General features: G+C 52.8%; 1 protein-coding gene and 1 long non-coding RNA gene across 5 annotated transcripts; one reads left to right on the forward strand and one right to left on the reverse strand.

The window, feature by feature from the left end:
* Positions 1-2,495: 2,495 nt before the first annotated feature.
* LOC100088737 (sodium/hydrogen exchanger 2-like) lies at positions 2,496-35,513 on the forward strand. Of its 4 annotated transcripts, none has more exons than XM_029068031.1 (13): positions 5,474-5,682; positions 8,923-9,386; positions 11,867-12,117; positions 18,935-19,158; positions 21,868-22,085; positions 23,007-23,203; positions 27,060-27,149; positions 27,516-27,586; positions 30,005-30,169; positions 30,808-30,913; positions 32,042-32,176; positions 33,702-33,768; positions 33,915-35,513. In XM_029068031.1, exons 1-13 carry the CDS (start codon positions 5,633-5,635, stop codon positions 34,043-34,045), a joined length of 2,169 nt encoding a protein of 722 aa, XP_028923864.1. In that variant the 5' UTR covers positions 5,474-5,632; the 3' UTR covers positions 34,046-35,513. The 4 variants fall into 4 exon arrangements, with proteins under 4 accessions (XP_028923866.1, XP_028923864.1, XP_028923865.1 ...); XM_029068032.1 differs by having other exon boundaries at positions 33,889-34,034; XM_029068033.1 differs by lacking the exons at positions 5,474-5,682; positions 18,935-19,158 and adding an exon at positions 2,496-2,742.
* Positions 35,514-68,973: 33,460 nt separating this feature from the next.
* Positions 68,974-70,200, reverse strand: LOC114812956. Its single transcript, XR_003760569.2, has 3 exons — positions 69,982-70,200; positions 69,386-69,466; positions 68,974-69,252 (listed from the first exon to the last, which is right to left on the reverse strand). It is a non-coding gene; the product is annotated as an uncharacterized LOC114812956 (long non-coding RNA).
* Positions 70,201-70,709: the final 509 nt, after the last annotated feature.

The raw sequence follows: 70,709 nt of genomic DNA on the forward strand, positions 1-70,709 counted from the left end.
GGCCGGCAGCTCGATGGATAGAGACCATAACAGCACGACAGAAGAACCGTTAGAAAGGTTATGGATTGTGGCAGAGGACAGGATGTTCCGGAGAAGATAGATCCCTAGAGTCGCTATGAATCGGGAACGAATCGACAGTACTTGATAATATTGATAACGTCCCCTGGCCCTGCTTTCCGTGAGCCCCCGGCCGGGCCGACCACTGCCAGCCGTGCCGGTCAATGTTTCTGTTCCCCAGTCCCTCCGGGGGCTGAGGACGCGGCAGTGTCTGGGCTGGGAAGCTGGGGTCAGCCCCCAGGACAGCTGGGGCTCAGGCCGGGTCCTCGGCCGCCCTGGCCACTGGTGGGGTGGAGGGGTGCTGGCTGTGGGTCTGGATAATAATAACAATAATAATGTTGGCATCTGTTAAGCGCTTACTATGTGCGAAGCACCGTTCTAAGCGCTGGGGTAGATACAGGGGAATCAGGTTGTCCCACGTGAGGCTCACAGTTAATCCCCATTTTACGGATGAGGTCACTGAGGCACAGAGGAGTGAAGTGACTTGCCCACAGTCACACAGCTGTCAAGTGGCGGAACCGGGATTCGAATCCATGACCTCTGACTCCCAAGCCCGGGCTCTTTCCACTGAGCCACGCTGCTTCTCTGAGATGATGCTGGGGGAAGGGATAGGTAGAGGGGGGAAGGGATAGGTGGAGGGTTGGTTCCTGTGGGGCTGGAGGAGGGGCAGGGGGCCCTTGTTCCCACAGGACTGGGGGAGCAAGGCTCAGGAGGGGCAGTCAGGGGTCGGGGTGAGGGGAGCCGGGCCTGGGGAACGGGAGCTTTATTTTAGAGAAGCAGCCTGGCGTAGTGGATAGAGCACAGGCCTGATGGTTAGAGGGTTACGGGTTCTAATCCTGGCTCCACTACATGTCTGTGGTGTGATCTGGTCGAGTCACTTAACTTCTCTGGGCCTCAATTACTGCAGTTGTAAAATGGGGGATTAAGAGTGTGAGTCCCCATGTGGGGCAGGGACTGTGTCCGACCCGATTACCTTATATCTACCCCAGCACTCAGAAGAGTGCTTGGCACATAGTAAGTGCTCAACAAGTACCGTTATTATTATTACTATTAAAAGGAGGCCTGGACCTCTCTGCTGGCCAAGGCCACCACTGGGGCCTCCTCGGCGGGTGTGAATGACCCGCCTGTCTGGGCAGGGCCACCTGTCTAGCCCTTGCTCTTCAGTCCTCCCTGTTCAGTGCTCCTGGGATCCTCTTCGACAGGGCGGGTAGGGTTAAAAATTTCCAGGAGGATTCCCGCTCCATCCCTGCTACCAGAGATGGGTGACCGGGCAGGGGAATGATCTGCATAGAGGGAGGGGTCTATGCAGGTCCCGGGCCCTCCGCCCCCCTGGTCAGCCCCAGAAATCCCAGGCAGGGAGCAGGGGCTGGGCAGAGACAGAGAAACAGAGAGACAGAGAGAGGGAGGGAGAGAGGAGAAAGGGAGGGAGAGAGAGACAGAAGAAGAGAGGGAGACACCCACACATATACAGAGAGAGAGACAGAAAAAGAGAGAAAGAAAAACACAGAGACAGAGGGAGAGAGACAGAAGAGAGAGAGACAGAGACACAGAGAGAGGGAGGGAGGCAGAAAAAGAGAGAGGAACAGAGAGAAACAGAGAAAGGGGGGAGGGAGAGACAGAAAAAGAGAAAGAGAGAAATAAAAAAAGAGACAGAGGGAGGGAGGGAGAGACAGAAGAAAAGAGGCAGAGACACACACACATACAGAGAGAGAGGGAAGGAGGCAGAAAAAGAGAGAGGAACAGAGAGAGATACAGAGAAGGGGGGAGGAAGAGACAGAAAAAGAGAGAGAGAGAAACAGAAAAAAGAGAGAGAGAGAGAGACAGAGAGAGGGAGGGAGAGAGAAAAGAGAGACAGAGACAAACATATATACACAGAGAGCGAGAGGGAGGCAGAAACAGAGAGAAATACAGAGACAGGGAGGAGAGAGAGAGGCAGAAGAAGAGAGAGAGACAGAGACACAGATAGACACAGAGAGAGGGAGGGAGGCAGAAAAAGAGAGAGGAAAAGAGAGATACAGAGAGGGGGGGAGGGAGAGACAGAAAAAGAGAAAGAGAGAAACAGAAAAAAGAGACAGAGAGAGAGGGAAGGAGAGAGACAGACAGACACACACACACAGAGGGAGGGAGGCAGAAAAAAAGAAAGATACAGAGAAAGGGGAAGGGAGAGACAGAAAAAGAGAAAGGGAGCAACAAAAAAGAGACAGAGAGAAAGGGAGGAAGAGAGACAGAGACACACACATACACACCGAGAGAGAGGGAGGGAGGCAGAAAAAGAGAAGGATAGAAAGGGGGGAGGGAGAGACAGAAAAAGAAAAAGAGAGAAACAGAAAAAAGAGACAGAGAGAGGGAGGGAGAGAGAAAAAGAGACAGAGAGAGACAGACAGAGGGAGAGAGAGGAAAAACAGAGAGAGAGATAGAGAGAGAGAGGGAGACACAGAGAGAGACCCCCAGGCAGACGGTCGGACACAGAGAGGGAGAGAGAAAGAGGGAGAAGAGGGATGGCGGAGGTGGTCTGGGGCCTGGGGTCCGGGTCGGGACCGGCGGCCGAGGTCGGCCGGCCGTCTTGGGGCGTCGGGCCGAACGTGTCCGGGCCGGGGCGGCCGCTCTCCTGGGTGGACTACCAACACGTGCGCCTGCCCTTCGAGATCGCCCTCTGGATCGTCCTCGCCTCGCTGGCCAAGATCGGCGAGTGCTTCCCCGCCGGGCCGGGCCGGGCCGGGCCGGGCCGGGCCGGGCCGGGAGGGAGGGCCGGAGGGAGGGCCGGACCAGGGGCAGCACCACCGGGCCCGACCACGAACATCGGCTGGGGCAAGGGGCAGGGAGGAGGCAGGGGCTGCGCGGGGGCCAGGCCAGGGTGGAGGCAGAAGCTTGGACTGACCGGTGGCCAGGGAAGGGGGCAAGAGTCCGGGGAGGGGCAGGGACTGGACAGGGGCAGCGGCAGGGGCTGGACAGTGACCGGGCTAGGAAGCGGGGGCTGGGCAGGATCTCCGGGCAGAGGGAGAGGCTGGCGGGGCAGGGTGGAGGCAGAACAGGGACTGACCGCTGGCCAGGGAAGGGGGCGAGTGGCGGGGAGGGGCAGGGGCCGGACAGGGGCAGAGGCTGTAGGCAGAGGGGCAGAGGCTGGACATCGGTCGGGGCAGGGGGCAGGTGTCCGGGGAGGGGCAGAGACCCGACGGGTCAGGGGTAGGGGCTGGGCAGTGGCCAGGGAAGGGGGCAAGAGTCCGGGGAGGGACGGGGACTGGACAGTGGCCGGGGCAGGGAGCGGGGGCGGGGCAGGATCTCGCTTGGGGCAAGTGTTGGGGCGGAGGGAGAGGCTGAGAGTGGCCAGGGCGGGGGTGGGGGCAGAAGCAGGGACTGACCGGTGGCCAGGGAAGGGGGCAAGTGTCGGAGAGGGGCAGGGGCCGGACGGGGGCAGAGGCTGTAGGCAGAGGGGCAGAGGCTGGTCATCGGTCAGGGCAGGGGGCAATTGTCAGGGCAGAGCTGGGGCCTGGACAGTGTCCAGGGCAGTGGGCGGGGGTTGGGGCAGAGGCAGACGCGGGACGGATCAGGGTCTCGGGGTCAGGGATCCCCTCTCTGCCGCGGTTCAGGAGCCCCGGAAGAAGGAGTAGCAGGGACCATCCGAGGGAGGTCAGGACAAAAGGGGCCGCCGACACCACGGGCCCAGAGACACCCTCCCCTTCTCCATTCCCTGCAACCCCGACCTCCAGCTGGACTTTGGTGGGGGAGGGCGGGGTGAATAGGGTCAAACTGGGGTTTTGTAGAGCCCTTTTCTTCCCGAAGTGCTCTCTCACCTTTCTGCTCTTGCTCTCACCCTCACAGCAAACCCGCGGGGTGGGTCGAAAGGCACCTATTACTAATCCCATTTTACAGGTGAGGAAACCGAGGTACGGAGAGGTTGAGTGACTTGCTCGAGGTCACACGGCAGGCAGGTGGCCAAGCTCGGGCTCGAAGCTACCCGGGTCTCTTCTGCTGTGGTGCCCTGCTCTACCCACATGCGCAGAAGGCCCACGTAGAGCCATACTGTAGACCCATTATCGATAATAATAATAATAATGATAAAGGTGGCATTTGTTAAGCATTTACTACGTCCCAAGCACTGTTCTAAGCACTGGGATAGATACGAGATAATCAGGTTGTCCCACGTGGGGCTCACAGTCTTAATCCCCATTTTACAGATGAGGTAACTGAGGCCCACCGAAGTTAAGCGACTTGCCCAGGCCGTGATTAGAACCCATGACCTTCTGACTCCCAGGCACGTGCTCTATCCACTAGGCCACACTGCTTCTCTAACGATCATTCTGTTCACACAGCCACACACACGCAGGCTTCCACCTGTAGCAGGTATCTGTCCATACCTCTGGGGCTCCTTGCTCCACGGTATCTAGTCAGTAGCTCTCGGTGATTTGGGGACTGAGCAGAGGACCAAGGATCAATCGATGGTATTTACTGAGAGCTTACTGTGTGCAGAGCACTGTACTAAGCGCTTGGGAGCTTAGAGTCTAGAGGAGATGGAGCTGGGGCTGCGGCTGGGGCCGGTCCGCGGGAGCGGGGCCTAGTGTTCCGCCCAGCTGGCCCTGAGGCCTGTCCGCTTTCTGGCCCCGAGATCTTATCCGCTGTGCGACCCTGGGCAAGTCACTTCTCTTCTCCATTCCTCAGTTACCTGGCTCAGTGGAAAGAGCCTGGGCTTCGGAGTCAGAGGTCATGGGTTCGACTCCCGGCTCTGCCGCTTGTCAGCTGTGGGACTGTGGGCGAGTCACTTCACTTCTCTGGGCCTCAGTGACCTCATCTGTAAAATGGGGATTAACTGTGAGCCTCACGTGGGACAACCCGATGACCCTGTATCTCCCCCAGCGCTTAGAACGGTGCTCTGCACATAGCAAGCGCTTAACAAATCCCAACACTACCTCATCTGTAAAATGGGGATTAACTGTGAGCCTCACGTGGGACAACCCGATCAACCTGTATCTCCCCCAGCTCTTAGAACGGTGCTCTGCACATAGTAAGCGCTTAACAAATACCAACATTATTATTATTAAAAGCCAGCTGCAGAAATCAGGAGAGAGAGGGGGTCAGACCCACACACGCTCACAGACACACAGTCACACACCCACACGAACACACACAGAGCCAGAGGGGGTGTGAGGACGGATTCTCCGCTCCAGGATCCCCCCTCTGTCCCCCTCGGCCCTGGTACAGTTCCGGCACAGCCCTGGCATGGTTCATAGAAGCAGGGTGGCTCCGTGGAAGAAGCACGGGCTTGAGAGTCAGAGGACATGGGTTCTAATCCCGGCTCTGCCACTGGTCTGCTGTGTGACCTGGGCGAGCCTCTTCTCTGAGCCTCAGTTCCCTCATCTGTCAAATGGGGATTAAGACTGTGAGCCCACGTGGGACAACTTGATAACCTTGTAACTATCCCAGGGCTTAGAATAGTGTTTGGCACATAGTAAGGACTTAACAAATACCATTCTTCTTGTTATTATTATTCTGGCATGGCCCTGATACCATTCTGGCATGGCCTCGGCACGACCCTGGCACAGTTCTGGTACGGTCCTGGCACGACACCGAGTTCCAGCACATGACACGAGAAGCATCAGTGGCTCTGACTGCTCATGGCCGTGGCAAAGGGTAGCAACTATTCCTGTGGGTCACCCCGGCCCCAGGGCACTGACCACCAACCAGGTCCAGGGGTGAAGGGGTGGGGGGTGGCAGGTGGGGATGCAGGGTGACGGAGGGGGTTACTCTGTCCTCACTGCCCCTGCAGGGCTCCATCTGTCCACTCTACTGCCCGCCATGGTGCCCGAGGCCCGGGGGTGTGGGCGGCAGGGGCACAGCGGTGTGGGTTGCAGGGATGAAGCCTAGGAGTCAGAGGAGGTGAGCTCTAATCCCTGCTCAGCCAGGTCTCTGCTGTGTGACCTTGGGCAAGTCACTTCACTACTCTGTTCCTCACCTAAACTGTAAAATACAGATTATTAATAATAATAATAATAATAATGGTGGTATTTGTTAAGTGCTTTCTATATGCAAAGCACTGTTCTAAGAGCTGGGGGGATACAAGGTGATCAGGTCGTCCCACGTGGGGCTCACAGTTTTCATCCCCCTTTTACAGATGAGGCAACTGAGGCACAGAGAAGTGAAGTGATTTGCCCAAAGTCACACAGCTGACAAGCGGCGGAGCCGGGATTAGAACCCATGACCTCTGACTCCCAAGCCTGGGCTCTTTCCACTGAGCCAGGCGGGACAGGGACTGTGCAGCGGGGCTTAGTGGAAAGAGCCCGGGCTTGGGAGTCAGAGGATGTGGGTTCTAATCCCAGCTCCGCCACTGGCAAACCACTTCACTTCTGTGGGCTGAGCTCAGTTCCCTCATCTGTCAAATGGGGATGAAGACTGTGAGCCCCAACTGGGACAACTTAATTACCTACTATCTAACCCAACACTTAGAACAGCGCTTGGCACATAGTAAGCGCTTAACAAATACCATAATTATTATGATTATCTGCCTACCTTGTATTCATTCAATAGTATTTATTGAGCGCTTACTATGTGCAGAGCACTGTACTAAGCGCTTGGGATGAACAAGTCGGCAACAGATAGAGACAGTCCCTGCCATTTGACGGGCTTACAGTCTAATCGGGGGAGACGGACAGACGAGAACAATGGCACTAAACAGCGTCAAGGGGAAGAACATCTCGTAAAAACCGATGGCAACTAAATAGAATCAAGGCGATGTACAATTCATTAACAAAATAAATAGGGTAACGAAAATATATACAGTCGAGCGGACGAGTACGGTGCTGTGGGGATGGGAAGGGAGAGGTGGAGGAGCAGAGGGAAAAGGGGAAAATGAGGCTTTAGCTGCGGAGAGGTAAAGGGGGGATGGCAGAGGGAGTAGAGGGGGAAGAGGAGCTCAGTCTGGGAAGGCCTCTTGGAGGAGGTGAGTTTGAAGTAGGGTTTCGAAGAGGGGAAGAGAATCAGTTTGGCGGAGGTGAGGAGGGAGGGCGTTCCGGGACCGCGGGAGGACGTGACCCGGGGGTCGATGGCGGGATAGGTGAGACCGAGGGACGGTGAGGAGGTGGGCGGTGGAGGAGCGGAGCGTGCGGGGTGGGCGGTAGAAAGAGAGAAGGGAGGAGAGGTAGGAAGGGGCAAGGTGATGGAGAGCCTCGAAGCCTAGAGTGAGGAGTTTTTGTTTGGAGCGGAGGTCGATAGGCAACCACTGGAGTTGTTTAAGAAGGGGAGTGACAGGCCCAGATCGTTTCTGCAGGAAGATGAGCCGGGCAGCGGAGTGAAGAATAGACCGGAGCGGGGCGAGAGAGGAGGAAGGGAGGTCAGAGAGAAGGCCGACACAGTAGTCTAGCCGGGATATAACGAGAGCCCGTAATAGTAAGGTAGCCGTCTGGGTGGAGAGGAAAGGGCGGATCTTGGCGATATCGTAGAGGTGAAACCGGCAGGTCTCGGTAACGGATAGGATTGTGTGGGGTGAACGAGAGAGACGAGTCGAGGATGACACCGAGATCGCGGGCCCGAGAGACGGGAAGGACGGTCGTGCCATCCATCCACGGTGATAGGGAAGTCTGGAAGAGGACCGGGTTCGGGAGGGAAGATGAGGAGCTCAGTCTCGCTCATGTTGAGTTTTAGGTGGCGGGCCGACATCCAGGTGGAGACGTCCCGGAGGCGGGAGGAGATGCGAGCCCGAAGGGAGGGGGAGAGGACGGGGCGGAGATGGAGATCTGCGTGTCATCTGCGTAGAGATGGTAGTCAAAGCCGTGAGAGCGGATGAGTTCACCGAGGGAGTGAGTGTAAATGGAGAACAGAAGAGGGCCAAGAACTGACCCTTGAGGAACTCCATCAGTTAAAGGATGGGAGGGGGAGGAGGCTCCAGCGTAGGAGACCGAGAATGATCGGCCAGAGAGGTAAGAGGAGAACCGGGAGAGGACAGAGTCCGTGAAGCCGAGGTGAGATAAGGTATGGAGGAGGAGGGGATGGTCGACGGTGTCAAAGGCAGCAGAGAGGTCAAGGAGGATCAGAATGGAGTAGGAGCCGTTGGATTTGGCAAGAAGGAGGTCACGGGTGACCTTAGAGAGAGCAGTCTCGGTAGAGTGGAGGGGACGGAAGCCAGATCGGAGGGGATCTAGGAGAGAATGGGAGTTAAGGAATTCTAGGCATCGACTGTAGACGACTCGTTCTAAGATTTTGGAAAGGAAGGGTAGTAGGGAGATAGGACGATAACTGGAGGGGGAAGTGGGGTCAAGAGCGGGTTTTTTTAGGATGGGGGAGACGTGGGCGTGTTTGAAGGCAGAGGGGAAGGAGCCCTTGGAGATCGAGTGGTTAAAAATAGAAGTTAAGGAAGGGAGGAGGGCAGGGGCGACGGTTTTAAGAAGGTGAGAGGGAATGGGGTCCGAGGCGCAGGTGGAGGGGGTGGCACTTGCGAGGAGGGAGGAGATCTCCTCTGAGGATACTGCAGGGAAGGATGGGAAAGTAGGGGAGGGGGTCGTTGGGGGGGAGGGGAGAGGCGGAGGGGTGACTTTGGGGAGCTCAGACCTGATCGTGTTGATTTTCGTGAGGAAATAGGTGGCCAGATCATTAGGGGTGAGAGATGGGGGAGGGGGAGGAACAGGGGGCCTAAGGAGATACCCCAATCTAGGTACCTTGTATCTACCCCAATGCTTAGAACAGTGCTTGGCACATAGTAAGCACTTAACAAATACCACAATATTATTATTATTATGGGGAGCTGGTCTCTCTCCAGCTGGGGCTCTACCTGTCCTGCCGGCTGACGGCTATGGTGCCCAAGGTCTCGGGGTGCGGGAGGTGGGGGTGTAGGGGTGTGGGGCGCAGGGGTGACGGGGGCCGCTCTCCCCTCTCTCTCAGGGTTCCACCTCTCCAGCCGGCTGCCCGCCGTGGTGCCCGAGAGCTGCCTGCTGATCGCGGTGGGGCTGGTGACCGGGGGCATCATCTTCGCGCTGAACGACAAGTCACCCCCGGTCATGGACAGCGACATCTTCTTCCTCTACCTCCTGCCGCCCATCGTGCTGGACGCGGGCTACTTCCTGCCCAGCCGGCCGTTCTTCGAGAACCTGGGGGCCATCCTGCTGTACGCGGTGGCCGGCACCTTGTGGAACGCGCTGGGCGTGGGCCTGTCCCTGCACGCCGTCTGCCGCGTGCCCGCCTTCGGCCTGCGCGACGTCCCGCTGCTCCACAACCTGTGGTTCGGCAGCCTGATCGCCGCCGTGGACCCCGTGGCCGTCCTGTCCGTCTTCGAGGAGATCCACGTCAACGAGAAGCTGCACGTCCTCGTGTTCGGGGAGTCCCTGCTCAACGACGCCGTCACCGTGGTCAGGCCGGGGGTCACGGGGGCCCCGCGGGAGGACCACCCCGAGGGCCACCCCGCCACTCCGGTCCTCGGAGGCTCCCCCGGGCCTACCCTCAGAGAACCCCGCTTCCACCCTTAGGGAGCTTCCAGCCCCACCCTTGGGGATGGGATACCTCGATCTGTCCTTGGGGACCCCCGTCCCACCTAAGGGGAGGACCCCCGCCCCGCCAGATCATTATTATTATTATTACTATCATGCCCACAGGAAGGCCCTGATCCTGCCCTCCGTCCTGTCCCGGCCCAAAGGAGGGTGGGGTGGACACCCACTTCTACATGAAGCAGCGTGGCTTAGTGGATAGAGCACGGGCCTGGGAGTCAGAAGGACCTGGATTCCAATCCCGGTTCTGTCACGTGTTCAGTCTCTTGTCTCCTGTGTGACCTTGGGCAAGTCAGTTCACTTCTCTGGGCTTCAGTTACCTCGTCGGTAAAATGGAGATTAAGAGTGTGAGTCCCATGGGGGTCAAGGTCTGTGTCCAAGCTGATTAACTTGTATGTACTCCAGAGCTTAGAACAGTACCGTGGCTCGGTGGAAAGAGCCCGGGCTTGGAAGGCAGAGGTCATGGGTTCGAACCCCGGCTCTGGCACTTGTCAGCTGTTTGACTGTGGGCAAGTCACTTCTCTGGGCCTCAGTGACCTCATCTGTAAAATGGGGATTAACTGTGAGCCTCATGTGGGACTCCCTGATGACCCTGTATCTACCCCAGCACTTAGAACAGTGCTCGGCACCTAGTAAGCGCTTAACAAATGCCAACATTATTATTATTATTATTACCTGGCACATAATAAGCACTTAATGAGTACCTTAATTATTAGGGAGAGACATTATTATTATTATTATTGTATTTATTAAGCCCATACTATGTGCAAACATTATTCTAATAATAATTAATGATAGGCAATGAGGCTTAGCGGATAGAGCACAGGCTTGGGAGTCAGAAGGATCTGGGTTCGAATTCCGGCTCTGCCGTGTGTCTGCTGTGTGACCTTGGGCAAGTCACTGCTCTTCTCTGTGCCTCAGTTACCTCATCAGAATAATGGGGATAAGAGTGTGAGCCCCAGGGGGGACGGGGACTGTGTCTGACTTGATTAACTTGTATCTACCCCAGTGCTTAGAACAGTACCTGCCGTATATCCCGGCTCCGCCACTAGTCAGCTGTGTGACCTTGGGCAAGTCACTTAACTTCTCTGTGCCTCAGTTGCCTCACCTGTCAAATGGGGATCAAAACTGTGAGCCCCAAGTGGGACAACCTGATCGCCTTGTATCACCCAGCGCTTAGAACAGTGCTTTGCACATAGTAAGCGCTTAACAAATACCACAATTTATTTAGTAAGTGCTTGACAAGTTCCACAGTCGTTATTATTCTAAACTCTGGGACAGATGAAAGTTAAACAGATTGGACACAGCCCCGGTTCCGCATGAGGCTCACAGTTTAAGTAGGTGGAAGAGTGATAAGAATCAAAGCGAGGAGAAGGAGGAGAAGGAGGAGGAGGAGGAAAAGGAGGGGGAGAAGGAAAAGGAGAGGAGGAGAAGGAGGGCAGGCTCCCAGGCTGGGCTGGCAGGTGGGAGATGCATTGGGGCAAATCCAGGAAGGCTTTCTGGAGGAGTGGACACCTGGGCTCTGAGTTAGTGGGGAGAGAGAGGGTGTCTCAGGAACGGACAGGGTAAGAGGTACCTTACTCCAGTTCTGCAGGGAGGCCAGATGAATGCCGGCTCAGTCACTGAGGAACTGAACTCAGTTCCTCACGACCCCAGATACTCACCTGAACCCCCAGGCACCACCCCAGCACCCTCCCCCTTAGCCCGCCGGATCCACGCAGGCCCCAAGGGCTGGCACCCCCCAGATAGAGGTTCAGGGTCCCAGCCTGGCCCCAGTGCAGCCCCCATTCAGCTTGCTCCTTTCATGGGCTGGGTGTAGAGGTGGGCCATTCATTCATTCATTCATTCAGTATTTATTGAGCGCTTACTGTCTACGTCCATGTTTCTGGAGCCCAGAGGAGTAGCCACACGCAGGCCCAGCTGAACCCTGGGCCCCCAGCCTCTTGGTGACCTTTTCCAGAGCCCCTGTCCCGGGCCAACCTTGACCTCTGTCTCGACCATCGGCGTCTGGACTTAGGCATTTGAGGGATCAGTCAGTCAGTCGTTCATATTTATTGGGCGCTTACCGCGTACAGAGTACTGTACTATGCGATTGGGAGAGTAGAGGATAACACTATAACAGACACATTCCCTGCCCACAATGAGCTTACAGTCTAGAGTAGGGCCCTTCATCTCCCGCTCCTCCCTGACATTTCCCTTTTCCTCCATCTTTAATCCTCCTCTTCCATCTCCCCCTCCACACCACTTTCTCTTCTCTCCCTCTTCTTCCCCCCACCCAACATCCCACTTCCTTCTACTTCTCCCACTCCCTCTGCTTTCCCACCCCCGCCCGTCCGGCCCCCCAGGTGCTGTACAAGCTCTTCAAGTCCTTCAGCGAGAGGCCGTCCATCCACGTGGGGGACGTGGTGGCCGGGGCCGGCCAGTTCCTCCTGGTGGGAATCGGCGGGGTTCTGGTGGGCCTGCTGTTCGGGGTGACGGCCGCCTTCACCACGCGCTTCACGGAGCCCATCCGGGTCATCGAGCCGCTCTTCGTCTTCCTGTACAGCTACCTCTCCTACCTCACCGCCGAGATGTTCCATCTCTCCGGGATCGTGGCGTGAGTGTCGCGTGCCTGCCTCCCTTCCCGGGGCTGGGGTCGCAGGCCGGGCCTGGGGTCGTGAAGCGGCGAAGCAGGAAACTTCACACTGTGGGATTCGGTGCGTTCAATTCCACACACGGCACACTTAGTAATGGCATTTATTAAACGTTTACTGCACGCAGAGCCCTGTTAGAGCAGGGAAAGAGAAGCATGGCCTAGTGGATAGAGCGCGAACTTGGGAGTCAGAATGACCCGGGTTCTAATCCCGGCTCTGCCACTTGTCTGCTATGTGACCTTGGGCAAGTCACTTCATTTCTCTGAGTTCCCTCAACTGTAAAACGGGGATGACTGGATCCTACCTGTATCCCACCTGATTAGCTTGTACCTGTCCCAGTACTTAGTACAAAGCTTGGCACACAGTAAACAATTAACAAATAATGATGGTATTTGTTAAGCACTTACTATGTGCCAGGCACTGTTCTAAGTGCTGGGGTAGATACAAGATAATCGGATTGGACACGGTCCCTGCCCCACATAGGCTCCCAGTCTTAATCCCCATTTTACAGCTGAGGGAACCGAGGCACAGAGAAGTTAAGTGACTTGTCCAAGGTCACACAGCAGACAATAATAATGATGGTATTTGTTAAGCGCTTACTATGTGTCAAGAACTGTTTTAAATGGCAGAGCTGGGATTAGAGCCCATGACCCTCTGACTCCCAGGCCCGTGCTCTATCCACTTGGCCAAGCTGCTTCCTATACTATTATTATTATTATTATTACTATAGGTTAGACAGGGTCTCTCTCCTCTGGGGTAGCACGACCACTTCTCCCACTCCTCCACTGTGCTGCCCTGGGTCAGTGATCCCCAATTCCCCAATAGCATCCAACCCCAGCACGAGGGGATCCCTCCCGGTACCACCTACACCCCAGGAATTCTTACTGGTGTTCCCCTATGCAGCAGAGGTATTGAAACGGTTGCAATTTTTTTGTGTCTGCTATTGAGCACTCATTATGTGTCAGTTGTATTTACTGAGCACTTCTTGTGTGCAGAGCACTGAACCAAGCGCTTGGGAGAGTACAAAGAAAAATATAACAGACGTATTCCCTGCCCACAGTGAGCTTCCTGTCTAGGGCACGAGTGTCGAGTGTAGATACAAGTAGATACAAGTGTATCAGGTTGGACATAGTCCCCGCCCCACATGGGGCTCACCCCCTAAATTGGAGAGGGGAGGATTTAATCTCCATTTTACAGATGAGGAAACTGAGGCCCAGAGAAGAAAAGTGACTTGCCCAAGCAAGCAATCGGTCGATCTGGGATTAGAACCCAGGTCCTCCAACTCCCAGATCCATGCTCTTTCCACTAGGCTATACTTGAGAAGCAGCGTGGCTCAATGGAAATAGCCCGGGCTTGGGAGTCAGAGGTCTTGGGTTCTAATTCCGGCTCTGCCATTTGTCAAGATCTGTGACCTTGGGCAAGTCACTTAACTTCTCTGTGCCTCAGTTACCTCATCTGTAAAATGGGGATATAGATTGTGAACCCCACGTGGGACAACCTAATTCCCTTGTATCTACCCCAGTGCTTAGGACGGTGCTTGGCACATAGTAAGTGCTTAACAAATACCTACGTTATTATTATTATTATTATTATGAGTGCAATATTATGCAATTATGAGTGCTCAGTTCTATGAGGAGAAGAGATGCAGCATGGTCTAGTGGAAAGAGCACAGGCCTGGGTGTTAGAGGACCTGATTGTAGTCCCAGCTCTTCCACTTAAGCAATCGATATTTATTGTTTACAGCATGCAATGCACTGTACTAAGTGCTCGGGAAAGTACAATAAAGCAGAATTGGTAAACACAATCCCAGTCCACGAGGAGCTTACAGTCAGCTTGCCTGCCATGTGACTTTGGGCAAGTCACTTATCGTCTCTGGGCCTCAGTTTCCTCATCTATAAAATGAGAATTCAATACTTGTTTTCCTTCCTACTCAGAGGGTGAGCTCCGTGTGGGACAAGGACTATCTCCAACCTGATTATCTTGTACCTCCTCCAGGGTTTAGTACTGAACCCGGCCCATAATAAGTACTTAAATACCTCTCGGGGCTCATGCCTAAGGCGGAGGGAGAGCGCAGATATATGCCCTTGTACAGATGAAGAAGTGCAGGTCCAGAGAGGTTCAGTGACTTGCCCAAGTCACCCAGCAGGCCCGGGGCAGATTAGGGAGTAGAACCCGGGTCTCTGGACTCCCAGCTCTATACCCTGTCTCTCCTCTAGGCCAGACAGGCAGTGCCTGGGAGCTAAGCTGAACGGTGCAATGACCTGAAAGTTTTGAAAGCAGGCTGGGTTGGCAACGCTACGGTGCCCACGGGCGACGACAGCCATTTACAGAAACAACAGCGCGTTCTGCCCAGTGCACTCGGGGAATTGGGAACCTGGCAGACAGAGCAGGCTGCTTAGGGCTGCGGTCTCTAGCCTGGGCAGCACCTGCTCCCATTAATGCACAGTCTAATTGTGGGGGGTGGGCGTGGGGGTGCTGGGAAAGGGTTAGCCCCCCACCCCAGGGTAGTGAGGAGAGTCAGCTTGCTTCTGGGCTGAGATCTGGGATGCCACAGGGGTGAAGATGTGAGTGGGTGTTTGGGAAGAGGGTCGCTGCAGATACCTGAATTGTTTGAAAAACCTGATCTGGTGAGGTGAAGAGAACTCAGCGGGAGAATCAAGGATGGAGTCAGGGGTGTTGGATGGATGGTTCCCGTTGGGTCACTAGGGGAGAGTCACGGACAGACTGTGGAGAGTCAGGGGTGTTAGATGGGCTATGCTGGGTCACTGGAGGAGAATCAGAAATAGAGAGGGGAGAGTCAGTGGTGTTAAGTGGTCTATACTGGGTCACTGGGGAGAGTCAAGGATGGAGAAGGGAGGGTTAGGAGTGTTGGATGCTCTGAGTTTGGGTCACTGGGGGAAGGTCAGGGGTGTTAGATGGTCCATTCTGGGTCTCTCGGAGAGGAAGGGATGGAGAAGGGAGAGTTAGGTGTGTCGGATGCTCTGTGCTTGGGTCACTAGGGGAAGGTCAGGTGGTCCATGCTGGGGTTTTGGGGGAAAGTCTAGGATGGAGAGGGATAGTCAGGGGTGTTGGATGGTCTGTGATGGTCACTGATGAGAGAGGGATGGAGGGAGAGAGTCAGCAGTGTTGGATGGTCTTGATTGGGTCTCTGGAAGAGTCAGAGAGGGAGTCAGAGATGTCGGATGCCCTGTGCCTGATCTCTGGACGAGAGTCAGAGACGGAGAGGGAAGAGTAAGGGATACCGGACGGTCCATGCTGGCTCATTGAGGGAGAGTCACGGGTGTTGGATAGGCCATGCTGGGTCACCGGGGGAGAGTCAGGGGTGGAGAGGGGAGAGATAAGGGTGTGGGATGGCCGGTGCCGGGTCACCGGGGGACAGTCAGAGACAGAGAGGGGAGAGTCAAGGGTGTGGGGTGGTCCATGCTGGGTCACTGGGGGAGTCTACTGGAGTCGGGGAGACAGAACGGTGGGCCGGAGGGCCGGTGGGGCCGATCCAGGCCGGCGTCACTCAAGCACGGTGTCGGCTGTGCCGTTTCTCCAGGCGCCCAGACTCGGCTGGGGCAGAAGCGGTCGCAGGGCGCTCCGCATTCCTGGCCTCGCTAGCGGTGAGAATGTGCCCCTGGCTCTGGGCCACGAGAGACATACCAAGCCGGTCCAATGGCCGCGGCCCGGGGCCCCGCGAACAGGAATAGCACTGGCCAAGTATTTGGAACGCTGCCTTTATAAGGCAGAATCTTCATTGAAAAAGGCATTCCATTCTGGCCAAAGAAACATCGACATCAGCCCAGGAGCAAAGCTGCTCCGTGGCTCAGCCCCACGGCTCATCCCCCCGGGACTCTGCCTCTGACGGGGGCTCCGGGACCTGTGGACTGAATGTCCTGCTGGACATCTGCCGTCATGGCAGAAGCAGCGAGCCTCAGTGGAAAGAGCCCGGGCTTAGGAGTCAGAGATCGTGGGTTCGAATCCCAGCTCCGCCACCTGTCAGCTGTGTGACTTAGGGCAAGTCGCTTGACTTCTCGGTGCCTCAGTTCCCTCATCTGTAAAATGGGGATGAAGACTGTGAGCCTCACGTGGGACAACCTGATTACCCTGTATCTCCCCCAGCGCTTAGAACAGTGCTCGGCTTTGGAGTCAGGGCTCATGAGTTCGAATCCCAGCTCTGCCACTTGTCGGCTGTGTGACTGTGGGCAAGTCACTTAACTTCTCTGTGCCTCAGTTCCCTCATCTGTAAAATGGGGATGAAGACTGTGAGCCCCACTTGGGACAACCTGATTCCCCTATGTCTACCCCAGCGCTTAGAACAGTGCTCGGCACATAGTAAGCGCTTAACAAATACCAACACATAGTAAGCGCTTAACAAATACCAACATTATTATTATTATTATGGCTGAGGATAGACCTTCCAAAATCCCGGATTCTCACTGACTCGGCACGGACCATCTGACCCCCCCACCCCAACTCTGCCCCCAGTGACCCAGCATGGACCACCCCACACCCTTGACTCTCCCCTCTCCGTCTCTGACTGTCCCCCAGTGACCCGGCACAGGCCATCCCACACCCTTGTCTCTCCCCTCTCCACCCCTGACTCTCGCCCAGTGACCCAGCATGGACCCTTCAACACCCCTGACTCTCCCCCAGTGACCCAGTATGGCCTATCCAACGCCCGTGTCTCTCCCTCAGTGAGCCAACATGGACCGCCCAGTATCCCTAACTCTGCCCTCTCTATCTCTGACTCTCCTCCAGAGATCAGGCACAGGGCATCCAACAGTATAATAATAATAATAATAACTGTGGTATTTGTTCAGCGCTTACTATGTGCCAGGCACTGTACTGAGCTCTGGGGTGGGTACAAGCAGATCGGGTTGGTCACCGTCCCTGTCCCACGTGGGACTCACAGTCTCAATCCCCATTTTACAGATGAGGTATCTGAGACCCAGAGAAGCGAAGTGACTTGCCCAAGGTAAAAATAATAATGTTGGTATTTATTAAGTGCTTACTATGTGCTGAGCACTGTTCTAAGTGCTGGGGTAGATACAGGGTAATCAGGTTGTCCCACGAGGGGCTCACAATCCTCATCCCCGTTTTACAGATGAGGGAACTGAGGCACAGAGGAGTTAAGTGACTTGCCCACAGCCACACAGCTGACAAGTGGCAGAGCCGGGATTAGAACCCATGACCTTTTGACTCCCAGGCCCCGGCTCTTTCCACTACGCGATTCTGCTTCCATCCCTGACTCTCCCCCAGCGACCCAGCCTCTCTAGACCTGCCGGAGTTTCCGGGTCCCCAGCTCTCCAGTGGATGGAATTCCTTGTACTCCTCTCCTGCTGGTGTCTCGGCAGTTTGCCTTGCACCACGTAGGGGTCCAGACGGGCCACAAACTGCTGCTGCCCTTCCTGGCAACGGAAGACATGAGAAGCAGCATGGCTCCGGGGAAAGAGCACGGGCTTTGGAGTCAGAGGTCATGGGTTCCAATCCCGGCTCTGCCACTTGTCAGCTGTGTGACTGTGGGCGGGTCCCTTAACTTCTCTGTGCCTCAGTTACCTCATCTGTAAAATGGGGATTAAGACTGTGAGCCCCACGTGGGACAACCCGATTCCCCCGTGTCTACCCCAGCGCTTAGAACAGTGTTCTGCGCATAGTAAGCGCTTAACAAATGCCAACATTATTATCATTATTACCCTTCATCACAAAAGGCGGCCAGTGGCCGCAGTGAACATCGTGACCCTTCTGCCGAAACGCTATCGATGTTCCGGGGGTCAGACTGGGGGGGACGGTCCTGGTGCTGGGGGAGAGGCGTCCAGTGGCTACCAGACTTCCAGGCGAATGACCTCATCGCCTAATGAAGCTTAAAGGGCAGCCGGGCAGCCGGCCAAGTCCCCATCCCCCCGCATTCCCACCGGGGCCAGAGCAGCAGCCATGCAGGGCTGACTGACCTCCTGAGCTTTTTTTTTTAACGGTACTCGTTAAGTGCTTACTATGTGTCGAGCAGTGTACTAAGCTCTGGTGTAGATACAAGATAATCAGTTTGGATCCAGGCTTTTTTTTAAAAAAAACTTTTATGGTATTCGTTTAAGCGCTTACTATGTGCCAGGCACTATACTGAGGACTGGGGTAGATACCAGATTGTCAGGTTGGACACAGTCCCTGTCCCGCCTGCGGCTCACAGCCTCAATCTCCATTTTACCGATGAGATCAATGAGGCCCAGAGAAGTGAACTGACTTGCCCAAGGCCACCTGGGGAAGCTGGGATTAGAGCTCAGGTCCTTCTGACTCCAGGCCCATGCTCCATCCCCCAGCACTTAGAACAGTGCTTTGCACATAGTAAGCGCTTAACAAATGCCATCATTATTATTAGGCCATACTGTTTCTCTGTCCCATGTGGCGCTAAGGGATTGGACCCCAGAAAGCCATAGCTCTATGAGCTGGACTGTGGGGCTGGACCGTGGAGCTGGACCGTGGGGCTGGGCCTCGGAGCCGGGCCGTGGGGGTGAATCCCGGAGCTGCAGTGTTGGGGTGGGCCGTGGAGCCGGACCGGGGGGCCGGGCCGTGGAGCCGGACTATGGGGGTGGGCGACTGTGGATCCGGCTCTGGGGCCGAACCCTGGGGCCGCGCCGTGGGGGCGGCGGGTCACCCAGATGGACCGTGGGGCTGGGCCGTGGAGCTGGACCGTAGGGGGGACCCGTGGAGCCGGGCTGTGGAGGTGGGCCGTGGGTCTGAACCCCGGGGCCGCACGCGAGCTCTCCTACCCATGGAGAAGGGCGGGTTCTTTCCCCATCACAGGCGGGCGTCACTATCAGCTCCACTTCTGGGTCCTGTCCAGTGCTGCCTGAGCGCACTCAGTACGGCATCGGTGCCCCCAGGACTGCAGCAGTGCTCTCAGTACCGCAGGACTGCTCTTGCAGGAGGGATCGTTCTCACGGCGGCCGTCGCCTCCCGCCCTGCGATCCTTCCCAGGGTCGGTCCGCCCTTGGCCTGCGCCCGTGCTTTGCCAGCCGCGGGGAGGGGTACGTGGGGATGGCGGGGGGAGGGGGGCAGAGCCGGGGCCGTTGATGTATTGGTTGTTCGGTGGTGAGAGAGGCAGCAGAGAGCACTTAATCCAATCCATCGATCCATTATCAAGCACGTCTAGCGATTGCCTACTGTGGGCACCGCACTGCTCTCACACACAATAAAATTCCGGAACAAAGTCACTTTCCCAGAAATGGAACCCTGCTCACCTCAACGTAGCTATGCTGGATGGGATGCTTAAGGAGAATGAGCAACAGCAGGATAATAATAACAGCAACAACTATAACAATAATAATGAAAATGATGATAATCATCTGTGGTATTTGTTAAGCTCTTATTGTGCGCCAAGCACTGGGGAAGATTCAAGATAATCAGGCAAGGCACAGTCCCTGTTCCACGCGGGGCTCACAAATAGCAGCTGGGTGAACGGCTGAAATCGGGAAACCGATAAGAATGAGGAAACGCTTTAAGGTCGTGGTAAAATAATAATAAATAATAATAATAATGGTATTTGTTAAGTGCGTACTATGTTCCAGACACTGTACTAAAACCAAACCTCAGGCAGCGCTGCATCCCGGCTGAGCAGTGGGAGTCAGTTATTATTAATTATTATTAATCCTATTTATTGAGCTCTTACTATGTGCTGACACATTCCCTGCCCACAGTGAGCTCACAGTTGCAGAGGGCCGACCAGCATTAGAACAGTGCTTGACACATAGTAAGCGCTTAATAAATTACCATCATCATCACTATTATTATTACTATTATCATTACTCACTTTGAGCAAAACCTTTGCATGGAAAAAGAGGCAAGGAGGCAAAAGAGGAAAAGCACCAGGCCATAACCTGACAATATAGCAAGGGACAACAGTTTCCGGCCACACACACCCAGAGGCGAACTTCACCGTCAGTGGTGTCTTTGAATGTGAAGGACAACTCAGTGCTCGGGAAAGTCCAGCAGAATTAACGTTTCCTGTCATCAGGGAGCTTACCCTCTAAGCAAGAAGTCAGGCACAGTGGATGGAGGTGGCGGGGGCCGGCGGAGGATATTTGCCTCAGGAAGGTGGCCCATCCCGTCGTTGCTGCAGAGGGGACTCAGCCCAGAGCGATGGGGAGGGGGACGAAGAAGAGAGGACCCCCACCATGGCCCTATCTTCCCCTAGCTCCCCTAGTAATGATAGCGATTGTGGTATCTATTCAGCACTTACTATGTGCCAAGCACGCTTACAACATAATCAGGTGGGACGCAGTCCCTGTCCCACATGGGGCTCACAGTCTATAAGGGAGGGAGGACAGGTTTTGAATCCCCATTTTACAGACGAGGAAACAGAAGCGCAGAAAAACTGAGTGACTTGTCTAAGGTCCCACAGTAGGTTAGTGGCGGAACCAATATTAGAACCTAGGTCTGACCCAGCTCTTTCTATTCATTCATTCAATCGCATTTATTAAGCACTTACTGTGTGCAGAGCATTGTACTAAGAGCTTGGGAAACTAAAATACAACAGTCCTTGTCCACAGAGAGCTCACCGTCCAGAGGTGGGGAGACAGGCATCAATACAAATAAATAAAATTACAGATACGGACATGGGGCTGGGAGCAGGGGGAAGAGCAAAGGGAGCGAGTCCGGGCTATGCAGAAGGGAGTGGGAGATGAGGAAAAGTGGGGCTTCGTCTGGGCAGGGGTGGTGTCTATCTGTTGCCGAATTGTACATTCCAAGCGATTAGTACAGTGCTCTGCACATAGTAAGCGCTCAATAAATACTATTGAAGGAATGAATGAATGGGGAGGCCTCTTGGAGGTGATGTGCCTTCAATAAGGGGAAAGTCGTTGTCTGTCAGATTAGAAGAGGGAGCGTGTTCCAGGCCAGAGGCAGGATGTGGGCCAGGGGTAGTCGGCAAGACAGGCGAGATGGAGGCAAGGTGACAGATGGAGGCACAGTGAGATCCTTCCTCTAGACTGTAAACTCATGGTGGGCAGGAAATGTGTCTACCAACTCCGTGATACAGTGTACAGTGCTCCGCGTGCAGTAAGCGCTCAATAGATACCACTGATTGATTTGCCCACAGGGACCTTACAGTCTAGAGCCTTCCAACCTCCCCGGATTGTTTTCTCTGCTCCGGACCTCTCCCCCGGCCCCCGTCACTTCTCCGCTTCCCCGATCAAGGCCCGGGCCCTCAGATTAACCCAAATAACCTCCTGGCTCTCGAGAAGGATCTCGGAGAGTTCCCGCCAGCTACTGATTAGACTGTGTCAGCACCAACCCGTGTGGGGAGACAGAAGACAGGCTGTGGAGGCAGCGTGAGGAGACGGGGGCAGGCTCCCCGCCGGCATTCTCAGCCCCACGAGGCGCGGCCTAGCCGAGAGAGGGTGGGGGCGGGGGGCCGGACACCCAGTTCTAGTCTCAACACTGTCCCGGCCTGCTGAGCGACCTCGGACAAGCCACTTCACTTCTCTGAGCCTCAGTTTGCACAGCTGTGAAATGAAATTGCTCCCCGTCTCTCTCCCTGTCCACCCCCACCGGGCTGCCGTGAGTCAGGAAGGTGATCAGGGGCATGAAAGCATTCAAAGGAAACAGTCCAAGGTGTTCGGGTTGTCTCTGTGAACACTGGACGCGAGTGTCTCATCCCTGATCTGAGGCCTGCCCTCGACTCTTCCCTTGACTACACCCTTGGCTCTTCCCCACGGCCCCTGCCCTGTCCCCGCCAGGATCATCGCCTGCGCCACGAGCATGAAGAGCTACGTGGAAGCCAACATCTCCCAGAAGTCCCACACCACAGTCAAGTACTTCCTGAAGATGTGGAGCAGCGTGAGCGAGACCCTCATCTTCATCTTCCTCGGCGTCTCCACGGTCGGGGACAATCACGAGTGGAGCTGGCCGTACATCGGATTCACTGTCCTCTTCTGCCTTATCTGGAGAGCGCTCGGTACTGGGTGACCGGCGAAGGGGCAGGAGAGAACTTGGTATTGGGGGGTAGGGGGGAGAGGGCGGGAAAGCTTATGGGACCTAGGGGGAATGGGGAGGGACCAGGAGAGAGCTTGGTACCCAGGGAACCGGAAAGGGGCAGAGGGAATGCTTGGGACTGGGTGGAGTGGGAAGAGGTAAGGGGAAAGGTCAAAGAGGGACGGGAGAACACTTGGTACCGGGAGGTTCAGAGGCTTTGGAGAGGTCACTCAGAATTGCGGGGAGAGGGGAGCGTGGGGTGTGTGGGTCAGCTCTGGTCTGGTCTGAGTGTCCATCTTACCGTTTGGGTAGAACAAAATGGAAGAGGAGGGGGCATGGTGGTGTGACAGTCCAGGAACTCTCCATCATACGATTCGGCTACCCAGGAATATGTCACAGTATAGCCACATTGTGTCTCTGGAGAAGAAACACTGTATCAGTTCATTAGCATTGCACACGGAGCTGACCATAGGGGCTTACGATTCACTGGTACCCTGTGTCTTATGGACGCAGGGACTGGTCCTCTGGACAATGCTAATGAACTGATAGAGGTTTCCTGGCAGAAACCCAATAGAGATGGTGGAAGAGGGCAAGGCTCACTCATCAGCTCCAGGGACTGACTCCCCTGGCTCCCACTTCCCTCCCCACCGTGTCTCCCCAGAAGCCGTGACGGGAATTTTGGTTAGCACAGGGTCCTAGGAGGAGGTCAGCAGGTGGGGAGAGCGGGAAAGGAGCGGCTGACGTTTCTAGCAGAGCCCACGGTGGTTCCGACTCGCTGCTCCCTCCTGCCGAACCAGCCCCGAGCTGCCCCTCTTCCTGGCCCTCCCCGGACCCTCACCTCCTCGCCCCCACCCCTTCTCTGCTCTCTCTCCCTTGCCCCGGGCGGTGCGGCCCGTGAATCCAGGAGTCCTGGTGCTGACGTTCTTCGTCAACAAGTTCCACGTGAACACGGTGACCCCAAAGGACCAGTTCATCATCGCCTACGGGGGGCTGCGGGGGGCCATCTGCTTCTCCCTCGTCTTCCTGCTCCCAAATTTCCGCCACAAGAAGCTCTTCATCGCAGCCACCACAGTGGTGATTCTCTTCACTGTCTTTGTGCAGGTATGTGTGTGTGTGTGTGTGTCTGTGTGCTGGGGGGGCACAGCCTTGGGGGTCACGGAGGGTCACGGTCCCGGGGCCGCTCACCGCATGGGGTGTCGCAGACCCCAGGGATCATGGACATGGGGGACTCGGACGTGAAGGGATCATGGACTCGGATCGTGGAAAATAATAATAATAATAATGATTATGGTATATTGTAAGCATTTACTATGTGCCAGGCTCTGTTTTAAGCAATGGGGTAGATAAAAGATGATCAGGTTGCACACAGTCACTGTCCCACATAGGGCTCACACTCTTAGCCCCCATTTTACAGAAGAGGGAATTGAGGCCCAGAGAAATTAAGTGACTTGCCCAAGGTCACACAGCACAGACGTGTCAGAGCCGGAATTAGAACCCATGACCTTCTGACTACCAGACCGGGATCTATCTATTAGGCCACGCTGCTTCCCTATATAAGGGACGTGGACCCCGGGGGTAGTGGATATGGGGTGACAGTCCCGGGGGGTGTGGACACGAGTGGTCGCAGACACGGGGACTACGGACACATGGGGTCGGGGACACTTGGGGATTGCGGACGTAGCGGGGTCAAGGATTCGGGGGGCCATGGACACAGCAGGTGCTGAGTATTCATTCATTCAATGGTATTCATTGAGCGCTTACTATGTGCAGAGCACTGTACTAAGCGCTTGGAATGGACAATTCGGTAACAGATAGAGACAATCCCTGCCCAGTGACGGGCTCAGTCTAAATGGGGGAGAAAGACAGCAGAGCAAAACAGAACAAAACACAAACAACATCATCAAGATAAATAGAATCAAGGGGATGTACACCTCATGAACAAAATAAATAGGGTAATAAATCGGGTAAACAATATATACATAATAATAATATGTGTAAAAATGTGAGGTATGAGGTGATGGTCCCAGGGGTCGTGGACACGAAGACTCAAAGACACGGGGGATTGTGGACTTGGGGTGACAGTTACGGGGTGATGTCCACCCGCTGGGGTGGGGGGAAGGGGTAGTCGAGGGGGAAGGGGCAGACACGTGGAGGTGATAATAATAATAATAATTATGGTATTTGTTAATATGCAGAGCACTGTTCTAAACGTTGAGGTAGACAATTAGACTATGAGCCTGTCATTGGGCAGGGATTGTCTCTATCTGTTGCCGAATTGCACTTTCCAAGCGCTTAGTACAGTGCTGTGCACATAGTAAGTGCTCAATAAATACTATTGAATGAATGAAGACAGGGTAATCAGATTGTCCCACGTGGGGCTCACATTTTTTAATCCCCATTTTTACAGATGAGGTAACTGAGGCCCAGAGAAGTGAAGTGACTTGCCCAAGGTCACACAGCAGACAAGTGGTGGAGTCGGCATTAGAACCCACGACCTCTGACTCCCAAGCCTGGGCTCTTTCCACTAAACTGTTGTACCTGAGGTCACGATGATTAGATTGTGAGCCCGTCACTGGGCAGGGACGGTCCCTATCTGTTGCCGAATTGTCCATTCCAAGCGCTTAGTCCAGTGCTCTGCACATGGTAAGCGCTCAATAAATACGATGGAATGAATGAATGATGATGTCCCCTACAGGCTGGCATCAGGGAATGTACCCACTGCCAAATTTTCTCCCACTCCATCTCCCTTCCCCTCGGGAAGGGGAGGACACCCGGGGTGGGGGTGGGTGGGGGTGTCCCCCCAAGCCTCCTCCTCCTCCTCGCCCACGCCACGGCAGGGGGTGATGGAGTACTTTGCACATAGTAGAGAAGCAGCGTGGCTCAGTGGAAAGAGCATGCGCTTGGGAGTCTGAGGTCAAGGGTTCTAATCCCGGCTCCGCCACTTGTCAGCTGTGTGACGGTGGGCAAGTCAGTTCACTTCTCTGTGCCTCAGTTCCCTCATCTGTCAAATGGGGATGAAAACTGTGAGCCTCATGAGGGACAATCCGATCACGTTGTCTCTCCCCCAGCGCTTAGAACGGTGCTCTGCACATAGTGAGCGCTTAACAAATACCAACATTATCATTATTGTTGTCTGTGCCTCAGTTGCCTCATCTGTCAAATGGGGATGAAAACTGTGAGCCTCATGAGGGACGATCCGATCACGCTGTCTCTCCCCCAGCGCTTAGAACGGTGCTCTGCACATAGTGAGCGCTTAACAAATACCAACATTATCATTATTGTTGTCTGTGCCTCAGTTCCCTCATCCGTCAAATGGGGATGAAGACTGTGAGCCTCATGAGGGACGGATCCGATCCCGCTCTATCTCCCCCAGCGCTTAGAACGGCGCTCTGCACATAGTGAGCGCTTAACAAATACCAACGTTATCATTATTGTTGTCTGTGCTCCGCACACAGTAAGCGCTTAACAAATAGCAACGTTATTACAGTGAGCGCTCAATAAATAGTATTGAATGAATGACTGGAGTTGGCGGCCAAGGTTTCTCTCGTGGGGTGCTAGCGCCCCCTGGCGGCCATCGAGAGGCCCCGGCCGCTTCCCTCTGGCGCCAGGCTGGATCTTCCCCCACCCAGGGACCTGGACGGCGGGGGGCTCAGCTGGCAGCCCCTCGGAGGGCATCCTTTCCCCGGCTGGGGGAGCCCGGGACACCAGAGAGAGAGAGAAAAAAATATATATAATAATGTTGCTATGTGTTAAGCGCTTACTAGGTGCAGAACACCGTTCTAAGCGCTGGGGGAGATCCGGGGTCATCAGGTTGTCCCACTTGAGGCTCCCGGTCTTCATCTCCATTTTAAGGATGAGGTCACTGAGGCACAGAGAAGTGACTTGCCCAAGGTCACGCAGCTGACAAGTGGCGGAGCTGGGATTAGAACCCACCACCTCTGACTCCCAAGCCTGTGTTCTTTCCACTGACCCACGCTGCTCCCCCAACCACTCCTCCTCACTGTGCCTCCCCTGCCTCAATCCCGATGATTTTCTACTGCTCACCCCCCTGTCCTGACCACTAACCCCTAGGCACTCATGAGAAGCTAAATAAAGGTCAACAATCAGCAAAAAGGCAGGGCAGGCGAGAGGAGAGCAAATCCCTAGGTTAGGCCCTGCGGTGGGCTTTGGTTTATCAAGAACCGGCGGCTGGCCTGCTCGCCCGTTCCCTCGTCCGGAGCTGATGGATAGTTCCCTGAAATAATAATAATGTTGGTATCTGTTAAACGCTTACTATGTGCGGAGCACCGTTCTAAGCGCTGGGGGAGATCCAGGGTCATCAGGTTGTCCCACGTGAGGCTCACAGACTTCATCCCCATTTGACAGATGAGGTCACTGAGACACAGAGAAGTTAAATGACTTGCCTACAGTCACACAGCTGACAAGGGGCCGAGTTGGGATTCGAACCCACGACTGCTGACTCCCAAGCCCGGGCTCTTTCCATTGAGTCACATTGCTTCTCTAACCGCAACCAGGCCTGTGTCCTTCCCGCCCCCTCCCCGACGCGGTCTGCTAAATGCTCAGTACAGTGTTTTATACACAGTAAGTCCTCAATGAACACGACTGGATGAATGGATGAATGGTGGTGGCCCTGTCCGATGCCAGAGGGAAAGTGTATCTGCTCGTCCGCCGCCGAGAGAATAATAATAATAATAATAATAATAATAATGTTGGTATTTGTTAAGCACTTACTACATGCAGAAGCCCCCAGACCCACATTCAGGCAGGGGGTCGTGGAGGTCGTGGAGCTAGTGGGAGAGCGATCATTTAGGGGCTTGTCAGGGCTGGGCCTGCGAGAGCCCAGGCCCCCACCCAAGGCTCGCACACATACGTGGGTCTTTGCATGGGTGCACATACGTACGCAGGGATGTGCACGGGTATGTATGTAGATGCATGCGCGTACGTGTTTACCCCTTAGGGAATGACCATCCGCCCCCTCGTTGACTTGTTGGACGTCACCCGAAGAAGAGACACTTCTCCCACGGTCAGCGAACAGATTCACATGCGGGTAGGTGGCTCCCCTTGGCCTCCTCTGGCCGGGGTGTCCGTCAGTCCTCCCGTCCTTCGGCCTGTCCGTCCATCTATCCGTCTGTCCATCTGTTACGGCCTGGTCCGTCTGGCATCCCGCAGCCTGGGTAGACCTGAGGACTGAGGGCTCCCCAAGGGCGCGGGTGGCAGGGGAAAGACCCTCCCTCCCGTCCCCCCACCCTCAATGCCCGCCGAGAGCCAGACAGGAACAACTGATCCACCTGAACTGACTGGGCAGCTGTACCGAGCACCCCCCCGGTGGGTGGGACGTCACACAACTGAGTGGCCACGCTGTTGCGCTCTTCTCTCTGGCCGCCCGAACCCCACCTCCTCTCTCCTCTTTCAGTTCTTGGACCACTTGCTGGCCGGCATCGAGGACATTTCGGGCCACTGGGGCCAGTACTACTGGAAGGACAAGTACGGACCGGTCGGGAGCTGGAGGCTGGGAGTCAGGAGGGGCCAGGGACCACGGGATGGCAGGGGACCGGTAGAACGGCCCCATTTCTCTCTCCGCTGCATCTCCCTGGGTTCCGAGTCGAGCGGGTGGGAAGGGCATCAGGCCGGGGCCGGGAGGGGATCCCCTCATCTTCTCACCCCCAGGGCAGGATGGGGCAGGGCTGCCCAGAACCTCCCAGAGCTGCAGGGATGGACAACCAGGTGGCCTGGGGCAAGGGATGGGGGACCCAGGAGCCTGCCTGTCTGTCCCCCAGCCCCGATCTGGCCTCATCCTGAGCCATGGGCGGCTGGGAACGGATGGGCTGCGTCCAGGCCGGCCCATCACCAACACTGGCCCCGGGGCAAGGATGGACCGGCCCGGAGCTGGTGAGGGCCGGGTCTCCTAGAGCCGGGGCCCCCAGGTTGGGAACTGAGATCTCTGAGCAGATGCAACCGCCTCAGTGCCACCCCCTGCTAGACCCCTGCCGGACGCCCTACCACCCCCCACGCGATCCTCTCCTGGGACTTTCGTCCCGGGGTTCTGAGTGTTTCAAGGTCTCCCTTGGCATCTGGCTGTTTCTTGTTTCCCTCTGGGGAAAATAACAGCCAAGGGCAGTGCTGGAAACTCACGGCTAGGGATGGCAGGTACTAACGCGGTTATCAGGTTGGGAAAACCTCTATCAATAACTCAGTGGTATTTATTAAGTGCTTACTGTGTGCAGAGCATCGCACTAAACGTTTCCAGCCACATCCCTAACCCTTTCTTGCCCAGCGAGAAACTGCCCCTAAATTCTAGGAGAGTGGGGTTTTATTTTTCCTCAATGCAGAGGCCCTAGGGAAAGGTGTGGGGAACTAGGGCAACGATGGGTAGGTCAGGAACCAGGGCTGGGCCCCACGGAGGCAGTGCGGCTCGGTGGAGAGAGCCCAGCCCTGGAAATCAGGAGTCCCGGGTTCTAATCCCTGCCCTGGCACTGGCCTGCTGTGTGACCTTGGGCAAGTCACTTCCCCTCTCTGGGTCTCTGATTCCTCCTCTTTAAAATGGGGATGATCTTTTCTATCTCACAGCGATAGCATGAGGAGAAAATGAGATACCTGATGCGTTAATGCTATTATTAACAATGCACAATGACTAAATTATTATTAATAAATATAATAATAATTGTAGCATTTGTTAATTGCTCACTACCTGTCAAGCACTGTACCAAGAGCTGGGATAGATACAAGACAAACAGATGGGCCCCAGTTCCTGTCCCACATGGAATTTACAATCCAACGGGAAGGGAGAACTTTATCCACTTTTATCCCTCTTTAAAATAGGGATGATCATTTCTATCTCACAGCGATAGCATGAGGAGAAAATGAGATACCTGATGTGTTAATGCTATTATTAACAATACACGACTAAATTATTATTATTAATAATTAGTAATAATAATAATTGTAGCATTTGTTAAGTACTCACTACCTGTCAAGCACTGTACCAAGAGCTGGGATAGATACAAGACAAACAGATGGGTCCCAGTTCCTGTTCCATACGGAACTTACAATCCAACGGGAAGGGAGAACAGATACTTATCCACATTTTTATAAATGAGGATATGGAGGCACGGAGAAGTGAAGTGATGATTGACCCAACCCAGCTCTCCTCATCAATCACCAATGGCACTTATTCATTCAATCATATTTACTGAGCGCTTACTGTGTGCAGAGCACTTATTATGTGCAGGGCACTGTACTAAGCACTCGGGCAACTATAATATGCAGAATTGGAAGAATCATTCCCTGCCCACAACAAGCCTACAATCTAGCTACAGTCTACAGTCAGAGAACCAAAATGGCGTCGTGGAAGTCGGAAAGGTCCTGGGTTCTAATCCCGGCTCTGCTGCTTGTCTGCCAGCAAATCACTTTGCTTCTCTGGGTCTCGGTTCCCTCATCTGTAAAATGGGGATTGAGACTGTGAGCCCCACGTGGGACAGGGACTGTGCCCAACCTGATTTGCTTGTATCCGCTTCAGTGCTTAGACTAGTTCCTGGCACATCGTAAGTACTAAACAAATACCTTTATTATTTTATGATTATTGTCCAATTAATTACGTTTAGAGACCTGAGCGGTAACAGTGGGTTTGAATGTAAGTGCTGGAGATGGCAGCTGCTCTGGCCGCTCAGGGAGGAACTTCAGGGCAAGGGCAGTCTCAACACCCTCGGAGTTTAAGCCCGTCTCCCCATCTCCCCTTCGGCTCCCTGAACCGCAGCCCTGCCCACTAAAGCTCCGGAAAATGAAAGGTTCTCGCGATTTGTTGTCGCTGCCGTTGTCCGTTGCTCGTGAGTGCTGACCCCGGCTGGAAGGGCCCTGGCTCCAGCGGAGTCCGACGGTCTGTCCGTCCGTCCGTGTGTCCGGCAGGCTGGAGTCCTTCGACAGCAGGTATCTGCAGAGGGTGCTGCTGAGAGACTGGGGGCAGCCCAGGTCCAGCATCGTGCTGCTGTACGAGAAGCTGGAGCGGAAGCACGCCATCGAGCTGGCCGAATCGGGCCAGCTGCTGCACTCGTCCCCCGGTGCCTCTCTGAGGTGAGTCGTCCTGAAATCCGGCCTGCCGCAGCTCGGGGCTCCAGGCCTCCCACCCAGTCTCAGTCCGCCTTGGCGAGGGGGAGGGCAGAGCGGGACACTGTCGTGAAGCCCGGTGCCACGCGCCGGGGTAGATAGAGGATATTCAGAGTGGACACAGCCCCTGACCTCCACGGGCGCGCAGTCTAAGAGGGCAGGAGAGCAGGGATTTTATCCCCATTTTGCTAATGAGGAAACAGAGCCAGAATGGTTACATGACCTGCCCGAGGTCACACGGCAGGCCCGGTCTCCTGAGTCCCGCTCTCATGTGGTCTCCATCGAGCCGCAATGTCTCCTGTTAGCCAGTCAGTCAGTTGTATTTCTTGAGTGCTTACTGTGAGCAGAGCACTGTACAGAGCAGTTGGGAGAATACAGTATAACAACAAACAGCCACCTCCAGCCTGCCTTCAGTGAGTTTAGAGTCTAGAGGGAAATAAACTATCGCCCGAATAGGGATGTGAACCCTGGACCTGATGCTCTACTGACTGAGCTACTGGCGCCTGCAGGGCAGGGGCAGGGCAGGGTGGGGGGAGGTCAGGGAATTGGGAGTGTCCGGAAGTGGGACCCCAGCGAACCTCCTGGATGAACGTTTTTCTTTGTAGTGCGCAGGAGGCCCCGGCGGCCCCTCCCGCGGTGGCCCCGAACCCTGCCCTGATGGCAAACGTCCACAAGATTCTGGCCACCAGCCTCTACAAGATCCGGAGAATGGTGAGGCATTGGGCCCGGGCCTCCCGGCACACGGCCAGCCCTGCGAGGGTCCTAGAGTCCATAGCCGGACCTTCCTTGAGGAACCGGGGATATTTGGGTGTGGGGGCGTGGGGACGGGGCCGAGGCTGGGGTGAGACTGTAGTGGCCGGTCCAGGGCCACTGGTGTTTCCTTGGGTTGGAAAGGCAACACACCAACCCAACGAAGCTCAGGGCACGAGGCGAAGGGAGTGCAGGCAGCCCGGGGAACTGTCGAGGTGAGGCTGAGGGAGCTGTCATGACTGTCATGCAGTGACGGTGCAGGCGGCAGTTGAGACCCCCAAAGCTGACTGGGACCTCCAACTTGAGTTTCCCTGTGTTTGTGAGAGAAATCTTTAGAGAATTTCCCTCAGGGAGTTCCAAGGACTACCCTATCCTGGGGGAGAGCCCTGGGATTCCCCTGTTCCAGCTTAGAGGCTTGGGAGTCGCCCTGTCCCCAGTGAGAGGCCCCGGGGTCCACCCTGTCCCGGATTAGAGCTCTGGGGGTTGCCCTATCCCAGGTGAGAGCCCCGAGGTCCCCCTGGTCCAAGTGAGAACCCCTGGGACAGCCCTGTCCTGGGTGAGAGTCCCAGAGGTTGCCCTGTTCTGGGTGAGAGCCCCGAGGACCGGGCAGGACAGTGAGGATCATCAATGTTTGGGAACAGTCCCCCGTTTTCCGAAGATCAGGTTCAAACTGGGGGAGGGGCCAGATGGGGAGAGCCCACCCCCTGGGCTGGGAGAGCCCGTCCAGGCCCCGAGAGCTCAGTCCCCCCGGCGTCCGCTCCTCCACTTCCCACTGTGGCTAGGGGATCAGCTTCAGCTGCCCCACGCTTCAACCTGAGGGCCATCGTCTGGGACCTGGGTCTCTTCCTACCGGACACCCCAGGTGGACGGGGGCCGGAGAGGTTCTGCGGCCAGTTACGTTGCGCTCGTGGGGGCGGCTAGGGGTGGGCAGGAGCAAGAGGGAAGGCCCCCCAACAGGAGTCGACGGGCGCCGCACCAACGAAGGCCCAAACCCGGTTTGATGGCGAGTGGCCGGGCCGGGGGCCCAGTGGGGCCCGGTGCCCAAAGCCGCCCCTTGAGACGGCTTCTTGGCACTCCTCCCTTTGCCAGGAGCCGACCTACAACCGTTACACGCTTCCGGGGGAAACGGGGGCGGCGCAGCAGGCCACCGAGATTCTGATCCGCCGACACAAGAGCCTTCGCCCCAGCATCTCCCACAGCGACTCAGACCACTTTCAGAGCGAGGTACGAGTTGGGGGCCGGGGTAGGGGGTCTGGGTCAGGGGGCTCGGGTGACGTCCCTCCCACCGGCTCACTGCCCCATGACCGTGAAGCCGAGATAAGGCGGTCTGGGCTCAGCTTGCATTCAATTCGATCGTATTTATTGAGCACTGGACACTTGGGAGAGTATACTATAACAATAAACAGACACATTCACCACTACTTTTGGGCGGGGGGCAGCAGTTACAGGCCAGGGGCAGTGGGTATAAACAGAGAGCTGGAGAGGGGAGAGCCAAAGGGAGATAGATGAGAAGATTAGGAGGATTGAAGAGTGTGAGCTGGGGGAGGGTGGAAGGAGAGAGTGGACTGGTAAAATGGGAGTTGATTATATTTATTGAGCACTTACTGTGCAGCGAGCACTGTATCAAGCGGTTGGGAGAGTACAACATAATGTGAGCCCGTTGACTTACCCAAAACGAGCAAACAGTCTAGAGAAAAAACTGGGGGAGGGTGAGAGGAGAGAGCAGACCGGTAAAGTGGGAAGAACATGGTTGGGAAAGATGGTTCAGGGGACTGGCTTCAAGTTTCCAAAAAGCAGTGGAGTGAATTGTTTGTTTGTTAAGTGCATACTGTGTGCCAGCCACTCTACTAACTGCTGGGTTGGATAGAGGCAAATAGGGTTGGACACAGTCTCTGTACCCCTTGGGGCCCACGGTCTTAATCTCCATTTTACAGATGAGGTAACTGAGGCCCAGTGGGACGTGAAGTGACTTGTCCAAGGTCACGCAGCAGACAAGTGGCAGAGTCAGGATTAGAACCAAAGTCCTTCTGACTCCCAGACCTGTGCTCTATTCACAAGGCCATGGTTGGGTGGACATAAGCACAACTAGGCATCTAGGTGCAAGAGACAGCTATGGGGCATGGGGAGCAGGTGGAAGTAGACCTGCAGGCCGACCTTTAAAGCCCTCGCCCGCTCCTACCTCACCTCGCTACACTCCTACTACATCCCAGCCCGCACACTTGGCTCCTCTAATGCCAACCTTCTCACCGTACCTCCATCTCATCTATCTTGCCGCCTACCACTCGCTCATGTCCCGCCCCTGATCTGGAATGTCTTCTCTTCTCATATGCAACAGACAATTACTCTCTCCCCCTTCAAAGCCTTATTGAAAGTGCATCTTGTCCAAGACGCCTTCCCTGCCTCAGCCCTCTTTTCCTTTTTCTTCAACTCCCTTCTGCGTTGCCCTGACTTACTCCCTTTATTCATCCCCTCTCTGAGCCCCACAGAACTTATGCACATATCTTTAATTTATTTATTTCTATTAATGTCCTTTTCCCCTTCTAGACTGTAAGGTCATTGTGGGCAGGGAATATGTCTGTTTATTGTTGCATTGTACTCTCCCAAGAGCTCAATACAATGCTCCACACACAGTAAGTGTTCAATAAATATGATTGAATGAAAGACTGGGTCCCAGGCCTGGCCGAGCCGGTGCCGGGAGCTGGTCTCCTCCGGCAAACGAGCTCCTCAGCCGCTTTCCTCTGGCCCCCAGAATGACCCCCGTTGGACACCTCATGCTGCTTCTGTTCGCCAGGGCCAACGGTGCCAGTCCCTCACAGGTAATGGGGGACCCCCAGTTCCCTGTCGAGCCCCCCTCCTCGAGCGGAAACCCCCGGCCCCCAATCCCCTCCTGCTCCCCACAAGTTGGCATCCCGCCCCTGGGCCACATGTGGCCCCAGACTCTCCCATTTCCTCCCCGCTGCAGTGGGAGACCCTCGGGCCACGCTGAGCCTCCAGTGCGGCCGTTCCAAGTCCACCTGCCTGGCCCTCCTGCCGCTACCGCCCAGCCGCGTCCAGTGGGTCAGCGAAGATGACGACGACGATAAAAGATTATAGTGCTCGCCTCGCCCCACTCCACCCCGCCCTTGCCTCAGCCCTGCTGCTGCCCCCTCCCCACCCCACCCCTTGCTTCTGCCCTTCTCTCCCACATCTCCATGTTGCCCCGCTGCCCTCCCCACCGCCATGGAGGAACCCCTGGGCAGTGGACCGTTACCACTCGGGGAAGGGGGTCTCAGCAGAACCACAGATCAGGGTCGGGCCAGGGGAGGGGCTGTGGGACGGCACCATCTTTAAGGGGTCAAGGGCAGGAAGACACTTTCCCCCCCGAACAGAGTAGGATACACTCGCTGCGGCTTGAGCTCCATTTTACATCTGGTCAGACTCCATCAATCCATCCATCCGATGGACTGTGTGCACAGTCCTGGACTGAATGTTTGGAGGAATACAATAGACCACATACACAAGACCGATCCTTTCCCTCAAGGAACTTTCAGTCTACTGTGTGCACAGCACTGTACTGAGCCCTTTGGAAGAGAACGATAGAGTTAGTAGACACCATCCCTGCCCTCAAGGAGCTGACAGTCTAGATTGGGAGACTGACATTCAAGCAAGATACTGAAGAGAGGAAGCAGGCAACGGGGACCCGGCCATTAGCCACAGCTTGACTTGTGGGGAGTGAACACTCCGGCAAAACCGCTCTGCAGCAGGTGAGCCGTCGCTCAGGTGCTGCTGGGAGTGAGCGACAGCAGCTCGGGTGCCGTGGGGGGTGAGTGACAGGCCCTAAGGCGCTGCAGGGAATGAGTGACAGGCTCGGGTGCTGTGGAGAGTGAGTGACGTGCTTGGGTGCTGTCAGGGGTGAGTGACAGGTGCTCAGCTGCTGCAGAGTGTTCACAACAGATGCGCAGGCATTGTGGAAGGGCCGGCTGGGACACTAGGGGTAGAATCGGGAGCAGAATGGCTCATCGGGGAGGGCTTCTGGGAGGAGACACTAGGGCGACCCTCAACTGCTCGAAAACACAGCCACTCTAGGGTGAAAACATTCCAGGGCCTCATTGCAGAAGGGTGTCAGCCCGAGACCTCGCCGTCTTCATTTAGGCTTCGTATAGTCGTACCCCCTCACCCCACCCTCTCCCTTGATGCTATTTCCTAGTTCAGCAGCGGTCTTGGGACATTCATTTGGGAGTTGAGAATCATCTCCCCCTCCCTCGAAGCGGGAACAGAGAGGGGCAGTCGGCCACCCCAGATCCCACAGGAAGCTGTCCGTCCTGGCCGGAATGAAAACTTGGAGTCCCAGAGCTGCAGGCTTATCTTGGGGAGGGCTCGGGGCCTGGGCAGCAGAAGGGAAGTCGAGGGGTGGGGAATTAGGGACGGAGAGTCTGGAGAGTTCAGGGCCTATCTGAACCCAGACAGGAAAGGATAGAAAGGGCCGGGGGAAAGAAAGGCAGACGGTCAGTTGCACTTATTGAGCGCTCACTGTGTGCAGAGCACTGTACTAAGCGCTTGGGAGAGTACAGTACAACAATAAACAGACACATTCGCTGCCCACAACGAGCTTATGGTCTAGAGGCATTTCTATAAATAAATTACAGATCTGTACATAGTGCTGTCGGGCTGGGAGAGGGGATGAATAAAGGGAGCAAGTCAGGGGGACGCAGAAGGGAGTGGGAGAAGAGGGAAGGAGGAGCTTAGTCAGGGAAGGCCTCTTGGAGGAGATATTCCTTCAATAAGACTTTGAAGGAGGGGAGAGTCATTGTCGGATATGAGGAGGGAGGGTATTCCAGGCCAGAGGCAGGGGGTGGGTGAGAGGTTGGCGGAGAGAAAGAGGGGATGCGGTGCATGGGGCAGGGGCCCTCTCTCTGGGTGCCCTCATGGCAGGCTAAGCAGAGGACTTTTCTAGGCTCCAGGGAAGACCTAGACTTCCTGTGGGATTCAGCACTACTAATAACAATGTGTGGTCTAGTGGATAGAATATAGGGCCTGGGAGTCAGAAGGACTTGGGTTCTAATCCTGACTCTGTTGTGTGACTTTGGGCAAGTCACGTCACTTCTCTGTGCCTCAGCTACCTCATCTGTAAAATGGGAATTAAGACTGTGAGTCCCATGCGGGATATGGATTAGGTCCAACCTGATTAGCTTGTAAACCCCTGTGCTTAGTATGATGCCAGGCACATAGCACTTGAATTCCATAAAAATAAATAATACTACTAATAACAGTGATGATGATGATATTGATTTAATACATGAGTCCTCACCCCCACTACCAGCCTTCGCACTCACCCAAGGAAGGTCATGGAGGTTCAGGACAAAATCTGTCATAAATGGCTTATTTGGAGGCAGGGAACTGGACCAGATGACCTCTGATTCCATCCAACTCCACAGCGCCCAGATCCTCTGACCTCATTCCTCCTCCTCCTCCTCCGACTCCCTATTCCCTGGGTCCTGTATCCCCTTTCACCCAAGCCCAGATTCTTCTCTCTCCTCTTGTTCAATCCTTGTTTCACCTGGAAGAGCCCCCTCTGTCTGAAAAGGATTTTATTTTCCTCATTTGTCAAACTTGCTACGATGCACTGCTTCCCCTGATGAATAGGTGAGCCGAGGAGAGTCGGTGGTGAGGCTCGAGGCCGACTGTGAGCTTTTGTTTGCTGGGAGGGAGACGGGAAGCCAATGGAGGAATTGAGGAATTGTGTGCTGCTTCAGGGAGATGGTCCATGCGTGGTGTAGATTGGAGTGGGGAGAGGCTGGAGGCCAGGAGGCCAGCAAGGAGGCCACTACAATAGTTCAGATGCAGTCTGACACTTGGGAGAGTACAATACAACAGTTCCCACTGGGAGCTGTGCGGCCAGAAATACTGGTAGGTCAAAAGGGGTTTGGATAGATCCATGGATGAGCATCTGTGCTAAGTCACTGGAGGAGAATTGGGGAAGGAGAGAGGAGAGTCAGGGATGTGGGATGATGCTCCATGCTAAGTCACTGACGGGGCAAGTCAGGGATGGAAAGGGGAGACTCGAGGGTGTGGGATGGTCCATGCAGGGTCACTGAGGGAAGGTCAGGGATGGAGAGGGGAGAGTCAGGGGTGTGGGATGATCTGGGCTGGGTCACTGGGGAGAGTCAGGGATGGAGAAGGGAGTTAGGAGTGTCAGATGATCCGTGCTGGGTCACTGGGAGAGTGGGGAGAGTTAGGAGTGTTGGATGGGGCAGGCTGGGTCACTGGGGGAGAGTCAGGGACGGAGAGGGAGAGTCGGGGGTGTGGGATGACCTGTCTCTGGCTGTGAGGGAGGGAGTCGGGGTGGGCAACCAGAACAAAGTTCCTTCCACTGTCCCGATGTCTTGTTGGAAATAGTTCTAGGCTGAAAGGACTCAGGGTCTGACCCGAGTGTGTGAGTCAAGGGGTTGCTCAGCGCTGCTCTGGCTGAAAACGAAATTTTCAGCCCAAGAGGAGTGCAAAGTCCTGGCTTGCAAAGTCCTGGCTCCAGGGGGGCCTCGTCCTCTGGCTCTTTGTCCACCCCGGCCCAGGCGAGTCATTAGGAACAATCGATTCCCTTATCGCCCCGCTCCTCCGGATCCCAATTAATTTTCCATGTTTCCCTTTCCTGCCTCATGTTTATTTGGATTCCTCCACCGAACGGGATTCAATTTGTTCAGTTGTGGCTACGAGTGAATTAATTGGATGTGCTTTCTTAATTAATCGATCGCTTTTATAGCCCACATCCCCGCGCCCGGCTCCTGGGTCCCTCAGGCACTGAGCAGACACGAAGGTGCCCTTCCTCTTCGTGGGCCATGCCTCCTTGCCATGAAGGAATCTGCTGGAAAATCCCCAATTCTGTCTCTTCCTCAGGAGCCTCATTCCCTGCGGGAAGAGGTTTCCTGTGCTCGCCCTCTCCCGTCAGGACCCTGACAACCACATGGTGTGTGAAGCGTTGTGCTAGAGGTGGGGGGTAATCAGTCAGGCAGTCAGCCAAGTATTTATTGAGCACTTACTAATCGCTTGGGAGAGTACAATATAACACTAATCAGACACAATCCTAGTCCACAGTGAGCTGACAGTCTAGAGGGGAAGAAAGATATTAATATAAATAAATAAATGACTAATATATACATAAGTGCTGTGGGGTTTGGAAGGAGGTGGCGAATAAAGGTAGCAAGCCAGAGAGATGCAGAAAGGAGTGGAAGAAGAAGAAAGGAGGTTTTAGTCAGGGAAGGCCTCCTGGAGGAGATATGTCTTCAATAAGGCTTTGAAGAAGGCGGAGAGTAATTGTGGAAAGAGCCCGGGCTTGTGAGTCAGAGGTCATGGGTTCTAATCCCAGCTCTGCCACTTGTCAGCTGTGTGACTTTGGGCAAGTCACTTCACTTCTCTGTGCCTCAGTTACTTCATCTGTAAAATGGGAATTAAGACTGTGAGTCTCATGTGGAACACGGACTGTGTCGAACCTGATTAGCTTGAATTCATTCATTCATTGAATCGAATTTATTAAGTGCTTACTATGTGCAGAGCACTGTACTAAGTGCTTGGAAAATACAATTAGGCAACAGATAGAGACAATCCCTACCCAACAACGGGCTCACAGTCTAGAAGAGGGGAGACAATCAACAAAACAAAACAAGTAATCAGGCATCAATAGTATCAAAATAGATAAAAGAGAATTATAGATAGGAACAAATATACACAAGTGTTGTGGGGTGGGGAGGAGGGTAGAGCAGAGGGAGGGAGTCGGGGCAATGGGGAGAGGAGGAGTAGAGAAAAAGGGGAGCTCAGTCTGGGAAGGTCTCTTGGAAGAGGTGAGCTCTCAGTAGGGCTTTGAAGGGGGGAAGAGAGCTAGTTTGGTGGATGTGAGGAGGGAGGGCATTCAGGCCTGAGGTAGGACATGGTTCAGGGGTTGATGGCCGGACAGGTGAGAATGAGGGACAGTGAGGAGTCTACCCCAGAACTTAGAACAGTGCCTGACACAGAGTAGGTGTTTAACAAATACCACACATACAAAAAAAAAATCAGACAATTTAGATATAAATAAAATAAATGTAAATAAATGTATAATGCAGCTCCATGTTGCATAAGAGTTGGTAGACACAGTTCCTGCTCTCGAGAAGCTGCTAGTCTAGCAGGGAGACCGAAATGGATCAGGGAAAAAGGGCAGGATAAACAACTGATTAAGCAGTAAATGCATTTGCAAGGGCCTAGGTTGGAAATGGACCTTGAAAGTCTGGCTGGGGAGGAGGGGGTTCAGTCTCAATGGGGTAAGCGGGGGAGCCCCCAACCCCCACCTGCTGGGGCAACTGGGAGCAGGACCCCGCGGTGGCGGGGCGGAGGGCGGCCAGTCCGGCCGGGAAGAACGTATGGGGTGCAGGCTTGGGGTCTGGACCCTCCGTCTGGCAATTTTTGGTGAGCTTATTTCCTGTTCCTGTCACGGCTGGGACCTGAGCCCCATTGACATTGTGCAGAGCCTGGCCGACTTCAATGGCTCTCCCCTCCGAGGCCCCAGAACTCCTCCCTGACCCTCCCCAGCCCCCCGGGTCCTCCCCGGCCCCCCATCCCCGGCCGGTCTGGGGAGACCAAGGGAGGTGGTAATGGGAAGAAGATGGCCCACCCCTCCCCCGTCGGCTCCCCCCATTCCCCCGGCGGGGCTGGGGGTGACTTTGAATCCACACACATCTGGACGGGCCACAGAGACATGTGCTTTGGTGCCTTACATTCCGAAACTCGGGCGGGAAATTACCCTCTGTGGAAACTCAGTGGTGTGCGTGTGAGAATCAAGGGCGAGCACACACACACACACACAAACACTCATACATTTCCTGCAGAACCCAACACACACCGTGTCTGTATGTGAGTGAGTGTGTGTACACGTGCTCATGACTTGGGTCTCTTACTGAACTGGCAGTCCCTAATTAGGATGAGCAAGTCGTACAGCCGAAAAGATCACCGGGAACCAAAGGAGTTTGGATGACTCACGGTTGACCGTCTGTGCTGGGTCACTGGGGGAGGGTCAGGGATGGAGAGGGGAGAGTGAGGGGTGTCGGATGGTCCGCGCTGGGTCACTGGGGGAGAGTCAGGGATGGAGAGAGGAGAGTCAGGGGGTGTCGCCTAGTCCATTCCCGGCCACGAGGATGAGGACAGTCCATGGCATCTATGGAGCACTTACTGTGTGCTTAGCACTGTACTAAGCACTTTGGAGAGTACAGTGTAACCGAGTTGGTAGACACGTTCTCTGCCCACGGTGAATTTACAGTCTAGAGGGGTAGACAGATATTAATAGAAATAAATGTTATAGATTATGCACAGTAAGTTATGGATAAGTGCAGAGGGACTGAGGGTGGGGTGAATAAAGGATCAAAATCTAGGTGCAAGGGAGACTCAGAAGGCAGTGGGAAAAGAGGAACCCAGGGCTTGGTTTGGGAAGGCCTCTTGGAGGAGACGTGTTTTTAATAAGGCTTTGAAGGTGGGGAGAGTGACTGTCTGTCGGATATGAAGAGGGAGGGCGTTCCAGGCCAGAGGCGGGATGTAGATGAGAGGTTAGTGGCGAGACAGATGAGGTGGAGGTACAGTGAGAAGGTTAGCATTAGAGGAGTGAAGCTCGCCGGCTGGGTTATAGGAAGAAAGCAGCGAGGTAAGGTGTGAGGGAGCAAGGTGGTTTAAGGCTGATGGTGAGGAGTTTCTATCTGAGGCGGTGGTGGATGGGCAACCACTGGAGGTTCTTGAGGAATGGAGAGGTGGGGACAACCACGGGAGGGTCCCCATTTGGGGACAGGGACAGAAAGCACTGTGGTGGGGAAGCATGTGAGGACAGACCTCTCTGCGGATCACTGAGAACTTCCGGCACCTCCTCGGGGGGCAGAGGGGGATTCGGAGATGCAGAAAGGTTCCGGGCAGCAGGAGTCCCAGTGCCCTCGCCACCTGAAGGACCAACAGCAATTGTACATTCCAAGCGCTTAGTACAGTGCTCTGCACATAGTAAGCACTCAATAAATACTATTGAATGAATGAATACAGTGCCAGGGAGGGTCTTCGGGGCCAAAAATGAGGGCCCACCAGCCTCGAGGGTGAGAGGACTGAGAGTCTGTCCCAAATCCCTCTACCCAGAGGAGGAGCAGTGATGGCACAAGCTGACCGGTACCCCGTCCATCCTTATTGAGCACCTGGGGAAGTAGCCCGATACATATTCCCTACCCACAAGGCACTTTTTATTCACTGAATCATATTTACTGAGCGCTTTCTGTGTGCAGAGCACTGTACTAAGCTCTTGGAAAGTACAGTTCAGCAACAAATAGAGAAAATCCCTGCCCACAACGGGCTCACAGTCTTGAATGGGGGAGGTAGGCATCAAAGCAAGTAAACAGGCATCAATAGCATCAATATAAATAAATAGAATTATAGATATACACACATCATTAATATAAATAAATAGAATTATAAATATGTACATATATACACAAGTGCTGGGAGGGGGGAGGGGTAGAGCAAAAGGAGCGAGTCGGGGCAATAGGGAGGGGAGGAGGAGCAGAGGAAAAGGGGAGCTTAGTCTGGGAAGGCCTCCTGGAAGAGGTGAGCCTTCAATAGGGCTTTGAAGGGGAGAAGTGTCATTGGCAGATTTGAAGAGGGAGGCCATTCCAGGCCAGAGGTAGGACGTGGGCCAGGGAGGGCTCAACGGCGGGACAGGTGAGAACGAGGCCCAGTGAGAAGGTTAGCGGTGGCAGAAGAGCAGAGTGTGCAGGATGGGATGGAGAAGAAGAGAAGGGAGGTGAGGTGAGAAGGAGCAAGGTGATGGACAGCTTTGGAGTCAATAGTGACGAGTTTTTGCTTGACACGGAGGTTAACAGGCAACCACTGGAGATTTTTGAGGAGGGGGCTGACATGCCCAGAATGTGTCTGTAGAAAGATAATCCAGGCAGCAGAGTGAAGTATGGACTGAAGTGGGGAGAGACGGGGGTTGGAAGATCAGAACTCTAACGGGAGGTGTAGACACAGGGAACACGAAAAACACAGCCACTGAGGCTGTGGAAGTAAGTTCGGTGGGCAGGGAAAGTGTCTGTTTATTGTTATATTGTACTCTCCCAATTGCTTAGTACAGTGCTTTGCCCACAGTAAGCACTCAATAAACAGGACTGAACGAAGTGATGCCTCCCTCAGCGGGGTGGGCAGATGGACCCCCTGCCCTCTCCTCGCCCCCCACCCACTGTCAAAGTCATCCTGTCCCCCCAGCTCCTAAACCCTCCCCTTCAATCCCCCTGGATGCCGGTGGGCTCCGAGGGGCAGAGGAGACCTTCGGAGACCCCAACAGCCTCGAGGCAAGCGGCAGGCCGGGAGTTAATGCTATCCGTCCTTCTGCGCCTCCGTTCATTGTAACTTTGGCTTCCACTTTAAATTAAGGGTCACAAATAAAGTAATTCACATTTAAAATGACAGTTGTATGCTGAAAATCCCAATTAACTCGGTATAACAAAATTACTGTATATATAAATTAATAGTTACCCATTCCTCACAAAATACAATATATTGATAAGAATGCAATTAAGCCTTTATTGCTCGTGTAATTTAAAATTAAATTAATTGGCTGGCAAGTGAACCTCGGTAAGCGTCCTTCTTAAAATCAATTTATATTTCATTAGCATAAAATACCTGCCTTAACGGACCCCAATAAACAGGGGGCCTGAGGGACAGAGGCAGAGGCTAGGAGCTGAGAAAAGTCCCAGCCCTCCCTCAGCTGTAGTTTCTGGACCGTTGGCTCTGGTTCAAGGATAAATTGTCTTCTCCTCCACCATCGCTTTGCAGGAAATGATTTGGCTCAGGGCGATTGCTGGCCAGACCGTGATGGCTTCTCAGGAGAGAAGAGGAGAAGGAGAGGGGAGGAGGAGAGCAAAGAGAGAGAGGAAGAGGAGGAGAGGGAGAGAAAGGAGGGAGAGGGGGAAAGGGGAAGGGAGGGAGAGAGGGAACTGAGAAAAAGGAGGTGGAAGTGGGAAGGAGGAGGCTAGGGAAGAGGTGAGAGAAGAAAAGGGGAGGAGGATGGGGAAGGATAGCCTCGTTAAGGTTGGAGACTTCCGATGGACACTCCAGTGATCCCCGCTGGACCCTCTCCAATGGTGTCCCATTACTGGACCAGGGAAAAGTTGGCATTGAGCCTGGTTGGGGAATGAGTTTAACTGATGCTCGTTTTCTCTGGGAGAGCAACGGAGATAGAGAGAATCAAGTCTGTGGGCATGGGCCTGCGTTTTGAAACCGTCTGTGAGACCAGCACTTCTGGGCATCCATGGGTTTTGGGGGAGGGCAGCCGAGAGGGTTCATGGGGACAGTGAGAGTGACGCAGCTAAGAGTGGGGAAAGAATGCACCCGGGAATCGGTAGCACTCGGGTTCTCATCCCGGCTCCCTCACTTCTCTGCTGTGTGACCTTGACCGAGTCACTTAACTTCTCTATGCCTTGGTTACCTCCTTTGTAAAATGTGTAAAATCACACAAAAGCTGATTAGATTGTATCTACTCCAGCACTTAGAAAAGAGCCTGGCACATAGTAAGCACTTAACAAATACCTTTAAACAAAAAAGAGACAAGATCACGAACAGTGAAATTCTGGAATGTCATCAGTCTCTCAGCATCAAAACTGTGCGCACCTCAACACAGGTGGGTGGGACGTGTGAGGAGAAGGAGCGACAACAGGGGACACAAGCAGCTGCTGAGTAAGAAGAGCTGAACTTGGGAAACGGAAAGCAAGGTGGGCAGAAGAAGCCTTTTAAGGACACGGTACAACAAACACTCAGATCATGCCGCATCCCAGCTGAAAACTGGGAGGCAGCAGTGGAAGACAGACCAGCCTGACACTCTACAGTCATTCAAACAATCAATCAACTAATCAGTAGTATTTATTTAAGACCGTGAGCCCCACTTGGGACAACCTGATTACCTTGTATCTACCCCAGCACTTAGAACAGTGCCTGGTACATAGTAAGCACTTAATGAATATCATCATCATTTATTGAGCACTTACTGTTGCAGAGCTCTGGGATTGGGAGAGTACTATGGGGTACGTGGACACGGATCCCTGCCCTCAAGAAGCTTACAGCCTAAAGGGGGAGACAGGCACTGAAAGAAATTCTGATAGAATAAGGAACTTACATGAGTTCTGTTGAGGTGGGAGTGCCAAAGCCACTTGTCAGCTTTGTGTCTGTGGGCAAGTCACTTCACTTCTCTGGGCCTCAGTTCCCTCATCTGTAAAATGGGGATTAACTGTGAGCCTCACGTGGGGCGACCTGATTACCCTGTATCTACCCCAGCACTTAGAACAGTGCTCTGCACTGAGTAAGCGCTTAACAAATACCAACATTATAATTATTATTATTAAGAGGTAAAGACCCATGTGCCTTGGTGACATAGTTGCGGGGACGAGGGGAATGATAAATTAAGGGTTCCTGGGGGAGATGGGTGCTAGAAGGGCTTTGTGAGTTGAGAAGAAGCAGTGTGGTCTAATAATAATAATAATAATTATGGTATTTGTTAAGCACTTACTATGTGCAAGCGCTGGGGTTGAAACAAGGTAATCAGGTTGTCCCACGTGGAGCTCAGTCTCAATCCCCATTTTACAGATGAGGACACTGAGGCACAGAGAAGTTAAGTGACTTGCCCAAAGTCACACGACTAAGTGGCGGAGCTGGGATTAGAACCCATGACCTCTAACTCCCAAGCCCGTGCTCTTTCCACTAAGCCACGCTGTCTAGGGGAAAGAGCACGGGCCTTAGAGAAATAGGACCTGGGATCTAATCTTTCTTTTTTTTTTTGAATGATATCTGTGAAGTGCTTACTCTGTGCCAAGCACTGTACTAAGCACTAGGGTAGATACAAGCTAATCAGGTAGACCACAGTCCACGTCCCACGGGGGGCTCACATTTTTAATCCCCATTTGCAGATGAGGTACAAGAGAAGTGAAGTGATTTGCCCAAGGTCACTCAGCAGACAAGTGCCGGAGCTGGGATTAGAACCCAGATCCTTCTGACTTCCAGATCCATGCTCTATCCACTAGGCCTGTCTGCCTTTCTATTCCTGGCTCCACCACCTATCTGCTCTGTGACCTTGGGCAAGTCACAACTTCTCTGCCTCAGTTTCCTCATCTGCAAAATGAAGATTCGTTCAATAGTATTTATTGAGCGCTTACAACGTGCAGAGCACTGTACTAAGCGCTTGGAATATACAATTCGGCAACAGATAGAGACCATCCCTGCCCAATGACGGGCTCACGGTCTAAACTCAATATCTGTTCTCCCTCCTACTTAGACTGTGAGCCCAAGTGGGACCTGCTTCTCTTGTCTCTACCCCTGAGCTTAGTATAATGCTTGGCACATAGTAAGTACTTTACAAATACCATAATTATTATTCGAAGGTGGGGAGAGTGGCGGTCTGCTGGATATGAAAGGGGAGGGAGTTCCAAGCACAAGAAAGGGTGTAAAGGGGTCGAAGGGAGAGACAAGATTGAGGTACAGTTTTGGTGTCAGAGGAGTTAAGTATGGGGGCTGGGTTCTAGTGGGCGAAGAGAGAGGATAGTTCTCGGGGTGACAAGTTTGAGACACTTACAAGCCGATGGTGTGGAGTTTCTGGGTGGTGTGGAGGCGGATGGGCAACAACCGGAGGAGCTTGAGGAGTGGGGAAACGTGCAGAATGTGCCTGGAGAAAGAATCATTGATAAATCAATGGCATTTATTGAGCACTACGTGCAGAACACTGTACTAAGTCCTTGGGAGAGGACCGTGAAGCACAATTAGTGGACATGTTCTCTATCCATAACAAGTTTCCAGTCTGGTGTGTGTGTGGGGGGGTGCTTATAGTCAGAGGGGTTTTATAGTCTAAAGAGAGCTTATAGTCTAGAAGGACTTTATAGTCTAGAGGGAGTTTATAGTCTAGAGGGAGTTTACATCTAGAATGCCAGGCAGGCCCTGACTTCTGAGAACCCTTCGGGCCGGTGATTTCTCCTCCTCGGCTCCCGGAATCCCACCGGAGCCTCTCCAGAGCCAAGCTGTTTGCTGTCAAAGGGACAGATTTTGAATTTCTTTTACCGCGGAAGGGCCAAATTTCTTTCACATGAGGCTGGTTTCTGATTGCTGCACTGTGGCTTTAAATCCTCTTCCGAGAGAAGGTGTAAGGCTCAAAATCATGACTTTTTGAACGAATACGATTAAAATAGCACTAATGATGGTATTTATTAAGCACTTACTCTCTGCCAAGCAGTGGGGTAGATAGAGGATAGTCAGATCATTCATTCATTCATTCAATAGTATTTATTGAGCGCTTACTATGTGCAGAGCACTGGACTAAGCGCTTGGAATGAACAAATCGGCAACAGATAGAGACGGTCCCTGCCGTTTGACGGGCTTACGGTCTAATCGGGGGAGACGGACGGACGAGAACGATGGCGATGAATAGAGTCGAGGGGAAGAACATCTCGTAAAAACAATGGTGACTAAATAGAATCGAGGCGATGTACATTTCATTAACAAAATAAATAGGGTGATGAAAATATATACGGTCGAGCAGACGAGTACGGTGCCGAGGGGATGGGAAGGGAGAGGGGGAGGAGCAGAGGGAGATGGAGGGAAAAGAGGGTTAAGTTGCGGAGAGGTGAAGGGGGGCGGTAGAAGGAGTAGAGGGAGAAGGGGAGCTCAGTCTGGGAAGGCCTCTTGGAAGAGGTGAGTTTTAAGTAGGGTTTTGAAGAGGGGAAGAGAATCAGTTTGGCGGAGGTGAGGAGGGAGGGCGTTCCGGGACCGCGGGAGGACGTGACCCGGGGGTCAACGGCGGGATAGGTGAGACCGAGGGATGGTGAGGAGGTGGGCGGTGGAGGAGCGGAGCGTGCGGGGTGGGCGGTAGAAAGAGAGAAGGGAGGAGAGGTAGGAAGGGGCGAGGTGACGGAGAGCCTCGAAGCCTAGAGTGAGGAGTTTTCGTTTGGAGCGGAGGTCGATAGGCAACCACTGGAGTTGTTTAAGAAGGGGAGTGACAGGCCCAGATCGTTTCTGCGGGAAGATGAGCCGGGCAGCGGAGTGAAGAATAGACCGGAGCGGGGCGAGAGAGGAGGAAGGGAGGTCAGAGAGAAGGCCGACACGGTAGTCTAGCCGGGATATGACGAGAGCCCGTAACGGTAAGGTAGCCGTCTGGGTGGAGAGGAAAGGGCGGATCTTGGCGATATCGTAGAGGTGAGACCGGCAGGTCTCGGTAACGGATAGGATGTGTGGGGTGAACGAGAGGGACGAGTCGAGGATGACACCGAGATCGCGGGCCCGAGAGACGGGAAGGACGGTCGTGCCATCCATCCACGGTGATAGGGAAGTCTGGAAGAGGACCGGGTTCGGGAGGGAAGATGAGGAGCTCAGTCTCGCTCATGTTGAGTTTTAGGTGGCGGGCCGACATCCAGGTGGAGACGTCCCGGAGGCGGGAGGAGATGCGAGCCCGAAGGGAGGGGGAGAGGACAGGGGCGGAGATGTAGATCTGCGTGTCATCTGCGTAGAGATGGTAGTCAAAGCCGTGAGAGCGAATGAGTTCACCGAGGGAGTGAGTGTAAATGGAGAACAGAAGAGGGCCGAGAACTGACCCTTGAGATCAGGCAAGGTTCCTGCCCTACACCAGGGTCAAAGTCTAAAAGAGGGAGGGAGAGCAAGGCCTCTTAACCTTCTTGCACAGAAGGGGAAAGTGAGGCCCAGAGAGGTCCAGTTATTTCCTGAATCACACAGCAGGGAGGAGACAGAGCTGGGGCTAGAACTCCAGTCTCCAGACTCTCTCTTTTTTTCAAAAATGGTTTTTGTTCAGCACTTACTATGTGCCAGACACTTTACTAAGCCCTGGGGTAGGTGCAAGCTAATCAGGCTGGACACAGTCCATGTCCCACATGGGGCTCACAGTCATAATCCCCATTTTACAGATGAGGGAACTGAGGGCTAGGTAGTGAAGTGATTTGCCCAAGGACACGCAGCAGGCGTGTGGTAGAGCAGGGATTAGAACCCAGGTGCTCCTGACGCCACAGGACTACGTTCTTCCCATTAGGCCACACTGCCTCCCAGTTCCGATAGGCTTGAGTTACTGCAAAGAGCTTGCTACGTCGCAGGCAGCTTCCGGCCTCTCTGAGCAAAAGTCAGGAGCCCGGGGGTCACACGGACGGTGTTTCATAAAAGGAAACAGCATGGCTCAGTGGAAAGAGCCCGGGCTTGGGAGTCAGAGGTCATGGGTTCTAATACCGGCTCTGCCACTAGTCTGCTGTGTGACTTGGGGAAAGTCACTTCACTTCTCTGAGCCTCAGTTCCCTCATCTGTAAATGGGGATAATAATAATGGTATTTCTTAAGTGCTTACTACGTGCAGAGCACCGTTCTAAGCGCTGGGGGGATACAAGGTGATCAGGTTGTCCCACTTGGGGTTCACAGTCTGAATCCCCATTTGCCAGATGAGGTAACTGAGGCCCCGAGAAGTGAAGCGACTTGCCCAAAGTCACACAGCTGGTAAGTGAGCCCGTCATTGGGCAGGGATTGTTTCTATCTGTTGCCGAATTGTACATTCCACACGCTTAGTACAGTGCTCTGCACATAGTAAGCGGTCAATAAATACTATTGAATGAATGAAGTGGAGGAGCAGGGATTAGAACCCATGACCTCCGACTCCCAAGCCGGGGCTCCTTCCACTGAGCCAGGCTGAGACTGTCAGCCCCATGTGGGTCAACCTGATTACTTTGTATCTCCCCCAGTGCTTAGAACAGTGCTTGGCACATAGTAAGATCTTAACAAACAGCAACATTATTATTATTTATAATAACAAACATAAAATAAAGATTAAAATTTAATATTTTTAAGTTTATAATATATAATATAAAATAATAAATTATTATTTATGTGAAGCAGCGTGGCTCAGTGGAAAGAGCCCGGGCTTGGGATTCAGAGGTCATGGGTTCGAATCTCGACTCCGCCACTTATCAGCTGTGTGACTTTGGGCAAGTCACTTCCCTTCTCTGTGTCGCCGTTCCCTCATCTGGAAAATGGGGAGGAGGACTGAGCCCCACGTGGGACAACCTAATTACCTTGTATCTACCCAGCGCTTAGACCAGTGCTCGGCACATAGTAAGCGCTTAACAAATACCAAAATTATTAAAATTATTATTAATTATTATTAAAAGGGGCTGGGGTCGGGGTGGGGGTCGCGTGTAAGCACAGCCGTACACCAGCAGGTGGAGAGCTTGGCTCTAAGTTTCTCCTGCTGGAAAACGTGTCCATTTCATCCTTAACAAATACCAATATAATTATTATTATTATCCTTATTGACAGGATGGGACCCGGGAGACAGTTTGGCCCAATGGAAAAAAAAATAAATGGTGGCATCTGTGAAGCGCTTACTATGTGCAAAGCACTGTTCTAAGCGCCGGTGGATATAAGGAGATCAGGTTGTCCCACGTGGGGCTCACAGTTTTAATCCCCATTTTACAGATGAGGTAACTGAGGCACAGAAAAGTGAAGTGACTTGCCCAAAGTCACACAGCTGGCAAGCGGCAGAGCCGGGATTCGAATCCATGAACTCTGACTCCCAAGCCCGAGCTCCTTCCATTGTGCCACACTGCTTCTCTGGGAATCAGAGGACCTGGGTTCTAATTCCAGCTCCACCCCCTCCCTGACGGGTGACCCTGGGCAAGTCACTTCACTTCTCCGGGCCTCAGTTACCAAATGGCCATCCATTACCTGTTCTCCCTCCTATCTAGAGGGTGAACCCCGGGCAGGACGGGGCTTGACCTGATTAACTTGGGTCTACCTCAGTTCTTCCTCTCTGGGGGTCACACCTGGAGAGTTTCCAGTCTACAGGTCAAGACTATTTCAATAGTATTTATTGAGCGCTTACTATGCGCAGAGCACTGTACTAAGCGCTTGGAATGAACAAGTCGGCAACAGATAGAGAAAGTCCCTGCCGTTTGACGGGCTTCCGGTCTAATCGGGGGAGACGGACGGACGAGAACGATGGCGATAAATAGAGTCAAGGGGAAGAACATCTCGTAAAAACATGGGAGAGTCAGGTAGAGGCCTGTCCACTCCATTCCTGGCTTGGGCAGTGGCTTAGCAAGTGGAAGGCAATCTGCTACAGGTCAAAACTCACCTGTGCTGGGCAGCAGCGGCCCGGGAGCGAATCAAGGGTGAAGACTCAAATTTATTCATTCATTCAATAATATTTATCGAGCGCTTACTATGTGCAGAGCACTGTATTAAGCGCTTGGAATGTGCGGGGAAGGAGGCGACGGTAAACCACTTGTGGATTTTTACGAAGCTCTCCGGATCCACTACCGTAACGACTGCAGATGGATGTGGGACATTCTGGGAGAGATGTGTCCATGGCGTCGCTATGGGTCGAGGACGACTCGACGGCATAAGACAAGACCTCAGTTCTTAGAACAGCGTTTGACACAGAGTAAGCTCTTAACAAATACCAAACAACCAACAAGCAGCTGGGCAGGGGATGGGGGTGGGTTTGGGGGGTAAGTCTGAAGATGCCTGGGCCCAAGACTTGACCTCAAAAAAGTGAGGTTTCTTGAATGAAACTCTGCTTTGCCTCACGGTGTTTCACCCCATGGGGCTGGCTTTGGTTTTGAAGACTCCCAGACTGGGTGATGACTGGGGGGGGAATACTAATAACAATGTTGGTATTTAAGTGCTTACTATGTGCAGAGCACTGTTCTAAGCGCTGGGGTAGATACAGGGTCATCAGTTTGTCCCACGGGAGGCTCACAGTCTTCATCCCCATTTTACAGATGAGGTAACTGAGGCACAGAGAAGTTAAGTGACTTGCCGACAGTCACACAGCTGACAAGCGGTGGAGCTGGGATTCGAATCCATGATCTCTGATCCCAAGCCCGGGCTCTTTCCACTGAGCCACGCTGCTTCTCTATACCAACTCGAGAGGGTTGAAGCAGGGTGACCTAGTGGAGAGCGCGAGGGACTTGGTGTCAGGACACCTGGGTTCTTGCCCTGCTTTTGCTGTGTGACCTTGGGAAAGTCCGTGAGAATCAGTCTTGTTAATTGAGCCCTTACTGTGTACAGAACTCTGTTCTAAGAGCTTCATTCATTCAATAGTATTTAATACTGTTGGTATTCGTTAAGCGCTTACTATGTGCCAAGCAGTGTTCTAAGCACTGGGGTGGATTCAAGGTCATCAGGTTGTCCCCCGTGGGGCTCACAGTCTTCACCCCCATTTTACAGATGAGGTAACTGAGACACAGAGAAGTGAAGTGACTTGCCCAAGGTCACACAGCTGACAAGCGGCGGAGATGGGATTAGAACCCATGTCCTCTGACTCCCAAGCCCGTGTTTTTTCCACCGAGCCACGCTGCTTCTCTTTATTGAGCACTTACTATGTGCGGAGGACTGTACTAAGCGCTTGGAATGTACACTTGGGCAACAGATAGAGACCATCCCTGCCCAATAACGGGCTCACAGTCTAAACGGGGGAGACAGCCAGCAAAGCAAAACAGAACAAAACGGAGGGGAGTCAGAAGGTCATGAGTTCTAATTGTACTCCCCAAGTGCTAATTGTACTTCCCAAGGGCTTAGTACAGTGCGCTGCACACAGTAAACTCTCAATAAATACAATCGAATGAATGAATAAATGAATAACGCCGGCTCCGTCACTTGTCTGCTTAGGGTAAGTCGCTTCACTTTTCTGTGCCAGTTACCCCATCTGTAAAAAGACTGTGAGCCCCAGGTGGAACATGAACTATATCCAGTTGGATTTACTTCTATCTACTCCGGCGCTTGGTACAGTGCCTAGCACATAGTTAGTGTTGTACAAATAACATTAAAAAAAAGTCACTAACCTCTCTGGACCTCAGTTCCTCTTGGGCTGTGAGTCTCGCTATTACTATTCTATAGCTACAAGACTGCTGGGCACCAAATAACCACTTAGTACCGTTATCATCCTCTGTATCGTTCTCTTTGCCGGCCCGGCCCGCCGTCGACCCCCGGCCCACGTCCTCCCGCTGTCCCGGAATGCCCTCCCCCCTCACCTCCGCCAAACTAACTCTCTTCCCCTCTTCCAAGCCCTACTGAGAGCTCACCTCCTCCAGGAGGCCTTCCCACACTGAGTCCTCCCTTTCCCTCTGCTCCTCCTCCCCTCCCCATCGCCCCGACTCCCTCCCTCTGCTCTACCCCCTTCCTCTCTTCACAGCACTTGTATATATTTGTACATATTTATTGCTCTATTTATTTTATTAATGATGTGCATTTATCTATGGTTCTATTTATCTATTTTGATGGTAGGGACGCCTGTCTACTTGTTTGGTTTTGTTGTCTGCCTCCCCCTTCTAGACTGTGAGCCCGTCGTTGGGTTGGGATTGTCTCTATCTGTTGCCAAATTGTACTTTCCAAGAGCTTAGTACAGTGCTCTGCACACGGTAAGCGCTCAATAAATACGATTGAATGAATGAATGTTTGAAAATATGTCTCCATTTCTCTCCTAGTGGACTTTAAATTACTTGAGGTCAGGAGGTATATATAGCTCAGGAGAGTGTTCTGTAATAATAATAATAATAATAATGATAATAATGTTGGTATTTGTTAAGCGCTTACTATGTGCAGAGCACTGTTCTAAGCGCTGGGGTAGACACAGGGGAATCAGGTTGTCCCACGTGGGGCTCACAGTCTTCATCCCCATTTTACAGATGAGGGAACTGAGGCACCGAGAAGTTAAGTGACTTGCCCACAGTCACACAGCTGCCAAGTGAAAGAGCCGGGATTTGAACCCATGACCTCTGACTCCAAAGCCCGAGCTCTTTCCACTGAGCCCCGCTGCTTCTCTAACACAGCAGCTGCCTGGTTCAGGGCTCTGCACACAGCAGGCACCCAGTCCATTCATTCAATCGTATTTATTGAGCGCTTACTGTGTGCCTAGCACTGTACTGAGCGTTTGGCAGAGTACGATACAACAATAATAATTACTTAAGCGCATACTATGTGCCAAGCACTGTTCTAAGTACTGGGTTAGAGACAAGTTAATCAGGTTGGACACCGTCCCCGTTCCACATGGGGCTCACAGTCTTAATTCCCATTTTACAGATGAGGGACTGAAGCACGGAGAAGCAAAGCGACTTGCTTAAAGTCACACGGCAGACAAGTGGAAGAGGTAGCATTAGAACCCAGGTCTTTCTGACTCCCAGGCTTGTGCTTTATCTGCAAACCCGCGCTAACTGGACACATTCGCTGCCCACAACAAGCTTACAGTCTGGGGCTGGGGAGCGGTAACAGACATCAATACAAATAAATGACAGATATGGACATAAGTGCTGTGGGGCTGGGAGGGGGATGAAGAAAGGGAGCAAGTCAGGGCGATGCAGAAGGGAGTGGGAGAAGAGGAAAGAAGGGCGCAATCAGGGAAGGCCTCTTGGAGGAGATGTGCCCCTGATAAGGCTTTGAAGGGGGGAAGGGTCATGATCTGTGGGATTTGAGGATGGGGGGCGTTCCAGGCCAGAGGCAGGACGTGGGGCAGGGGTCGGCAGCCAGATAGGAGAGATCTAGGCCTCGTAGCATTCATCACACGGCAGCTGCCCGGTCCAATGCTCTGCACACAGTAGGTGCCCGATACCGTGCCCTGCATGCAGCAGGAAACCAGCACAGTGACCCACACCCACCAGCTGGTGCCCAGGGCCATCACATGTGCCCAGCCACTCAATAATAATTACGGTATTTGTTACTCGCTTACTATGTGCCAGCCACTTGGGGTAGATGAAGCAACCTCGCTGAGTGGAAAGAGCCCGGGGTTGGGAGTCAGAGGAGATGGGTTCTAATCCCGGCTCTGCCACTTGTCTGCGGTGTGACCTTGGGCAAGCCACTTAAACTTCTCTGTGCCTCAGTTACCTCATCTGCAAAATGGGGATTAGAAAAAAAAAGTGAGCCCCACCTGGGACAATCTGATTATCCTGTATTAACCCCAGCGCTTAGAACAGTGCTCTGCACATAGTAAGCGCTTAACAAATACCATAAGTTGCCATTGTTTTTATGAGATGTTCTTCCCCTTGACTCTATTTATCGCCATCGTTCTCGTCTGTCCGTCTCCCCCGATTAGACCGTGAGCCCGTCAAATGGCAGGGACCGTCTCTATCTGTTGCCGACTTGTTCATTCCAAGCGCTTAGTACAGTGCTCTGCACATAGTAAGCGCTCGATAAATACTACTGAATGAATATTATTATTAAAATGGGGATTGAGACTGTGAACCTCATGTGGGACAACCTGACTATCTTGTATCTACGCCAGCACTTAGAACAGTGCTTGGCACATAGTAAGCGCGTAATAAATACCATTAATTAAAGAAGGAGCTTGGCTTAGTGGAATGAGCATGGGCTTGGGAGTCAGAGGTCATGGCTCCACCACTTGTCAGCTGTGTGACTTTTGGCAAGTCACTTAACTTCTCTGTACCTCAGTTACCTCATCTGTAAAATAGGGAATAAGACTGAGAGCCCCACGTGCGACAACCTGATAACCTTGTATCTATCCCAGCGCTTAGAACAGTGTTTGGCACAAAGTAAGTGCTTAATAATAATAAAGTTGGTATTTGTTAAGCGCTTACTATGTGCAGAGCACCGTTCTAAGCGCTGGGGTAGATACAGGGTAATCAGGTTGTCCCACGTGAGACTCACAGTTAATCCCCATTTTACAGATGAGGTCACTGAGGCACAGAGAAGTTAAGTGACTTGCCCATAGTCACACAGCTGACAAGTGGCAGAGCTGGGGTTTGAACCCATGACCTCTGACTCCCAACAAATACCATAATTATTAGTATTAAGTGCTGTGGGGTTGGGGCTGGGGCGAATATCAAATATCAAATGAATATCAGATCCAAGTGCACAGAAGTCTCAGAAAGGAGACCGGGCCAGAGAAAAGAGAGTTTTATCAGGAAAGACCTCTTTATTACTATATTTATTCTGTTAATGAGATATATATCCCTTTGATTCTATTTATTGTGATAACGTTGTCTTGTTTTTGTTTCGTTCTGTTTTGCTCTGCCGTCTGTCTCCCCCGGTTAGACTGCGAGCCCGTCACTGGGCAGGGATTGTCTCTATCTGTTGCCGAATTGTACATTCCAAGTGCTTAATACAGTGCTCTGCACATAGTAAGCGCTCAATAAATACTATTGAATGAATGAATGAATGAAAGAAAGATGTGACCTTAATAAGACTTTGAAGGTGGCGAGAGTGGTCTGGCATATATGGAGGGGGCGGGAGTTCCAGGGTAGCGGGAGGATGTGGGAGGGGGGTCGGCAGAGAGACAGAGAAGATCGGGGCCAGTGATCAAGCTGGCGTTAGAGGAGCGGAGTGTGCCGGTTGGGCTGTAGTAGGGGATCAGTGAGGTGAGATAGGATGGGGCGAGCTGACCGAGTGCTTTAACTTAACTTGTGGTATTTGTTAAGCGCTATGTGCAAAGCACTGTTCTAAGCGCTGGGGGATACAAGGTGATCAGATTGTCCCACGTGGGGCTCACAGTTTTTTAATCCCCATCTGACAGATGAGGTAACCGAGGCACAGATAAGTTAAGTGACTTGCCCAAGGTCACACAGTTGACTAGAGGCGGGGCAGGGATTAGAACCCGTGACCTCTGACTCCCAAGCCCGGGCTCTTTCCACTGAACCACGCTGCTTCTCTAAGCAGATGGTAAGGAGTTTGTTGGATTCGGATGTGGATGGGAAGCTACTGGAGATTCTTGAGGATGAGCCATCGACTGAGTGTTTTTGTTGATAAATGATCCGTGCAGAAGAGCGAGGTATGGACTGGAGAGGGGAGAGACGGGGGTTGGGAGGTCAGCAAGGAGGTCGGCGGTAGTCAAAGCAGGATGGGGTAAGTGCTTGGATCAGCAGGGTACGGGTCGGATGGGGCGGAAAGGGTGGATTTTAAGCAATGTTATGAAGGTAGAAGAGGCAGGATTTGGGGACAGGTTGAATATATGGGTGTAATAAAAAAGATAATACCAGTATAGTGCTTTGCATACAGTGAGTGCTCAATAAATATGATTGATTGAATGAATGATGATGGTATTTGTTAAGCACTTACTATGTGTCAAGCACTGTTCTAAGCGCTGCTGTGTGACTTCACTTCTCTGTGCCTCAATTACCTCCTCTGAAAAATGGAGATTGACACTGTAAGCCCCTGTAGGGGACAGGGACTGTGTCCAACTTGATTTCCTTGTAACCACTCCAGAGCTTAGTACAGCGCCTGCTTCAAAGCTGTCCATCACCTTGCACCTTCCTACGTCACCTCCCTTCTCTCCTTCTCCAGCCCACACCCCACTCTTCTGCCGCCGCTAACATCCTCGATGGGCCTCGTTCTTGCCTGTCCTGCCGTCGATCCCCGGCCCACGTCCTACCTCTGGCCTGGAACGCCCTCCCTCTTCACATCTGCCAAACAAGCTCTCTTCCCCTCTTCAGAGCCCTACTGAGAGCTCACCTCCTCCAGGAGGCCTTCCCTGAGCCCTCCCTTTCCCTCTGCTCCTCCTCCCCTCCCCATCGCCTCTACTCCTTCCCTCTGCTCTACCCCCTGCCCCTCCCCACAGCACTCGTGTATAGTTGTACATATCTATTACTCTATTTTATTAATGATGTGTTTATATCTACAATTTTATTTATCTATTTTGAAGGTATTGATGCCTACTTGTTTTGTTGTCTGTCTCCCCCTTCTGGACTGTGAGTCCGTTGTTGGGTAGGGATTGTCTCTGTTGCCGAATTGTACTTTCCAAGCGCTTAGTTCAGTGCTGTGTACACAGTAAGTGCTCAATAAATGAGATTGAAAGAATGGTACATAGTAAGCACTTAAATACCATTATTATTATTAATAATAAGATTCCCTATCACGCACCCTGACCTGGAAGCTCCATCCCACCTTCCCTCCTGGCTCTGTCCCAGACCCTGGTCCCACGCCTCAGTCATAGCCCACCGAGACCCGGGCGGAGACCAGCTGAATTTTGCTTTTCTCTCCTCTTCTAGACTGTAAACTTGCTGTATGAAAAGCAGCGTAGCTTATTGGATAAGGCATAGGCCCTGCAGTCAGAAGGAACTGAGTTTTAATCCCGGCTCCACCACATGTCTGTTGTGTGACCTTGGGCAAGTCACTTCACCTTTCTGGCCTCAGTTACCTCATCTGTAACAGAACCTCCGTGGACAGAAATGGGAGACCCAAAAGGCAGCTAAGTCAGGAAGGCTGAGGAAACTTTCTCAGAGAGGTGAAGTAAACACCATCTCTCAGTAGTAATGTTGGTATTTGTTAGCATTTGTTAAGCAGTTACTATGTGCAGAGCACTGTTCTAAGCACTGGGGTAGATCCAGGGTAATCAGGTTGTCCCACGTGAGGCTCACAGTCAATCCCCATTTTACAGATGAGGTAACTGAGGCACAGAGAAGTTAAGTGACTTGCCCACAGTCACACAGCTGACAAGTGGCAGAGCTGGGATTCGAACCCACGACCTCTGACTCACAAGCCCGGGCTCTTTCCACTGAGCCACGCTGCCTCTCTGAGAAAAAGTTGCAATGGAAGTTATGGAGTGAGCGCTCACTTCACCCTGTGGGCCTGTGAGATGGGGAGGGTGGTTAGGTGCTCATTATGTGCCAAGCACTGTACTAAGCGCTGAGGTAGATACAGGTTCACAATTTAAGTAGAAGGGAGAAGAGGTATTGAATCCCCATTCTGCAGATGAGGGAACTGAGGCCCAGAGAAGTGAAGTGACTTGCCCGAGGTCACACAGCAGACAAGTGGTGGAACGGGGATTAGAATCCAGGTCCTTCCGGCTCCCTGAGCTCTATCTGGGGTTTGGGTGGGAAGATAGGGAGTTCCGTTTTAGACATGTTCTATATGTCCATCTAGATGGTAAGTTTGTGCTAGGCAGGGCATGTGTCTGTTTTATTGTTATACTGTACTTTCTCAAGCACTTAGTACAGTGCTCTGCAGTCAGTCAATCATATTCATTGAGCACTTATTTTGTGCAGGGCACTGTACTAAGAGTTTGGGAGAGTACAACATAAAAATGAAACGGACACATGCCCTTCCCACAACTAATTTAGAGTCTGTAGGGGAGACAGATATTAATATAAATAAAAACAGATCTGTACATAAGTGCCATGGGGCTGGGAAGAGGGAATGAAGAAAGGGAGCAAGTCAGGGTGATGCAGAAAGGCGTGGGAGAAAAGGAAAAGAGGACTTAGTCAGGGAAAGCCTCTTGGAGGAGACGTCCCATCAGTAAGGCTTCGAAGGCGGGGAGAGTCAGTGTCTGTTGGTTTTGAGGAGAGAGGGCATTTCAGGCCAGAGGCAGGATGCGAGCAAGAGGGTGGTGGCGAGATAGATGAGATCGAGGTACAGTGAGAAGGTTGGCATTAGAGGAGCGAAGTGAGGTAGAAGGGGGCACTTTAGCGCTCAATAAATATGATTGATTGATCTCCTCCAGCACTTTGAATAGCGTTTGACACACAGTAAGTGCTTACCAATTACCACAGTTATTACTATGACCCTGGGCCGGTCGGCCAGTGCCAGATCCGCTGCCCATGGGGATGGTCCCCCGCCCCGCCATCTGGGCGCCTCTGGGCTCCGGCCCCAACCGTGCCCGCTCTCTCTCGGGGCCGAGGGGTTCGTCTCTCTTTGGGGCTCCCCTGCTCGGGAAAAGCAGCAAACTCAAGAGTGCCGTCTTTCCCCACCTTGCCTCCGTGGGCTTCGCCTGCGGCTGTCCGGGGGGGGGTGACCCCCTACTTTTGAAGTCACAGTCCCTTGAAGCAGCGTGGCCTAGGGGCTACAGCCTGGGGCCGGGAGTCAGAAGGACCTGGGTTCTACTCCAGGTTCTGCCACTTGTCTGCTGTGTGACCTTGCACATGTCACTTTGCTTCTCTGGGCCTCAGTTCCCTCATCTGTAAAATGGGGATTAAGACTGTGAGCTCCACGTGGGACAGGAGCTGATCCCACCTGATTATTTGTATCTATTCCAGCGCTCAGTACAGTGCCTGGGACATAATAAGTGCTGAACAAATACCATAAAATTAAAAAATTCCTCACCACCTTCGCTCAGGGGCTGGACCGGGGGCTGGACCAGGGACGAGGCCCGTGATAAACCGTGACCGGGGTCTCCTTCCGCGATCGCGACCGAGAAGCAGACTCAGCGGGCTGAAATAATTGTGCCGGCACCTTTGCCGATCACTGACAATTTACATATCTCAGTGAAACCTTTGTCAGAGTCTGTCATTTCTGCACTATTATGTGCCTTTCTGGATAATTACCAGTTAATGTGAAAAAGCAGATGGAAAAAACCTTGAAATTTCTGATACAGAATCCTCAAACCTCTCCCCTTATCTGCGCTCCGCAGCTTCCTGATTTCAAAAGAAGTTTCAAAACCTTTGTTAAAAATGTCCCCGATTCCCCGTTTGAATGAACCAAATGACATTCAGCTGAAATTATTCAGCTTTGTCCACAATTAAATTCCATTATCGTGAACTGCCAATGCGCAATGGAAGCTCTCTTAACTAATGTGTCAGCAGTGGCTTGTGTGTGCTTCCCCTGCCCGGGCGCTGGGAGACCCGGATGAATGAGGAGGGCCAGAAAACCACCACGACCACTTGGGCCTCCGGACACGATGGGAACCGTGCTCCGGGCTGGACGGAAGTGACCGCGGCCACTCACGCCTTGTTCCTCGGGAGGGACGGTCAGGGGACCGCTCGGGGTGCTCAGTACAGTCCTCCGCACCTGGTGGGTGCTCAGTAAATGCCACTGACTGACCGACTGGTGTCCTTGGTTGGATCAGGCGACGAGCCAAGCATGTTCCACAGCAAATCGGAGGAGGTGGTGGGTGGGTGTCGGGGAAGGAAGAGGAGAGAGAGACGGGAGGAGAGGGGAGGAGGAGGAGGAAAATTTTATGCTATGACTGATGTAAGAACCGATCGATTGGTTGTATTTATTGAGTGCTTATTTTTCTTTTCTTCTCTTTTATAGGTATGCGCTATTATTGTGTGTGTCAGGCACTGTTCTAAGCGCTGGGGTGGATACAAGGTAAGCAGGTTGGACACAGTTCCTGTCCCATAAAGGGCTCACAGTCTTAATCCCCCTTTTACAGATGAGGTAACCGAGGCACTGACAATAATAATAATAACGTTGGTATTTGTTAAGCGCTTACTATGTGCGGAGCACTGTTCTAAGCGCTGGGGTAGATACAGGGTAATCAGGTTGGCCCATGTGAGGCTCACCATCTTAATCCCCATTTTACAGATGAGGTAACGGAGGCACAGAGAAGTGAAGTGACTTGCCCACAGTCACACAGCTGACAAGTGACAGAGTGGGGTTCGAACTCATGACCTTTGACTCCCAAGCCTGTGCTCTTTCCACTGAGCCACGCTGCTTCTCAAACAGCAAGTGAAATGAAGTGACAAGTGAAGTGACTTGCCCAAGGTCACACAGCAGACATGTAGTGGAGCTGGGACTAGAACCCAGGTCCTCTGACGTCCAGGCCCGGGCTCTATCCACTAAGCCAAGCCTGACCTTTGAACCCTTTGTGGACACTTTGGGCCCAGAAGCTGGAGTTGCGTTGACTGGGGAATTTAAATCGGTCGATAGAGTTATTCTTCAGCTTTGCGCTAGAGGACCTGGGTTCTAATTCTGACATGTCTGCTCTGTGACCTTGGGCAAGTCACTTCACTTCTCTGTGCCTCAGTTACCGCCTCTGTAAAATGGGAGTTAAATCCTCCTTTCTCTGGCTTAAAACGTGAGCGCATAGTAAGTGCTTGAAAAACACCATTAAAAAAATCAAATCGGATCCCCCTTTTTCCGCAGACCCAAATTTCCCTCGCTCAGCAAGGCCGGCACCCAGCAGGGGCGCTCAGCAGGTATTACTGTATGGGAACCCCTCCCCTCCCCCTGCCACCCTGCCCTTCCCCTTCTCCCCCCTCCACCCCCTTTCCTGTCCCCCTGCCACCCAGCCCCTCACCCACCTCCTCCCTCTGCACCCCTCCCCTCTCCCCACCACTCACTTCCTATCATTCAATAGTATTTATTGAGCGCTTACTATGTGCAGAGCACTGTACTAAGCGCTTGGAATGGACAAATTGGCAACAGATACAGTCCCTGCCCATTGACGGGCTTACAGTCTATCCCTGCTGGCCTGGATACCCAGTGCAGATCCCTCACCTTAGAGAGGGGGCCGTGCGGTCTAGTGGTGACAGCGTAGGCCTGGGTGAAACGGGTTCTAATTGCAGCTCTGCCCTTGCCCTGCTGGGTGACCTTGGGCATGTCCCTCCTTAGCTCTATGCCTCAGTGTCTCATCTGTAAAATGGGGGTTAAATACCTGTTCTCCTTCCACCTTCGACTAAGCCCCACGTAGGACAGAGACTCTGTATGATAGGCTTATTCATTCATTCATTCAATAGTATTTATTGAGCGCTTACTATGTGCAGAGCACTGTTTTAAGCGCTTGGAATGTACTATTCGGCAACAGATAAGCTACCCCAGTGCTAAGTACAGTTCTTGGCATATAGTAAACACTTAACAAATACCACAATTATTATGGGACAGGGAATTCAGCAGAACCAAGTTCTAGTCCCACCTCTGCTCCTGGCCTGCTGTGTGGCCTTGGGTGAGTCACTGAACCTCTCTGATCATCAGTTTCTTCATCTGTAACATGGGGATAAAATCCCTCCTCTCCCACCCTCTTAGACTTTTGGACTGTGAGCAAGGTGCAGGACAGGGACTGTGTCTGATCAGATCATCTTGTATCTTATTTTTTTTTTTAAATGATATTTGTTAAGTACTTACTATGTGCCAAGCACTGCACTAAGCACCGAGGCAGATGCAAGATTATTAGGTCAGACACACTCCATGTCCCACTTTGAACTCATATTCTCAAACCTCATTTTACAGATGAGGTAACTAAGGCACAGAGAAGTGAAGTGACTTATCCAAGGTCACACAGCAGACAAGTGGAGGAGCTGGGATTAGGACCCATTCATTCATTCATTCAATAGTATTTATTGAGCGCTTACTATGTGCAGAGCACTGTACTAAGCACTTGGAATGTACAAATCGGTAACAGATAGAGACAGTCCCTGCCCTTTGACGGGCTTACAGTCTAATGGGCCCAGGTCCATCTGCAAGAGAAGCAGCGTGGCTCAGTGGAAAGAGCCTGGGCTTCGGAGTCAGAGGTCATGGGTTCGACTCCCGGCTCTGCCACTTGTCAGCTGTGTGACTGTGGGCAAGTCACTTCACTTCTCTGTGCCTCAGTTACTTCATCTGTAAAATGGGGATTAACTGTGAGCCTCATGGGGGACAACCTCACTACCCTGTGTCTACCCCAGCACTTAGAACAGTGCTCTGCACATAGTAAGTGCTTAACAAATACCAACATTATTACCTGACTCCCAGGCCCAGGCTGTTTCCATTAAGCCACACTGCTTCCCAAGAGTACACAATAAGCACTTTATTACCACAGTGATATTCATGATGATTATTATTAGAATGTCCCTTTTGAGAAGACCAGCAAACCAACATCCTCCTTCGCAGTGAAACATAGAACTGCAGCACGGAGCCGGTCTGGGATCTCTGCTTGCTGTCTCTCTGCTCTCTGTTTCTCCGCCTGTCTCTCTCTGTTTGTCTGTCTCGCCTCCACTTGGAGAGCCAGAGGCAGTGCCAGAAGCAGGTGGAGGAAACTGTGGGAATTAGGGGCCTTCATTTTCCTCTTTCCTGAAAGGTTTTCTCTTCGAAAGTGTTCAAGTTGGGGTTTTGTGATCTAAATATTTTGACACGTTAAACCTTATTGAACGTGGAGGATAATTTCTGATTCCTCAGAGATCAGCTACCTGCTGGCTTTGATAAACTGTCGTTCCCAGCTAGAAGTTCCCATCATCGGTTCTCATCCCGTAAATAGCGCGTGTCTGAGACGATCGAAGCGCGGATTCCCAGAGGGTGCCATTCTAACTTTCCGAGCTCCCAACTCTGGAATCACCTGGCAGGGAATGGCTCTCGTAAGAACCAAGTCAGTCAGTCAATTGTATTGATTGAACACTTACCGTGCGTAGAGCACTGTACTGAGCACTCGGGAGAGTACAAGCGCTTGAGGGAAGCCGTGTGGCTTAGTGGATAGAGTACGGGCCTGGGAGTCGGAAGGTCTAGGGTTTTAATCCTGGCTCCTCCTCGTGTCTGCTGTGTGACTTTGGACAAGTCACTTCACTTCTCTGAGCCTCAGTTATTTCATCTGTAAAATGGATATGCGAATGTGAGCCCCATGTGGGATGGGGACTGCGTCTGACCTGATTAACTTGATCTACCCTATCATTTTGAAGAGTGCTTAGCACATAGTAAGCACTTGACAAGTACCATTATTATTTTTATTATTATTTTTTACAATATAACAATACAACAGACACATTCCTCGGCCACAAGCCGCATCACTGCTGGGTCACTGCCATGGCCCGACACTGACACTGGATGGAATGGCCCAGACAATGACTTTTCCTCCTTTCAAAGTTTTACTGAAGGCCCATCTCCTCCAAGAGGCCTTCCCAGACTAAACCCCACTTTCCCTCATCTCCTCCTCCCTTCCTTGTCATCCTGACTTGCACCCTTTGCTCTTCCCCCTCTCTCCCCGCTCCACAGCCCTTATGTATACTTCTGTCATTTTATTTATTTTTATTGATATCTGTTTATTTATACTGATGTCTGTCTCCCTCCCCTAGACCGTGAGCTCGCTGTGGGCAGGGATCATCTCTCTTTATTACTGTATTGTACTTTCCCAGGGGCTTAGTACAGTGCTCTGTACACAGTAAGCGCTCAGTAAATACGACTGAATGAATGAATGGCCTGCCCAGCCTCCACTTCCGTCACTGACAGGGAGCCCTGGGACCCGTGGGGAAGCCTTGGGCAAGTCGTCCTCCTGGACACCTGCCATCGTGGCTAGGGGTGGACCATCTGACACCTCAGACTCTCTTCCAATATCTTACCTTTCCATCTGACCCTCCCATCTCCCCTCCTGATTCTCCCCCAGTGACTCCACACAGATCAACACCCCTGACTCTTCCCACTCCAACACTGACTCTCCCCCCATGAACTGGCACAGCCCTGACTTCTCACCATCGCTGACTTTCCCCCAGCGACCATCTCAATGGTAAGCTCACTGTGGGCGAGGAATAGGTCTGTTTATTGTTAGAGTGAACTCTCCCAAGCACTTTGTACAGTGCTCTGCACACAGTAACAGCTCATCTGAATGAATGGAATGAACCCAGCACACACCATCCAATACCCCTGACTCTCCCCTCTCCATCCATGATTCTTCCTCCAGTGATCCAGCATGGACCACCCAAAACACCTGACTCTTCATCCCTGACTCAGCATAGACCCTCAAACACCACTGTCCATCCCTAAACTAAACTAAGGATATGGTGTCCCCACAGACTTTAAAGGATAATAATAATAATAACTGTGGGTTTTAAGCACTTACGTCTCAGGAACCAGGTTAGAAACAAGATAATCAGGCCAGACACGGTCCGTGTCCCACATGGGGCTCACCAGCGAGGAGGGGAGAGAGAACAGGTATTTAATTGCTATTTTACAGATGGGGAAACAGGTCCAGAGAAGTTAAGTTCTTGTTCAGGGTCATACGGCAGGCCAGGAGCAGAGCTGGGATTAGAATGTAGGCTTCCTAACTCCCAGAATCTTGGTCTTTCTACTAGGCACACGGTTTCCCTATAAGGCTGAAACACTGCTTGTCCTAGTCTGGTTTTATAAAGCTCCTCTCTCATGGGAGCCGAGAAGAACACTATTCTACTACAGTATTCATTCATTCACACATATTCATTAAGCATTTATGGATGCAGAGCACTGTACTAAACACTTGGGAGAGTACAATAGAGCAACGAACAGACACATTCCCGTCTCACACAAGTTTTATAGTCCAGAGGGGTGGGGTTCATTCTATGGTTCATGCAGAAGACAAGAGCAGGAGGGGCAAGTTTAATATCAAGGAAAACCCAAAACACCTCACGTATCTTTCCCCTCGATGAGGATGGGGGGTTTTGTCGTTCCAACACCGCCCACGGCACATTCGCACTCGGTACCTGCTTAGCGTGGAAGAGCCGGGCAGCTCTGCCATCTCGGCAGCCAGACCTGGCACCATCTCCCCTCTCAATCACACAGTTATTGCAAACCTGGGGAATTGGTTTGGGGAAAAACTGTCTTAATTCCTTCATCTGTAACATGGGGATGAATGCCGGGAGTAATGTGGGGTATGGACTGTGTCCAACCTGATTAGCTTGGGCCTACCCCAGCGTTTAGTACAGTGCCTGGTATATACTTGTTTTAGGCTGAGTCATCTCCGACACATAGCAATACCATGGACGCGTCTCTCCCGGAATGCCCCACCTCCATCTACAATTGTTCTGGTAGTGAATCCAGAGAGTTTTCTTGATAAAAATATGGAAGTGCTTTATTGTTGTGTTCTTCCACGCAGTAAACTTGAGGCTCTGCCCTCGACTCTCTCCCATGCCACTGCTGCCCAGCACAGGTGAGTTTTGACATTTAGCAGATTGTCTTTCACCTGCTAGCCACTGCCCGAGTTAGGAGTGATGATGATGATGATGTTGGTATTTGTTAAGCGCTTACTATGTGCAGAGCACTGTTCTAAGCTGCTGGGGGAGACACGGGGGAATCAGGTTGTCCCACATGGGGCTCACAGTCTTAATCCCCATTTTACAAATGAGGTAACTGAGGCCCAGAGAAGTTAAGTGACTTGCCCACAGTCACACAGCTGACAATACCATGGACACATCTCTCCCAGAATGCCCCACCTCCATCTACAATTGGATGTACCTCTGCTTGACTCTCCCTCCTGTAGTCCAGACTGTAGAGGACTGGAAATTCTCCAGGTGGGACCATGAGAGGGGAGTAAGCATTTAAATTTAGAGAAGTAGCGTGGCTCAGTGGAAAGAGCACGGGCTTGGGAGTCAGTGGTCATGGGTTCAAATCCCGGCTCAGCTGCTTGCCAGCTGTGTGACTTTGGGCAAGTCACTTTACTTCTCTGTGCCTCGGTTACCTCATCTGTAAAATAGGGATTAAGACTGTTAGCCCCATGTGGGACAACCTGCTCACCTTATATCCTCTCCAGTGCTTAGAATAGTGCTTTGCACATAGTAAGCACTTAACAAATGCCAATATTATTATTATATGCTGCAACCCCCTCCCCGCCCCCCAATAACATAATAAAAAACGAGGAGGACATGACAGGCTCTGGAGACAAGAGCCCTGTTCTCAAGTACTTTTCACTTGGATCAAACTGTAGTACTTATTGTCTACTCTGTCCAGAGCACTGTACTGAATGCTTCTGAAAGGAAAATAAAATTAAAAGCCATGATCCCTGACCTTGTAAAGTGGACATCAACTGTGTGCAGAGCACTGTACTGAGCACTTGGGAGACACGATCCCTGTCCTTGAGGCACTTACAGTCTAGTGTGTGCAGAGCACTGTGATATGTGGCCCCCTCCTACCTCACCTCTCTTCTCTCCTTCTCCAGCCCAGCCTGCACACTCCACTCCTCTGCTACTTAACCTTCTCATTCTTGTCTGTCCCACCGTCGACCCCTGGCCCACATCTTACCTGGCCTGGAATGCCCTCCCTCCACACATCCACTAAACTAGCACACTTCTCCTCTTCCAAGCCGTATTGAAAGCTCACCTCCTGCAGGACATCTTCCCAGACTGAGCCTCCCTTTTCCTCTGCTCCTCCTCCCCTCCCCATTGCCCCTACTTCCTCCCTCTTCTCTACCCCCCTCCCCACCCCACAACACTTGTGTATATATATATATATATATATATACACATACACACATATATATGTACATATTCTATTTTGTATAAAATCTATAATTCCATTTATATTGATGATATTGATGCCTGTCTACTTGTTTTGTTGTCTATCTCCCTGCTTCTAGGCTGAGAGTCCATTGTTGGGAAGGAATTGTCTCTATTAGCTGCTTTTGCCTTTGCAAATCATACTTTCCAAGTGCTTAGTACAGTGCTCTGCACACAGTACATGCTCAATAAGTACTATCAAATGAATATGTGCTTGGGAGACTACAATCCACTAGAGTTAGGCATGATCCCTACCCTTAAAGAGATTACAGTTTACTTTGCGGAGATCACTGTACTGAGCTTTTGGGAAAGTGCAGTGGAATTAGTAGATTTGATCCCTGTCCTTGAGGAGTTTATGGTCTACTGTGTGCAGAGCTCTTAGGAAAGTACAAGTATGGAGTCAGTAAACACTGTCCCTGCCTCTGGGGATCTTACAGTCTACGTGCACAACGCTGTACTGAGCTCAGAGTTAGTTGACTATCCCTGCTCTTGAGGAGCTGTTTCAGGTGGGAGGCAGAAGGCCACAGAGTGAATTTGTCTGTGCTGCCTAGGTTTCCTGGGCCCGGGATTGCAGGGTCACTCCTGGTTGTCACTTCAGGGAATCATCGATGGTGCCAGCCATCTGTCATCCCTGGCTCCTAACTGGCCATCCCAAGTGAGGGTGATTGTCTTTGCCCAACTCCACAGCCCCACCTCCGCTCTTAGCCCTGGTCAGCAGCTTCGGGGTCTCTGCCTCCACTGCAGCCAGGAGAAGGGACCCCAACCCATTTGTGGCCAGTGGCTGGTTAAGTTCATGTGGGTTTGTTGGGTGAACAGACCAAATGAGACACAGAGCAGCAGTTACTGAGAAAATGCGGAGGTTGGGAAAGGAGGAGAGAGTGAGTGTGTACACATGCCACATTTGTATTTTCCACTTCAACTGACCCCCCCATATTCTGGGTACCCACAACAGAAGCAGAGGCTGGGCACCCCCATGGGGGAACTACCCTCTGGGCTTCAACTCAGGGGGCAAGACATCTCTTTCAGTCCTGTACTAAGTGCTAGGGAATAGAGGCAGTAGATAGCCTTACTAAGGCACTTACTAAGTGGAGAACATTATAGTCAATGCTTAGGAGAGTACAATAAATTTAGAAGACATGCCATCTGCTCAAAGCTTACAGTCTAGTGAGAAGAAGTAAAGTGCTCTTACCAGTAAGAGGACAAACTGATGGCAAGGATGGTAAGTGGATCTGGTGGTAGCAGAATAAATGCCAGGGTGCAAGGCAAGGCACAGGGCTGAGAAAACCTGAATTCCACTTTTACCACCACCAGCTGCCTCTCGTGTGACCTGGTGAAAGTGGTGGGATTAAAAGAACGAGCCCCAGATGGAAATGGATTGTTTCCAACTTAATTAGCCTGTATCTACCCACATAGCACATAGTACAGTGCAAGTGCTTAGTCCAGTGCTCTGCACATAGTAAGCACTCAAATACCATTGAATGAATGGCACATAGTAAATGCTTAACAAATACCCGCTCCCTCCCAAAATATTGAAGACAGACTTGTCTTTCCCCGCAAGTGGGTTAACATAAGCCTCCCACCCCCAACCCTCCATCTCAGGTGAGATGTTGGGGGGCATGAGGCTCCCCTGGAGACCCAGGCCCCAAACCAAAATGACCCCAAAAGGACATGATACATGCTTTAGGGGCAGACAATTTATTCCATGTACAAAATCAGTTGCCGGGGGGGGGGGTTGATGGGGGGGAAAATGGCCAGCGCTGGACAATGCTGCTTCCTTTTACACCAGAACATTTTCACCTTCCCCTCATTGGGACCTCTCTTATCTTGCACCCTGGTTACCTCCCATCCCTGCTGCTCCAGAAGGGGGTGTCTCACTCACACACTCTCAGTGACAGCTCAGACTCTATCCCTTCACCCCCTCTCCCCGGGCCCCCGCTCCATCCAGGAGGAAGGGGCTGAGGCACAGAGGCAGGGGCAGAGCGGGGGCTCTGCAGACTGGACCGTGGATGGGTGCTTGGCCTGACTATAGAATTAAGGGCCCCAGTCCTCGCCCCGGCCACGGTCCAGTCAGTAAGAGGCAGAGACCCTGCTCCCATCCCCAAGCCCCTGCAACCCCACCCAGCCTCCCTGAGGAGAGAGGGGAGCCCCCCCCACATCACACACATACACCCTCACCCTGGTGTGCCACACACACACACACACACACACACCCCTCTCCCCCGGAGGAGCAGGGAATCTCTTGGGGATTGGGATTGGCCCAGTGTTTGGGGTCAAAGGAGGCAGCATTGTCAGGCTGGAGTGGGGGGCACAGTCCCATGCCCAGGGGCAGCACAGTCCAGGGCAGGGGCGCAGCCGGGAAGCGGTCAGTCTCTCCTCTGCAGGCAGCGGGTCCTGGCTGTCCCCCTGGGTGCTGTTTTGCCTCCTCGCGATCCGCTTCGCTGCCCTAGGGACAGAAGTGACCATGAGATGTGGGGCTGTGTCCTGGTGCCCCAATCCCGGCCTTGAAGCTGCAGTGGAAGGGCCAGGGAAAAGGAGGGGGCAGGCTTGGCCGCAGCAGGGTCAGGGACTGGACTAACCTAAAGGGCTCAGCACGAGCTGTGGCCACGCCGGCCTCCTCTGGGGTGGTGAGGGAGCATCTGTCCAGGAGAGGCTGGGGCCTGCAAGACACACTCGTCTTAGTGGGCAGTGGGGACTCTGGACCCCGGCCCCCAGCCCCAGCCTATGTTTACAGCTCCCATGAAGCCCAACCTTCTCGCTTCACCCAAAGCCCCCAGCAGGGTCACTCACACCAGAGACAAGGACAGACACAGAGACAGACAGTAGAGAGACAGTGCGGCCGCCAGTCACACACCCTGCAGGTGACCTTCCAGGTCAGCCCCAGTGACCCAGCCTTACCCTCCCTTGACCTCCCCCCCCCAAAAAAAAATTTCAGAGTCTCACCTCGAGTGGGTTCAGCAGGCACCAGGCCTGCTCCAGGAGCCCTCCAGGGGTCAGGGAGTCTTCTCCTGGGCTGTTGTCATCCCCCCCAGCCCCTTCCTCCTCCCCTCCCTGGCCCTGACTTCCACGCTGCCCACCCACTCAGCCAGGGCATCACACGTGCTGGACACAGGGTTAATGTGATGCCCGGCTGGACATCCCCAGGTGCGCAGCACCAGCCCCTATCTAGTCTTACCTCCATCCTCCAGCTGGTCAGTACAGATTGGGGCTGGGCCCAGTTTCCCAGGATGGAGAGACGAAGAGCAGGTCCGGTTCTGAGTGGGCATGGGGCTGGGCCAACCCAGAGGAGGGCGGAGGCCGAGAGAAGAGCAGGAGCAGCCCGGCACAATCCCCTTCTTGACGAGCTGCCGGACTACTAATTGTGGTATTTGTTAAGCGCTCACTATGTGCCAGGCACTATACTAAGCGCTGGGGTAATAAGATAATAATGGTATTTAAGCACTTACTGGTGTTGGAGAAGGTTTTTGCGAATACCACCGTCTGCCCGAAAGACAAACAAATGGAGTTTAGAGCAAATTATACTGAAGTGGTCTTGGAAGTTCAAAAGACTCGATTTAGATTAACATACTGTGGACACATCATCAGGCGGACTAATTCTCTGGAGAAGACACTAACGCTAGGAAAAGTCCAGGGATAATGTGGATGAGGCAGACGGGCAGCTAGACAGAAACCATAAAAACGTTAACGGAAGAACCATTAGAAAAATTGCAGATTATGGTAGAGGACAGGATGTTCTGGAGAAAGCATATCCATGGAATCGCTATGAATCAGAACGACTCGATGACACATTATTATAAGATGTGCCTGGCACTGTAATAATAATGTTGGTATTTGTTAAGCGCTTACTATGTGCCGAGCACTGTTCTAAGCGCTGGGGTAGACACAGGGGAATCAGGTTGTCCC

This window comes from Ornithorhynchus anatinus, chromosome 6 (assembly GCF_004115215.2).
Source record: "Ornithorhynchus anatinus isolate Pmale09 chromosome 6, mOrnAna1.pri.v4, whole genome shotgun sequence".
In the NCBI taxonomy this organism is placed as follows: Eukaryota; Metazoa; Chordata; class Mammalia; order Monotremata; family Ornithorhynchidae; genus Ornithorhynchus; species Ornithorhynchus anatinus.

Excerpts from the sequence above, each read along its gene's own strand:
- LOC100088737 (XM_029068031.1), top strand. The coding sequence starts at position 5,633 with ATGACACGAGAAGCATCAGTGGCTCTGACTGCTCATGGCCGTGGCAAA. Across the intron at positions 12,118-18,934 it reads CATCTCTCCGGGATCGTGGC|GCGGGCGTCACTATCAGCTC; the intron begins GTGAGTGTCGCG and ends TCCCCATCACAG. Across the intron at positions 22,086-23,006 it reads CCTTATCTGGAGAGCGCTCG|GAGTCCTGGTGCTGACGTTC; the intron begins GTACTGGGTGAC and ends CCGTGAATCCAG.